The sequence below is a fragment of the Pseudophryne corroboree genome, chromosome 5 (assembly GCF_028390025.1).
Source record: "Pseudophryne corroboree isolate aPseCor3 chromosome 5, aPseCor3.hap2, whole genome shotgun sequence".
NCBI classification, from domain to species: domain Eukaryota; kingdom Metazoa; phylum Chordata; class Amphibia; order Anura; family Myobatrachidae; genus Pseudophryne; species Pseudophryne corroboree.
In genome coordinates this window covers 692,892,692-692,964,780 of record NC_086448.1, presented here as the reverse complement: position 1 = coordinate 692,964,780, position 72,089 = coordinate 692,892,692, and the positions used below count along the sequence as shown (strand labels likewise).

The following is a 72,089-nucleotide window of genomic DNA, read 5'->3' as shown; positions in this document are numbered from 1 at the left end:
TCTGGCTTCAGAGGGTACTGTGGGATTTTTGGAGCTATCCTACCATCTTTTACTTGTACAACTACCGGAGCTACGTTCTCCATTAATCCAGTGTCCTGTCCATCTTTAGTCCAAAGTGACTCTGGTATCTGGGATGTCATTTCTTCTACTTGGGATGGAGTCCTATTTGTCATAATGGTATGTGACATTAATTTTGATGGGGAGTCTAACATGTCTCGCACTTCCTGAGCGTGATTCTCAGGTATGTCCAAGAATACACCTTCAGGAGTACAATAAATGACGCACCCCATTTTACACAATAAGTCTCTTCCCAGGAGATTAGTCGGTGCCGATGCAGCCAGCAAAAAGGAATGCTTGGTATGTAAAGGCCCTATTGTAATCTCGGCTGGTTTGCTAACAGGGTAGTGCTGGACTACTCCCGTTACTCCTATGGCTGGAATTGTCTTACCAGTGGTTCTCATGCCCACTGTCGAATTTATCACTGATTTGGCCGCCCCCGTATCTACAAGAAAGTTTAATGTTTTACCAGCTACATTTATTGCAATCTCGGGTTCACTTCCAAGATTTGCAATCAATTTTACTGGCTGGAGATTACAGGTATGGCCACACCCCTATTGGGTATGGTGACCTTCCTGAATCCCGCTGGCAGCAACTACTTGTGAGGGAGTTAGCTGGGAACTACCAGAGGCGTGCCAGTCTCTGTTCGGGGGGTATCTTTTTGTTTCCCCTGTATGTGGCTCATAACTCCGTCTCTGCGGACCTTGCTCCCAATGTCGTGTGTCGTGTCGTTGTCTAGGGGGTTGGTATGATCTTTGCGAATTTTTCGCTCTACAGTCTCGTGCTATGTGTCCCTGTTTATGACAAAAATAACATGTTACCACATTTGACTTACCCACAGGGTTTGGTGATATAAACACAGGCTGTTTTGTGGTCAGGGCCTGTATACTTACTGACATTAACTTATCACCTTGTGACTCCCTGTGTCTGGTGATATTCCGGTCGTGATCAATAGCAGCCTCTCTCAAAGTAGCCACCGACAGACCTCGCCAACATGGTTGTGTGGTCTGTACCCTGGTCTTTAATGCCTCTTTTAAACCATCCATTAGCACAGATACTGCTACTTCTTGATGGTTTGCATTGGTCCTAATGTCCTCTATGCCAGTGTATTTTGCCATTTCTAATAATGCCCGGTGAAAATAATCAGCAGCTGTTTCTGACTCTTTTTGTTTAATGGAAAAAATTCTATTCCATTTGGCCACAGCTGGAAAATACTCTTTTAACTGTAAACTTATTCTTTTTACATTGTCTTTGTTGTACACATCTGTAAGAGGTACATCCTGATCCAGTCCACAGTCAGCTAAAAATTGAGCTGCGTCGACATTGGAGGGTAAACAAGCCCTCAGCAATATCTGCCAATCTTTGTTATTGGGCTCTAAAGTGTTTCCTAGGTCTCTGATGTATTTTTGGCTAGCAACTAAGTCTTTTCTAGGATCAGGGAATTCAGACACTATGGTTCTTAATTCCATTCGGGAAAACGGGCTGTACATGGCAATGTTCCTAATAGGAGTGACTCCTGTAGTGTCCGTTTTCCCATTTGGGACTGCTATTACCCTCACGGGAGCAAGTTTAACAACATCATTCTGTGTAGATTCTACAGTCTGTGGTGAAATGGTTTCAGCATAGTGTATGGTGCCGTACTTACCCGTTGATACGACCTCACCTGTCCCTCCGCTAGGGGGCTTTGTTACTAGACAGAATTGAAAAAACATACCCTCCAAGATATAATCTTGGGAGTATACCAAGAGCGCTGTTTCCACCACAATTCCTACTATATTATTTCACACCGGTTTATATTCAATACTTTTTTATTTTAAAAAGAATGTTTATATAAACATAATACTTTAAATAGACACAAAGAAATTCATCACATACAATACATGCTGCAGCATAACAATTAATATTTAAAAAAGCAAAACAAAAAAACCTAAGAGGCTTATTTGTATCCAAATGAGGCTTGTAATAAAATCAATTTAGCTGGGTAATATCTACATTAAATCAATATGTCCCAGTAGAATGTAGAAACTTTTCAGTTCATAGTGATCCAAGATTTGATTAAGTTGATACGTGTATTATCTTCAAAAGTGTCCCAATTTACTTGGATTCCTAATAATGTGTGCACACATACAGTTCTTTATATTCACTGGTGTTTACCATACAGCTGTTGATTTCACCTCCAATACTGGACTCCTTACTGAGGAAGCCGCTGAGGGAGCATCAAGGCGGAGAAACGCATTTTCGAGTGACCGTGGTAACTGATTTCTACCTCCGGAACGCTGAAATACGGGGTCGGCAACAGCATCATACAGTGCAAATTGCAATACGGGCTTATACCAGCGGAGGGAGCCTGAGCACTGTGAGTAGAAACAGATGATGACTGATGGTTTGCGACTACCAAAAGAGCCGTAACAGCAAGGAGTCCAGTATTGGAGGTGAAATCAACAGCTGTATGGTAAACACCAGTGAATATAAAGAACTGTATGTGTGCACACATTATTAGGAATCCAAGTAAATTGGGACACTTTTGAAGATAATACACGTATCAACTTAATCAAATCTTGGATCACTATGAAATGAAAAGTTTCTACATTCTACTGGGACATATTGATTTAATGTAGATATTACCCAGCTAAATTGATTTTATTACAAGCCTCATTTGGATACAAATAAGCCTCTTAGGTTTTTTTGTTTTGCTTTTTTAAATATTAATTGTTATGCTGCAGCATGTATTGTATGTGATGAATTTCTTTGTGTCTATTTAAAGTATTATGTTTATATAAACATTCTTTTTAAAATAAAAAAGTATTGAATATAAACCGGTGTGAAATAATATAGTAGGAATTGTGGTGGAAACAGCGCTCTTGGTATACTCCCAAGATTATATCTTGGAGGGTATGTTTTTTCAATTCTGTCTTGTATAAGGAATGCAATTATCCTTAACCAAAGAGCAGCAGTATCCACTTAGTATAGGGGTAGAAATCTCCTCCATAAGGTAAATCCAGCGCCCTTTCTTTGTATACACCGGAGTCCTTGTGCAATATCGGGGAATACGGTGTGTGCAAATATATGGGCTTTGTTACTAATCTTATGGGTTGGGCCGTGCCTACTGTCGTTTCTGATATAGTGGCTGCTAGAGAGAGCGCCGATATTGTTGCCGATTCGTCCTCTTGATCACACTCCTGGGGAAAGTTCAAAACAGGGTACAACTTGCACGGGTTAATACTTGCATTGGTTAACTTATTAACATTATCCTTAACATTTATACAGTTGCTAAGTGCCTGTTTGTTACCCCCTGATGCGTCATTCTCCGCAACCAATTTCTCTCCTGATATGTATGGTGGCGGTGGGGCCGTGGCTATCAGTTTCCTGATAGGGCCAGATCCCGCCGCCTGAGCCAATCCTCTCTGTATTTCACCCTCCTGTTGCCATAACTGCAAATAATCATAATGTTGGATTCGTCTCTTTGTTGATTTAATGAGACATATCCTTCTCCTTAAATTTTGCAACACTTCTGGGCTGAAGCTGCCTACTTTTGGGAATTTCTCCCCGTCATGTACAGTCATCTTCTCCCATTCATCACATAAAATTTCTGTGTGTCTTCCGTATTTTTCACACATTACATACCTTGCCGACCCGACTGGTCGGTTTACAGAATCAACCCGAACCGAGGTTGATCGCCCCCTTCCTGAACAACTGGCCCCCATAATTTGCAGGTGTTGCTTGCTCTACCTCTGACCTTTATATCAGGGTCTTCAGCGAACCCTTACAAAAAACCAAAATATTCAAAGATAGGTTGACGGTGAAGTTTACCGAGCACCTCACTCACTCGCCCACGCCGACCAATATGCCCACACACTGATATAGTGCTGGCGTACTCGACCCAGGGCCCCTATTAACCTTCGTTTACTGGAACATGTGAGTGTGATCCGAAGAGCACTAACCCTTTCCAGTAAAGGTGGGGTTGTCGGATAATTCCTGAGTGACCAGCGAATTTCCCTTTTTGAAAAAATAAAAAATTACACAAATCACGTTAGAATGTACAAATAGCGTTTATGACCGGGTTCGTACACAAATGGTACTGGTCAGGTTACTAACTAATGCACACAATTACGTGCGGTACAATCGTTCAGTACATAAGCAACTAATCTTATGTACGGAGCGACCAGTGGAATCGACATTCAGCAGCTGCGAATTCCTTCAGCCTGAGCTTTATGGCCTATATGGGTGTTGCACCAACCCTTCTTGGTGTTGTGCCTTGTCTCTATAGCGGACTTCTTTGTACCTAGACCTCCTGGTCTGTTATACGACCTCCTGGTCTGACCTCCTGGTCTGCTATACCTCCTGGTCCGCTACACTCTAATGCTCAAATTTTATGTTTAACCAGAGATGCCTCCCTAGCCACCACGTATGTCACTTACACGTATGTACCTTCACGAGAACTCGATGATTTCTGTGGTTCAATCCCCAAAATTGTAAAAACAAACACTCACTCACCACATATACACTTTTGTTTCTATTTCTATTTCTGCGCAGAAATTTTCTTTAGACCAGATGTGTTGTAAATTTGGAGAAGGATCTGTTAATTTAAATTTCGAATACTAAAATAAACTTGCGCTATTTATCGCCTGTTGCGCTACTTATCGCCTGTTGCGCTATTTATCGCCTGTTGCGCTATTTATCGCCTTGCCACCTTTTCGCTTTAAAAATCAACACTATCGTGTGACTTGAGTTACGTGGGCGTACCCAGACGCTCCGTTGCGTAATTTACGCTGCGTGCGTCGGCCTTTGCGTACGCGAGTCTCAGCCCTTTGTTAGAGACACGTGTACACAAAACCAATGTCCACCGTAACACAATGTACACGTTTATCAATGTAGATGATCCTCGATCCTCTACTGAACCCCACACCAATCTCTCCTTGTACCTTTAGGTAGAGCTGCGTGTGTGCTTTACAATTTATCCCTTAATGCATTACTCTTACACTTTAACTATGAAATAGCGACAAATCTCTCTTAGCACGTTTTATCAATTATAAAATGGCAAACAGGAGAGTGATATATGAAAATACACGAATGAAAAAGAGATGCAGATATGTGCGTGCGTACGCAAGACAGAAATAAACAGTTTTAAAAGACACTAGCGTGTTGTTCTTACCTCCGGTTCCGGATTCCCTCAGCACCCTTTACTAAGCGAAGCAGACGCTTATCCCGTCAGCACTGCGAAGAATATGATCTCCCGCCCTTTGCTGATGGATAATGTCTGCTGAAATTACCTAGCAGAGATATGTGAAGGACTGGACGAGCCGCCAATTGATAAAGCTAAATATTTATCTTATATAACACCCTTTATGAGGTCTAAGAACACTGTACGCTATTCACGTATGGAGTACCGTAAGGGTACGCACGTTGCGTAACAATCGCTTAGCCGTAGTCGAGACGCTCAAGCGTCATGTTCGCTCACGGCCAAGAGATCACAGGCAGGCACGCTATTGGCTGCCGACTAACGTAATGATTCGCTATAGCGTAGCGGACGCTCGGGACCACGAGGAGATCACCAGCGGCGCAGACGCTCACAATGTTAAACCTTTATATCTAAACCATAAACAATGTAATATGCAGTAAAACCTTAGTGTAGAGATAGGGTGTAGATGCAACACAGTGTAACCTTATTAACTTAAAAGCTGTTCGAGCGTCACCGACGCTCTGAGAATACTTAACACTATAAGAAATACACAGATACCGTGCTTAGGGTCTAACGCCTTATATGAATGTTATTACTTGCAAAAAGAATAATACAATACAAGTCACACACTACAATATAACATAGACTAACTAACCAGATAACTACACAGGAAATACAATATAATACAATTACGTTTGCAGGAAAATTAAGAGAGAAAGGGGAGAAGAGAGAGAGAGAGAAATGGCCCACAATAACAAGAAAGACAATATGATTGCGGAGAAAACTTACGCACAAAGGGGAACGATCGCATGCGCCTCTGGACATCCAGCTCCCGATTATCAGCAATGAGAACCGTTGAAGAGTGAGCTGGATGTGATCGGCTTGTCTATTTATGGCCCACACACAATACAATTCAATGGTCCCTACAATCTCATTGTTCATTGGACACAGGAATTCCTCCTCGCATTATAACAAAAGGTCATAGGTTGATTCATACAGGTGGGCTGTGACAATTTCCAACTGCTCAGGTGGGTGGGAAACTAGGTTTCCCGCCGCATGGATAAGTAAGTGCAAATAATAGTAAATGGACATAAACTTCTTATGTCCATAACTATTCGCACGAGCGATTAATTTGCTTCAAACCAACACAGGAATATTGCTAATTAAATACTCTTCCGATGGATACTAAACACCACTGTATTACTCCTGTCTGACCCTTCGTATCAAACAAAGAGGGATTTCTCTGTCCATGAACATGCTACATTAACTAAACTTTCAGATTCTATCAAAGGGACCATGATCTATAAAATACATTATATGGTAAAAATATGTAACGAAAGAGTCGCCCGCTAGACGCATACAATCTCTACCGTAAATGCGCATACCGTGCGCCCGCGGGTGCCCGCAACAGCGAGTATGCGCACGCACGGGAGAGCGCACGCATGCGCAGCAGGGACACATATGAGGTGCAAATATGGCAGTGTGCATCGTGATATTTTTCTGACTTTGACAGTACATCCCCCTCCTCACAGATTAATAATTCGTCCCCACTGGAATCCACCATCTCAGGTACCCGTGTACTTTCTGGAGGCAATTGCTGCTGGTGAATGTCTCCACGGAGGAATTGATTATAATTCATTTTAATGAACATCATCTTCTCCACATTTTCTGGAAGTAACCTCGTACGCCGATTGCTGACAAGGTGAGCGGCTGCACTAAACACTCTTTCGGAGTACACACTGGAGGGAGGGCAACTTAGGTAGAATAAAGCCAGTTTGTGCAAGGGCCTCCAAATTGCCTCTTTTTCCTGCCAGTATACGTACGGACTGTCTACTTGGATGCGGTCACTCATATAATCCTCCACCATTCTTTCAATGGTGAGAGAATCATATGCAGTGACAGTAAGTAGACGACATGTCAGTAATCGTTGGCAGGTCCTTCAGTCCGGACCAGATGTCAGCACTCGCTCCAGACTGCCCTGCATCACCGCCAGCGGGTGGGCTCGGAATTCTTAGCCTTTTCCTCGCACCCCCAGTTGCGGGAGAATGTGAAGGAGGAGATGGTGACGGGTCACGTTCCGCTTGACTTGACAATTTTCTCACCAGCAGGTCTTTGAACCTCTGCAGACTTGTGTCTGCCGGAAAGAGAGATACAACGTAGGTTTTAAATCTAGGATCGAGCACGGTGGCCAAAATGTAGTGCTCTGATTTCAACAGATTGACCACCCGTGAATCCTGGTTAAGCGAATTAAGGGCTCCATCCACAAGTTCCACATGCCTAGCGGAATCGCTCTGTTTTAGCTCCTCCTTCAATGTCTCCAGCTTCTTTTGCAAAAGCCTGATGAGGGGAATGACCTGACTCAGGCTGGCAGTGTCTGAACTGACTTCACGTGTGGCAAGTTCAAAGGGTTGCAGAACCTTGCACAACGTTAAAATCATTCTCCACTGCGCTTGAGTCAGGTGCATTCCACCTCCTTTGCCTATATTGTGGCCAGATGTATAGGCTTGAATGGCCTTTTGCTGCTCCTCCATCCTCTGAAGCATATAGAGGGTTGAATTCCACCTCGTTACCACCTCTTGCTTCAGATGATGGCAGGGCAGGTTCAGTAATGTTTGGTGGTGCTCCAGTCTTCGGTACGCGGTGCCTGAATGCCGAAAGTGGCCCGCAATTCTTCAGGCCACCGACAGCATCTCTTGCACGCCCCTGTCGTTTTTTAAATAATTCTGCACCACCAAATTCAAGGTATGTGCAAAACATGGGACGTGATGGAATTTGCTCAGATGTAATGCACGCACAATATTGCTGGCGTTGTCCGATGTCACAAATCTCCAGGAGAGTCCAATTGGGGTAAGCCATTCTGCGATGATCTTCCTCAGTTGCCGTAAGAGGTTTTCAGCTGTGTGCCTATTCTGGAAAGTGGTGATACAAAGCGTAGCCTGCCTAGGAACGAGTTGGCGTTTGCGAGATGCTGCTACTGGTGCCGCCGCTGCTGTTCTTGCTGCGGGAGGCAATACATCTACCCAGTGGGCTGTCACAGTCATATAGTTCTGAGTCTGCCCTGCTCCACTTGTCCACATGTCCGTGGTTAAGTGGACATTGGGTACAACTGCATTTTTTAGGACACTGGTGAGTCTTTTTCTGAGGTCTGTGTACATTTTCGGTATCGCCTGCCTAGAGAAATGGAACCTAGATGGTATTTGGTACCGGGGACACAGTACCTCAATCAAGTCTCTAGTTGGCTCTGAATTAACGATGGATACCGGAACCACGTTTCTCACAGCCCAGGCTGCCAAGGCCTCAGTTATCCGCTTTGCAGCAGGATGACTGCTGTGATATTTCATCTTCCTCGCAAAGGACTGTTGGACAGTCAATTGCTTACTGGAAGTAGTACAAGTGGTCTTCCGACTTCCCCTCTGGGATGACGATCGACTCCCAGCAGCAACAACAGCAGCGCCAGCAGCAGTAGGCGTTACACTCAAGGATGCATCGGAGGAATCCCAGGCAGGAGAGGACTCGTCAGACTTGACAGTGACATGGCCTGCAGGACTATTGGCTTTCCTGGGTAAGGAGGAAATTGACACTGAGGGAGTTGGTGGTGTGGTTTGCAGGAGCTTGGTTACAAGAGGAAGGGATTTAGTGGTCAGTGGACTGCTTCCGCTGTCACCCAAAGTTTTTGAACTTGTCACTGACTTATGATGAATGCGCTGCAGGTGACGTATAAGGGAGGATGTTCCGAGGTGGTTAACGTCCTTACCCCTACTTATTACAGCTTGACAAAGGCAACACACGGCTTGACACCTGTTGTCCGCATTTGTGTTGAAATAATTCCACACCGAAGAGCTGATTTTTTTAGTATTTTGACCAGGCATGTCAAGGGCCATATTCCTCCCACGGACAACAGGTGTCTCCCCGGGTGCCTGACTTAAACAAACCACCTCACCATCAGAATCCTCCTTGTCAATTTCCTCCCCAGCGCCAGCAACACCCATATCCTCATCCTGGTGTACTTCAACAGTGACATCTTCAATTTGACTATCAGGAACTGGACTGCGGGTGCTCCTTCCAGCACTTGCAGGGGGCGTGCAAATGGTGGAAGGCGCAAGCTCTTCCCGTCCAGTGTTGGGAAGGTCAGGCATCGCAACCGACACAATTGGACTCTCCTTGGGGATTTGTGATTTTGAAGAACGCACAGTTCTTTGCTGTGCTTTTGCCAGCTTAAGTCTTTTCTTTTTTCTAGCGAGAGGATGAGTGCTTCCATCCTCATTTGAAGCTGAACCACTAGCCATGAACATAGGCCAGGGCCTCAGCCGTTCCTTGCCACTCCGTGTCGTAAATGGCATATTGGCAAGTTTACGCTTCTCCTCAGACGCTTTTAATTTTGATTTTTGGGTCATTTTACTGAACTTTTGTGTTTTGGATTTTACATGCTCTCTACTATGACATTGGGCATCGGCCTTGGCAGACGACGTTGATGGCATTTCATCATCTCGGCCATGACTAGTGGCAGCAGCTTCAGCACGAGGTGGAAGTGGATCTTGATCTTTCCCTTTAACCTCCACATTTTTGTTCTCCATTTTTTAATGTGTGGAATTATATGCCAGTATCAATAGCAATGGCCTACTACTATATTTACTGCGCAAAACTAAAATGCACCACAGGTATACAATGTAGATGGATAGTATACTTAATGGATGACGAGTGACGACACAGAGGTAGGTACACAGCAGTGGCCTACCGTACTGCTATATATAGTATACTGGTGGACACTGTCAGCAAACTGCTAAACTAGTCTAAAAAAATGCACCACAGGTATACAATTTAGATGGATAGTATACTTAATGGATGACGAGTGACGACACAGAGGTAGGTACAGCAGTGGCCTACCGTACTGCTATATATAGTATACTGGTGGACACTGTCAGCAAACTGCAAAATTAAAATGCACCACAGGTATAGAATGTAGATGGATAGTATACTTAATGGATGACGAGTGACGACACAGAGGTAGGTACACAGCAGTGGCCTACCGTACTGCTATATATAGTATACTGGTGGACACTGTGAGCAAACTGCAAAACTGTCTAAAATGCACCACAGGTATAGAATGTAGATGGATAGTATACTTAATGGATGACGAGTGACGACACAGAGGTAGGTACAGCAGTGGCCTACCGTACTGCTATAAGTATATATATAGTATACTGGTGGACACTGTCAGCAAACTGCAAAACTGTCTAAAATGCACCGCAGGTATAGAATGTAGATGGATAGTATACTTAATGGATGACGAGTGACGACACAGAGGTAGGTACACAGCAGTGGCCTACTGTACTGCTATATATAGTATACTGGTGGACATTGTCAGCAAACTGCAAAACTAAAATGCACCACAGGTATAGAATGTAGATGGATAGTATACTTAATGGATGACGAGTGATGACACAGAGGTAGGTACACAGCAGTGGCCTACCGTACTGCTATATATAGTATACTGGTGGACACTGTCAGCAAACTGCTAAACTAGTCTAAAAAAATGCACCACAGGTATACAATGTAGATGGATAGTATACTTAATGGATGACGAGTGACGACACAGAGGTAGGTACACAGCAGTGGCCTACCGTACTGCTATATACAGTATACTGGTGGACACTGTCAGCAAACTGCAAAACTGTCTAAAATGCACCACAGGAATAGAATGTAGATGGATAGTATACTTAATGGATGACAAGTGACGACACAGAGGTAGGTTCAGCAGTGGCCTACCGTACTGCTATAAGTATATATATAGTATACTGGTGGACACTGTCAGCAAACTGCAAAACTGTCTAAAATGCACCACAGGTATAGAATGTAGATGGATAGTATACTTAATGGATGACGAGTGACGACACAGAGGTAGGTACACAGCAGTGGCCTACCGTACTGCTGTAAGTATATATATAGTATACTGGTGGACACTGTCAGCAAACTGCAAAACTGTCTAAAATGCACCACAGGTATAGAATGTAGATGGATAGTATACTTAATGGATGACGAGTGATGACACAGAGGTAGGTACACAGCAGTGGCCTACCGTACTGCTATATATAGTATACTGGTGGACACTGTCAGCAAACTGCTAAACTAGTCTAAAAAAATGCACCACAGGTATACAATGTAGATGGATAGTATACTTAATGGATGACGAGTGACGACACAGAGGTAGGTACAGCAGTGGCCTACCGTACTGCTATATATAGTATACTGGTGGACACTGTCAGCAAACTGCTAAACTAGTCTAAAATGCACCACAGGTATACAATGCAGATGGATAGTATACTTAATGGATGACGAGTGACGACACAGAGGTAGATACAGCAGTGCACTCTGCACTGTACTACTCCTATATAATATTAATTATACTGGTGGTCCCCAGTCCCCACAATAAAGCAGCACACTGTGAGCACAGTGTTTTTCAGGCAGACAACGTATACTGGTTGTCACTGTCAGCAAAACTCTGCACTGTACTCCTGCTATAGCTGCTCCCCAGTCCCCACAATTAAGCAGTGTGAGCACTCAGCACAGATATATTATGCAGCACACTGAGCACAGATATGGTATGGAGCATTTTTTTCAGGCAGAGAACGGATAAAAACTGGTGGTCACTTATCAGCAAAACTCTGCACTGTACTCCTCCTAACAGCTGCTCCCCAGTCCTCCCCACAATTAAGCAATAAACCAATCAACTTCTACAATAAACGGAGAGGACGCCAGCCACGTCCTCTCCCTATCATCTCCAATGCACGAGTGAAAATGGCGGCGACGCGCGGCTGCTTATATAGAATCCGAATCTCGCGAGAATCCGACAGCGGGATGATGACGTTCGGGCGCGCTCGGGTTAGCCGAGCAAGGCGGGAAGGTTCTAACCTGCCTCGGACCCGTGTGAAAAAGGTGAAGTTCGGGGGGGTTCGGTTTCGGAGAAACCGAACCTGCTCATCACTAATATACATAGGGGTATTTAAGTTTTTTATTTATTTCAATATCTAAATCACAAACCACGATATGAGTGGCAACAATAACTCTTTTTATACCTGATAATTATTCTCATGTACCAGATGACAGACTAGAAATTGGTTAAAACAAATTAAAACATATGTAACACCCCCGGGGTTGGCAGGGTATGTCTAAGTGGTTGAGAGAGGTACCACAAGTTTTGGGTGGCTGTGTGACAGACAGGGTCGGACTGGCCCACAGGGGTACAGGGGAAACCACCGGTGGGCTCCACTCCCTCCTCTAGGGATCAGATTTTGCACTTGAATTACACATTATGCATATGTTACATTATATTGCACAGGACTATGGTGTACTTTCTACAGTGTTATTAATCTGGTACATTATCATGCATGCAACTAGCGGTATTTGCTATATATATGTATCAAGGGGCCCAGAACATGCATTACTGGTTAGCCAAGCCTCTAAGCATGGGCCCCTATCACTGCATTTCCCCAGTGGGCCCTCCATGTCCCAGTCCGACACTGGTGACAGTCCTTTCCCCTGAAATGTTGTTCCCCGTACCTTGGGGGTAATTCCTAGTTAATTGCAGCAGGATTTTTTTTAGCAGTTGGGCAAAACCATGTGCACTGCAGGGGAGACAGATATAACATGTGCAGAGAGAGTTAGATTTGGGTGGGGTGTGTTCAATCTGCAATCTAATTTGCAGTGTAAAAATAAATCAGCCAGTATTTACCCTGCACAGAAACAAAATAACCCACCCAAATCTAACTCTCTCTGCACATGTTATATCTGCCTCCCCTGCAGTGCACATGGTTTTGCCCAACTGCTACAAAATGTCCTGCTGCGATCAACTTGGAATTACCCCTCTTGTCTCATAGTACAGTGCTCAGAGAGGTAGGATAGATTGATATGAATCAGAAGTGAGTTCTAGATCAAACAGCAGCATGCAATCAGTAGCAGCCCATATACTTAAGGGCAGTACACACGGGGAGAGATGTGTGGTGAGCGATCTGTCAGATTGCTTAGATTTTAAGAATGGATCTCTCCGTGTGTACCCCCCTTTAGTCAAACAGCATTAAGCATGCAAATTGATTTGGTTAGTCTCTAGAGCAGTGATTTTTAACCTTTTTTTACTCGTGGCACACCGAACAATATTTTAAAATTGCCAAGGCACACCATAAGTTCCCTACAGAAAAAAAACAAAAAACACACATTGGCCCTCACAGTAAAAACAAGAATCCACACATACATTGGCCTACACAGGAAAACAATCACATTGCTCCCCACATAAACCATGTTGCTACCCACATAAATCATGTTGCTCCCTACATATATCCCATTGCTCCACACATAAATCAATCACATTGCTCCCCACATAAATCATGACGCTCAAACATAAATCAATCACATTTCTCCCCACATAAATCCTATTGCTCCCCACATGAATTATTCACATTGTACCCCCCATAAATCCATAAATCCTATTGCTCCCCACAGGAGAAATAACATAACAAATATTAGCCCCTACCGGTTAGCTCAGCTGTCCTCCTCCCTGTCCCTCAGTGGCGGGGGTTGTTCATAGTGGAGTGCTGCGAATACTGAGCAGTGGTCGGTCGGGCAGGTGTGGATGTGGGTGGGCAAGGAAAGCTGTGGATGCGGGCGGGAACTGGAAGATGTGTATGCAGGTGGGTGGGCTGGCTGGTGAGATGCGGCGGCCGTGACCTATGATATCACACTGCCGTGTCATCAAGGTATAGGCTTTTCAGTCGCTCTGTTGATCGGTGAGTGATTGATAGGAAGTGGGTGTTTCTGGGTGGTAACTGACCGTATTCCGGGAGTGTGCTAAAAAACACAGGCGTGTCAGGTAAAAAAGCAGGCGTGCTTGGGGAAACGGGGGAGTGGCTGGCCAAACGCAGGGTGTGTATGTGACGTCAAAACAGGAACTAAACTGTCTGCAGTGATCGCAAGCTAGGAGTAGGTTTGGAGCTGCTCAGAAACTGCATGAAAATTTTTTCAAGCAGTTCTGCTAACCTTTCGTTCGCACTTCTGCTAAGCTAAGATACACTCCCAGAGGGAGGCGGCCTAGCGTTTGCACTGCTGCTAAAAGCATCTAGCGAGTGATCAACTCGGAATGAGGGCCATTGTTAGAAAAAACAGTTTGGTAAACACACCAGCCAGATAGACTTAAGCAGGAGCTTGCATTTATTGTAATGCATGGGTATTGAGCATATACTTACAGTATCACAATTAAAATAATAAGCGCCAAACTTGGATGCTTAAAAATGTAAGAAAAAACAGATTGGTATCCCTAATGCACACTGAGTGAAAAATAACACTGCATAATATCAGAAAATGCAGAGATCTTGGTTGCTTACATCTGCAGCTATAGGGCTAAGCCCCCAGGCTGAACGGAAAGGTGTCTCTGTCTCACTGGGGGTCCCTAACACTAGGTTATGGTCTGGGGTTAATTAGGAAGCACATAGGTGTTATATAAGCGATAGGTGGGATTAAAATAATACAAGTGTGTAATGCTTTGAAATGTGTCAGCCAGTGAATACACCAGTGCACTAATTAAGAGATCTGTATAACATACACTATTATGGGTCCCCGAGGACTGGAGTTGGGAAAAACTGTTGTAGAGAATAATCACTTAAGAAGAATGGGGCAGATGTACTTAAGCCTGGAGAAGGGATAAAGAAGTGATAAAGCAGTGATAAGTGCAAGGCGGGCGGATTGGGATGGAAAAGCAGCCCGGGAAATTTCTGGAAGCAGCCCTAACGGAAAAGGGGTCTGTTGAGGGGGTGGGGTCTGTCAAGGTGGGCGGGATACTCCCTCCTCATAGAGTCTGACAAGGCCTTCCTTACGTCTTTTGCTGCAGTTGGGTCTGCGACTTCATACTAATGCCACTACATAGCCCTTCCCTGGTGTACAGCCGTGCGTCCAAATGTGCAAGGACTGAGACACCTACTGTCAGTGTCTACAGATGCTGCAATACATCTTGGTGCACTATCAGCCGCACCATCTGATAGGTGTAGATGATCCATCTGAGTATGTGAGTACTCCAATGTGAGTGATTCAGCATTTCTATACACAGCCACTTTCAGCTACACGTCCGAAAAATTCTATGCTACATCAGAGTCTGATTAGCCAATCCCCTGTAACAACACAGGAATGCCCAACACATTTCTAATGCACTTCGTGTGTGTGTGTGTGTGTGTGTGTGTGTGTGTGTGTGTGTGTGTGTGTGTGTGTGTGTGTGTGTGTGTGTGTGTGTGTGTGTACTGAGCTCTGTACGACCATCATCAGGATTTATCTGCGGTGCAACTCAGACGAAGAAGACCCTCTCCTGCGTCCCACATCAACCCTGGTCAGACTAACATCAGGCCCATAATGCTGTATATTTAAATAATATTGTATTTAAATAATGTCATTCCCCTTCTATCTGCTGATCTCACCCATTACAAAACGTACACAGGAACAACAAATAGAAAATAGCAATTACCAAAAATAGAAATGAAAAATTCTGTCTGGCAAAGATATGTTAGTAGTAAGCAGCTGGAGTGACTTTATGGGGAACATCACACCAAACGTGCTGCAGTATATTACTGTATATATTACTGTATATCATGTACTGTAAATAAAGAACATTGGTGCCCTTTCCCCCTTTTTTTCAACAAAGATGTGTATGCACATGCGAATGCTGTTTCCCGTTGGCGCCGAAGTCGGTCTTACTTAGTCTTACTAAAGGGGTGATTCAAACCTAATCGCACGCTAGCTTTTTTTGCTGCACTGCGATCAGCTCAGAACTGCACATGCGTATGCACCACAATGCGCAGGCGTGTCGCTCAGGTACAAAATGGATCATTGCTGTGCAATGGGTTTTATGAAGAATCCATTCGCACAGCCGAACGCAAGGAGATTGACAGGAAGAGGGCGTTTGTGGGTGGCAACTGACCGTTTTCAGGGAGTGGTTGGAAAAACGCAGGCATGTCCAAGTGTTTGCAGGGCGGGTGTCTGACGTCAATTCCGGTCCCGGACAGGCTGAATTGATCGCAGCGGCTAAGTCCTGGGCTGCGCAGAAACTGCAAAAGATCTTTTTGTACCGCTTGGCTACACATGCATTTGCACACTTGCACAGCTAAAATACACTCCCCTGTAGGTGGCGACTATCTGATTGCAGCGCTGCAAAAAAATGCTAGCAAGCGATCAAGTCTGAATTAGCCCTAAGTTCCCTAGGCTCCTTCACAGCGGCAGCTGCACAGACTTACTTGTGCCACCGCCGCTGCTCTCACACTATTTTTTGTTACATTCTCTCACCTGTACTTTTTTCCTCTTTCTTCTTTTTCCATTTGTCATGCCCTACACTAATTTACTCTTATTATATACTCGCTCCATTATTTTTTCATATTTATATTATTCTCATTATTTTTACTCTTCATCCTTTACTTTTTCCACTTCTCTCTTTATTTTTCATTTCCATAAAAAAAAATGTCACGCTCTCATACCACATACTCTCACTATTTCACACCGCACGCAGGCCCTGTCCCTCCTCCATATCACACCGCACACAGGTCCCCGTTCCTCCTTCATATCACACCGCATGCAGGTCCCCGTCCCTTCTCCATATCATACCACACATAGGTCCCCATCCCTCCATATCACACCGCACGCCGGTCCTCATTCCTCCTCCATATAACACTGCACTCAGGTCCCCGTTCCTCATTCATATCACAAAGCACGCAGGTCCCTGTTCCTCCTCCATATCACACTGCATGTAGGGCCCCATCCCTCCATATCACACCACATGCCGATACCGGTCCCTATTCCTCCTTCATATCACACTGTATGCAGGTCCCAATCCCTCTATACCACATCACACGCCGGTCCCCATTCCTCCTCTATAACTCACTGCAAGCAGGTCCCCGTTCCTCCTTCATATCACACCACACGCAGGTCCCCATTCCTCCTCCATATCACACCGCATGCAGGTCCCTGTCCCTCCATATCACACTGCACGCAGGTCCCTGTCGCCTCCTCCATATCACACCACACGCAGGTCCCTATCCCTCCATATCACACCGCATGCCGGTCCCCATTCCCCCTCCATATCACACTGCACACAGGTCCCCGTCCCTTCTTCATATCACACCACATGCAGGTCCCCATTCCTCCTCCATATCAGACTGAACACAGGTCCCCGTTCCTCCTCCATATCATACCGCATGCAGGTCTCCATACCTCCATATCACACCGCATGACGGTCTCCATTCCTCCTCCATATAACACTGCATGCAGGTCCCCATCTCTCCATATCACACCGTACGCCGGTCCCCATTCCTCCTCCATATCACACAGGGCCGGTTCTATGATTTGTGGCGCCCCGGGCAAAATATGGGGGGCGTGGCTTCGATTGGGGGCGTGGTCAGTGCGCTGAAAGAAAAAATAAAAATTAATAAAAAGTATACTTACCATCCCCGTTCCTGATCCAGACCCCCTCCGCCGGCGGCGCCGCTCTTCTCCTCTCCTCCTCTCTTCTGTTCTCTTCGATCTATGGGAGAGACGTTATTACGTCTCTCCCATAGAACAGCATAGACACTAGAGGTCAATTATGACCCCTAGTGTCTGTGCCACTATGCTGTGCGGTGCGCGATGACGTCATCGCGCATCGCACAGCAAAGGTCCTCTAGACGAAGGGAAACTAGACCGTAGCGTCTAGTTTCCCTTCATGGAGAGGACCTTTGCTGTGCGGTGCGCGATGACGTCATCGCGCACCGCACAACTAAGGTCCTCTCCATGAAGGGAAACTAGACGCTACGCGTCTGGTTCCCTTCAAAGCGGGGGGGCACAGCAGGGCACTACGGGGGGCACAGTGGCGGATCTTGCCCTGGTGCGGCGCCCTCCGGAAGGCGGCGCCCCGGGCAAAAGTACAGCTTGCCCGTGGCAAGAACCGCCACTGATATCACACTGCACGCAGGTCCCCTTTCCTCCTTCATATCACACCATGTGCAGGCCCCCATTCTTCCTCCACATCAGACCGTACGCAGATCCCCGTCCCTCCTCCATATCATACCGCACACAGGTCCTCATCCCTCCATATCACACCGCACGCCAGTCCCCATTCCTCCTCCACATAACACTGCATGCAGGTTCCCATCCATCCATATCACACCACATGCCGGTCCCCATTCCTCCTTCATATCACACTGCACGCAGGTCCCCGTTCCTCCTTCATATCACAAAGCACGCAGGTCCCCGTTCCTCCTCCATATCACAAAGCACGCAGGTCCCCTTTCCTCCTCCATATCACACTGTTCGCAGGTCCCAATCCCTCCATATCACACCACATGCCGGTCCCCATTCCTCCTTCATATCACACTGCACGCAGGTCCCCGTTCCTCCTTCATATCACAAAGCACGCAGGTCCCTTTCCCTCCATATCACACCACACACCAGTCCCCATTCCGCCTCCATATCACACTACATGCAGGTCCCCGTTCCTCCTTCATATCGCACCACGCGCAGGTTCCCATTCCTCCTCCATATCACACTGCATGCATGTCCCTGTCCCTCCATATCACACCGCATGCAGGTCCCTGTCGCCTCCTCCATATCACACTGCACGCAGGCCCCATCCCTCCATATCACACCGCATGCAGGTCCCCATCCCTCCATATCACACTGCACGCAGGTCACCGTCCCTCCATAGCACACGGTACACTCTTTGAAGCTTCACCTTTCCCTTTAGTCCCATTTCTTAAGTCTTCCTTTTTTTTCCATCGTATATCACGGTTTCCTTTCTTATTTCTCACAAAACATACTGTAAATATACTTTCTAATCTCTCATATAGAGCATACTTGCCTACTCTCCCGGAAGCTACAGTAGGCTCATGTTTTTTTGGGTAGCCTCCTGCACCCCCGGAAGAGTAGGCAGGTCTCCCGCATCGAACCGAAAAGGGGGCGTGGCCTCGACCGTTATGGGCGTGGCATCACTCGAGTGGGCGTGTCCTCGCTCGAGTGGGCGTGGTCTCACCAAACGGCCCGGTTTTTTCCTTTTGGGGGCGTGCCCAGCGCTCTCCCAGCAGCTGGGCAGCCCCCGCTCCCCTCCTAGCTCTGAATACATGCCGTGCGCGTGCGCACAGCATGTATTCAGTGATCACCGGCTGCTTTGCAGAGAGAGCAGAGCAGCGGGTGATCAAAGCCTCCCCTAACTGCCCCCCCACCCGCGGGACACTGCTGCCCGCGGGTGGGACAGCGGGACAGGGTCCGAATAGCGGGACTGTCCCGCTGAAAGCGGGACAGTTGGGAGGTATGTTACAGTACCCCAGGCTCTCTTCCTGCCTCTGTAGCTTGTCATTCACATCATGCAGCAGTGCCGAGTGTTGGGCTTGTAGTTCAAGGAAGTGCTCAGCTTACGGAGATACACGGGCTCAGCAGCTGCACAGGTTGGGCTGCAGGAGCCATTTCCAAATGATGTGCGATTGGAGCTGAACAGTTTTGGTTTTGGATCTGTTAACTATGGGGGTTATTCTGACCAGATTGCACGCTGCAGTTTATCGCAGCAGTGCAATCAGGTCAGTACTGCGCGTTGCCTAGCGATTGCCTCTGCCACGGTCGCTGGGTGGGAGGGAGCTTTTGCACTTCTGCGGGGGGGGGGGGGGGGGGGGCGGGGGGGGGCGGCGGTACTGACATGCGGGGCGGACTAGCCCTGTGCTGGGCGTCCCCCCGCATGTCTGAGTGCCTGATTGTAGCTGTGCTAAATTTAGCACAGCTACGATCAACTCTGAATGACCCCCTATGTGTATTGCTTTTACCAAAACTGCTCAAATCTAGCTCTCTGCAAATGTTATATCTGCCCCCTTGCAGTGCACATGGTTTTGCCCAACTACTAACAAATTTTCTGCTGCGATCAACTCTGAATTACCCCCTCAAGCCAAAGGCTGGCTGGCTAAACTAAGCAACAGAGCAGCGGCACAAACTCACGGCAGTAATTTCTGTTTAAAAATGTTTTGCAAATCAGTAATGTATTAGCAATAAGTAACCAATTGCACCAGTGGCGTAACTAGAAATTTTTCTCCCCCAAGCCAAAAAATTCTTCGGCGCCCCCCCCCCCCCCTTCCCCCCTCCCCCTTCATGCTCCATAATTGGGAGCAAGAAAGGGATAAATATGCGCGCGCCAAAAAAGGGGCGTGATTTGTTGGAGTGGGCGTGGTTTCGCATAAAGGGGCTTGGCATTGCAGGAAAAGGCTACCTTATACCCCAGTTTTGCAACCTGCACGCCCATACGTTGGCCACCACAGGAAAGAAAAATAATCCTGATTCATGCCCCTTACATTATTTGTCATTTTTCCTCCTTACAGTAATGCCCAGTATACATTATGCCACATACTGCAATGGCCCTTAGACATTATGCCGCACACAATAATGCACGACACAATATGCACACACTGTAATGCCCCCGACACATTATGCCACACACCGTAATGTCTGTGACACATTATGCCACACACCGTAATGCCTGTGACACATTATGACAGGAATCGCAATGCCCGTTATACATTATGCTACACACTGCAATGCCCCTGATACATTATAGCACATACAATGTCTGTGACACATTATGACACACACCGCAATGTCCGTGATACATTATGCCACACACTGCAATGCCCGATACATTATAGCACATACAATGCCTGTGACACATTATGCCACACACTGCAATGACCTTGAGACATTATACCACAATGCCCGTGATATAGTATACCATACACCGTAATGCCTGTGACACATACCGCAATGCCCTGCCCGTTATACCCTATGCCACACATCGCAATGCCCGTTATGTATTATGCCACACTGCAATGACCCTGAGACATTATACCACATACCACAATGCCCGTGATATAGTATACCACACACCGTAATGCCTGACACATTATGACACACACCGCAATGTCCGTGATACATTATGCCACACACTGCAATGACCCTGAGACATTATACCACATATCACAATGCCCGCGATATAGTATACCATACACCGTAATGCCTGTGACACATTATGACACACACCGCAATGTCCGTGATACATTATGCCACACACCGTAATGCCCATTACACATTAAGTCCTACAGTAAGGCTTCTAATTACTTTTCAATTACCTGCTCGTTGTCAGGGGTTTCATGCACTGGGTGTCATGCTCGTTGCCAGGGGTTTCATGCTCTTGGTTCCATGCATGGTGCCAGGGGTTTTCATGCTCAGGGTGTCATGCTCGTTGCCAGGGGTTTCATGCACTGGGTGTCATGCTCGTTGCCAGGTGTTTCATGCACTGGGTGTCATGCTCGTTGCCAGGTGTTTCATGCACTGGGTGTCATGCTCGTTGCTAGGAGGTAGTCCTTGTTGCTAGGGCTGTGCTCCCAGTGCCACATATGTCCCCAGTGCCAGATATTCCCCCACGGTGCCAGGTACTTACATGCCCCAGTGCCAAATATAGTCGTCCCCCCCATGTGCCAGGTACACATATACCCCCCCAGTGCCACATATGCCCCCAGTGCCAGATATTCCCCCCCAGTGCCACATATGCCCCCAGTGCCAGATATGCCCCCAGTGCCATATATTTCCCCCCAGTGCCAAATATGCCCCCAGTGCCATATATGCCCCCAGTGCCAGATATTCCCCCCCAGTGCCAGATATTCCCCCCGTGCCATATATGCCCCCAGTGCCAGATATTCCCCCCCAGTGCCAGATATTCCCCCGTGCCATATATGCCCCCAGTGCCATATATGCCCCCCAGTGCCATATATGCCCCCAGTGCCAGATATTCCCCCCCAGTGCCATATATGCCCCCAGTGCCAGATATTCCCCCCAGTGCCATATATGCCCCAGTGCCAGATATTCCCCCCAGTGCCAGATATTCCCCCCAGTGCCATATATGCCCCAGTGCCAGATATCCCCCCCCCAGTGCCATATATGCCCCCAGTGCCAGATATTCCCCCCCAGTGCCATATATGCCCCCCGTGCCATATATGCCCCCAGTGCCAGATATCCCCCCCAGTGCCATATATGCCCCCAGTGCCAGATATTCCCCCCCAGTGTCCTATATTTGCCCCAGTGCCAGATATCCCCCCCCAGTGCTAGATATTCCCCCAGTGCCAGATATTCCCCCCCAGTGCCAGATATGCCCCCAGTGCCAGATATTCCCCCCCAGTGCCATATATGCTCCCAGTGCCAGATATTCCCCCCCAGTGCCATATATCCCCCCCCCCAGTGCCAGATATTTTCCCCAGTGCCATATATGCCCCAGTGCCAGATATCCCCCCCCCAGTGCCATATATGCCCCCAGTGCCAGATATTCCCCCCAGTGCCAGATATCCCCCCCCCAGTGCCAGATATTCCCCCCAGTGCCAGATATTCCTCCCCCCCCCCCCCCCCCCGTCGCTTTTTGGAGGGACACGGAGGGCACAGCTCGTCTCTCCTGTGTCCCTCCTGCTGCATCATCTCCGGCGGCCGCGGGTCTAATAGGGGGAAGTGCCGGTTCGTGAGCCAATTAGAGCTCACGGACGGCACTTCCCCCTATTAGACCCGCGGCCGCCGGAGATGATGCAGCAGGAGGGACACAGGGAGGCGCGCTGTGTGCCCTCCGTGTCCCTCCAACAAGCGGCGGAGGGAAGGAGACTGCAGACTGACATGCGGACGCTCGTCCGCATGTCAGTCTGCTGTAAATCAGTGGCGCCCCCGCAGCCCCTCGCCCCCAAGCCACCGCGAGGACTGCGGGGGCAGTAGTTACGCCACTGAATTGCACCAACTCACAAGTACTTTCAATAGAAAACAATCCAACACAGAAATTTACTAAAAATAGTGTGTGGACCATCATTGCTCAAAACTAATAGTAGTACACTAGTTAACAAACAGCAAAGAAAATCCCCTAAGCCATGTGTAAAATAGCAACAACAGACGTGGATGCCTCCTACACGAGTGCACATGCTCCCAGTACATGCCTATTCCCAGTGCCCAATCCCTCCTGTGGGCTCTCTGCCACTGATGACTGGCACTCTGTGCTGTATTACATATAATAATAATAATAATAATAATAATAATCATTTTTAAAAAAAAGTATTTAAAAAAAAAAGAGAATATATAGTATTTATTCTTTAAAGGGAGATCATAAAGTTTTATTATAAGAAAGTGAGCACAGTAATAATTTCTTGTTTTAACAGAAGCACATTTATTATTATAATGAAAGAGGCACATACATGAATTAGTATAAGAGAGGAGGCATATATACCAGTGACGTGCGGTGGGGTGAGGCAGGTGAGGCAGAGCCTTTCCAGTCATATTTACGTCTGTGCCAGAGTTTTCACTGTATAAAGTATATGAAAAATACCAAGAATATGTTTGAAATATCTTCTTTGCATTATTCTAATCATTTTTATAGCCAAAACTCTGGAGTAAAAAGTCTATGGCAGGTGAGGCAGTGCCTCACCTGCTTATCTTTTCCGCACATCTCTGATCAAAACTCACCAAATTTCCAGGCGTTTATACTGCTGAACCTGTCTCTAATGCCCAGATGTACCCTTTGGCTCATATTTTGTGTGTAAATCTGGCTCTGGTGCTAGCTAGTGCCTCCTTAGCCTTTTAGCTCACCGCACGTCCCTGATATATACATATGTTAATATAGTAATGGGGCATACATAAGTTTATTAAACTATAGTGTCAGGGGCGTAGCCAGAACTTTGTGAGCCCCATAGCAACATTTTGAAGGGGCCCCCATCCCAATGCTTCTAGAGAGACACTTCTCTGCATCAGTTCATTTTATGCCCTATAATAGTGCATTTTCTGAACCATAGTAGAGCCTTATTTAATGTTATGCCCCATAGTAGTGTCCTAGTTTCTTTTATGAATCGCAGTAGTGCTTAAGTTCACCCTATGTCCCATTTCAGAGCTGCCAGTACACATTATGCCGCACAGTACCCCCAATTCACATTATGATATATAGTGGTCCCCGTGAAATATATATATTACAGTGCCCCGGTTCATATTATATAACAATAAAATGCCCTCCAGTTCATTTTATACCACACTACAATGAGCAGGTCCAGGGGCATACCTAGATATATTGCAGGCCCCAAGGAAAAACCACCATATAATTCAGAGATATTTTTTTAGATTGCCATACAATAAAAATGCTATTTTTAAGACTGTCAAACAACAGAGAGTGTACTAATTAGGGATGTGCACTTGAAATTTTTCGGGTTTTGTGTTTTGGTTTTGGGTTCGGTTCCGCGGCCGTGTTTTGGGTTCGACCGCGTTTTGGCAAAACCTCACCGAATTTTTTTTGTCGGATTCGGGTGTGTTTTGGATTCGGGTGTTTTTTTCAAAAAACCCTAAAAAACAGCTTAAATCATAGAATTTGGGGGTCATTTTGATCCCAAAGTATTATGAACCTCAAAAACCATAATTTCCACTAATTTTCAGTCTATTCTGAATACCTCACACCTCACAATATTATTTTTAGTCCTAAAATTTGCACCGAGGTCGCTGGATGACTAAGCTAAGCGACCCTAGTGGCCGACACAAACACCTGGCCCATCTAGTAGTGGCACTGCAGTGTCACGCAGGATGGCCCTTCCAAAAAACACTCCCCAAACAGCACATGACGCAAAGAAAAAAAGAGGCGCAATGAGGTAGCTGTGTGAGTAAGCTAAGCGACCCTAGTGGCCGACACAAACACCTGGCCCATGTAGGAGTGGCACTGCAGTGTCACGCAGGATGGCCCTTCCAAAAAACACTCCCCAAAAAGCACATGACGCAAAGAAGAAAAAAAGAGGCGCAATGAGGTAGCTGTGTGAGTAAGCTAAGCGACCCTAGTGGCCGACACAAACACCTGGCCCATCTAGGAGTGGCACTGCAGTGTCACGCAGGATGGCCCTTCCAAAAAACACTCCCCAAACAGGACATGACGCAAAGAAGAAAAAAAGAGGCGCAATGAGGTAGCTGTGTGAGTAAGATAAGCGACCCTAGTGGCCGACACAAACACCTGGCCCATCTAGGAGTGGCACTGCAGTGTCACGCAGGATGGCCCTTCCAAAAAACACTCCCCAAACAGCACATGACGCAAAGAAGAAAAAAAGAGGCGCAATGAGGTAGCTGTGTGAGTAAGCTAAGCGACCCTAGTGGCCGACACAAACACCTGGCCCATCTAGGAGTGGCACTGCAGTGTCACGCAGGATGGCCCTTCCAAAAAACACTCCCCAAACAGCACATGACACAAAGAAGAAAAAAAGAGGCGCAATGAGGTAGCTGTGTGAGTAAGCTAAGCGACCCTAGTGGCCGACACAAACACCTGGCCCATCTAGGAGTGGCACTGCAGTGTCACGCAGGATGGCCCTTCCAAAAAACACTCCCCAAACAGCACATGACGCAAAGAAGAAAAAAAGAGGCGCAATGAGGTAGCTGTGTGAGTAAGCTAAGCGACCCTAGTGGCCGACACAAACACCTGGCCCATCTAGGAGTGGCACTGCAGTGTCACGCAGGATGGCCCTTCCAAAAAACACTCCCCAAACAGCACATGACGCAAAGAAAAATTAAAGAAAAAAGAGGTGCAAGATGGAATTGTCCTTGGGCCCTCCCACCCACCCTTATGTTGTATAAACAGGACATGCACACTTTAACCAACCCATCATTTCAGTGACAGGGTCTGCCACACGACTGTGACTGAAATGACGGGTTGGTTTGGACCCCCACCGAAAAAGAAGCAATTAATCTCTCCTTGCACAAACTGGCTCTACAGAGGCAAGATGTCCACCTCATCATCATCCTCCGATATATCACCGTGTACATCCCGCTCCTCACAGATTATCAATTCGTCCCCACTGGAATCCACCATCTCAGCTCCCTGTGTACTTTGTGGAGGCAATTGCTGCTGGTCAATGTCTCCACGGAGGAATTGATTATTATTCATTTTAATGAACATCATCTTCTCCACATTTTCTGGAAGTAACCTCGTACGCAGATTGCTGACAAGGTGAGCGGCGGCACTAAACACTCTTTCGGAGTACACACTTGTGGGAGGGCAACTTAGGTAGAATAAAGCCAGTTTGTGCAAGGGCCTCCAAATTGCCTCTTTTTCCTGCCAGTATAAGTACGGACTGTCTGACGTGCCTACTTGGATGCGGTCACTCATATAATCCTCCACCATTCTTTCAATGGTGAGAGAATCATATGCAGTGACAGTAGACGACATGTCCGTAATCGTTGTCAGGTCCTTCAGTCCGGACCAGATGTCAGCATCAGCAGTCGCTCCAGACTGCCCTGCATCACCGCCAGCGGGTGGGCTCGGAATTCTGAGCCTTTTCCTCGCACCCCCAGTTGCGGGAGAATGTGAAGGAGGAGATGTTGACAGGTCGCGTTCCGCTTGACTTGACAATTTTGTCACCAGCAGGTCTTTGAACCCCAGCAGACTTGTGTCTGCCGGAAAGAGAGATCCAAGGTAGGTTTTAAATCTAGGATCGAGCACGGTGGCCAAAATGTAGTGCTCTGATTTCAACAGATTGACCACCCGTGAATCCTTGTTAAGCAAATTAAGGGCTCCATCCACAAGTCCCACATGCCTAGCGGAATCGCTCCCTTTTAGCTCCTCCTTCAATGCCTCCAGCTTCTTCTGCAAAAGCCTGATGAGGGGAATGACCTGACTCAGGCTGGCAGTGTCTGAACTGACTTCACGTGTGGCAAGTTCAAAAGGTTGCAGAACCTTGCACAACGTTGAAATCATTCTCCACTGCGCTTGAGACAGGTACATACCACCTCCTATATCGTGCTCAATTGTATAGGCTTGAATGGCCTTTTGCTGCTCCTCCAACCTCTGAAGCATATAGAGGGTTGAATTCCACCTCGTTACCACTTCTTGCTTCAGATGATGGCAGGGCAGGTTCAGGCGTTTTTGGTGGTGCTCCAGTCTTCTGTACGTGGTGCCTGTACGCCGAAAGTGTCCCGCAATTCTTCTGGCCACCGACAGCATCTCTTGCACGCCCCTGTCATTTTTTAAAAAATTCTGCACCACCAAATTCAAGGTATGTGCAAAACATGGGACGTGCTGGAATTTGCCCATATTTAATGCACACACAATATTGCTGGCGTTGTCCGATGCCACAAATCCACAGGAGAGTCCAATTGGGGTAAGCCATTCCGCGATGATCTTCCTCAGTTGCCGTAAGAGGTTTTCAGCTGTGTGCGTATTCTGGAAACCGGTGATACAAAGCGTAGCCTGCCTAGGAAAGAGTTGGCGTTTGCGAGATGCTGCTACTGGTGCCGCCGCTGCTGTTCTTGCGGCGGGAGTCCATACATCTACCCAGTGGGCTGTCACAGTCATATAGTCCTGACCCTGCCCTGCTCCACTTGTCCACATGTCCGTGGTTAAGTGGACATTGGGTACAACTGCATTTTTTAGGACACTGGTGAGTCTTTTTCTGACGTCCGTGTACATTCTCGGTATCGCCTGCCTAGAGAAGTGGAACCTAGATGGTATTTGGTAACGGGGGCACACTACCTCAAGAAATTGTCTAGTTCCCTGTGAACTAACGGCGGATACCGGACGCACGTCTAACACCAACATAGTTGTCAAGGCCTCAGTTATCCGCTTTGCAACAGGATGACTGCTGTGATATTTCATTTTCCTCGCAAAGGACTGTTGGACAGTCAATTGCTTGGTGGAAGTAGTAAAAGTGGGCTTACGACTTCCCCTCTGGGATGACCATCGACTCCCAGCAGCAACAACAGCAGCGCCAGCAGCAGTAGGCGTTACACGCAAGGATGCATCGGAGGAATCCCAGGCAGGAGAGGACTCGTCAGAATTGCCAGTGACATGGCCTGCAGGACTATTGGCATTCCTGGGGAAGGAGGAAATTGACACTGAGGGAGTTGGTGGGGTGGTTTGCGTGAGCTTGGTTACAAGAGGAAGGGATTTACTGGTCAGTGGACTGCTTCCGCTGTCGCCCAAAGTTTTTGAACTTGTCACTGACTTATTATGAATGCGCTGCAGGTGACGTATAAGGGAGGATGTTCCGAGGTGGTTAACGTCCTTACCCCTACTTATTACAGCTTGACAAAGGCAACACACGGCTTGACAAATGTTGTCCGCATTTCTGGTGAAATACTTCCACACCGAAGAGCTGATTTTTTTGGTATTTTCACCAGGCATGTCAACGGCCCTATTCCTCCCACGGACAACAGGTGTCTCCCCGGGTGCCTGACTTAAACAAACCACCTCACCATCAGAATCCTCCTTGTCAATTTCCTCCCCAGCGCCAGCAACACCCATATCCTCCTCATCCTGGTGTACTTCAACACTGACATCTTCAATCTGACTATCAGGAACTGGACTGCGGGTGCTCCTTCCAGCACTTGCAGGGGGCGTGCAAATGGTGGAAGGCGCATGCTCTTCACGTCCAGTGTTGGGAAGGTCAGGCATCGCAACCGACACAATTGGACTCTCCTTGTGGATTTGGGATTTCGAAGAACGCACAGTTCTTTGCGGTGCTTTTGCCAGCTTGAGTCTTTTCAGTTTTCTAGCGAGAGGCTGAGTGCTTCCATCCTCATGTGAAGCTGAACCACTAGCCATGAACATAGGCCAGGGCCTCAGCCGTTCCTTGCCACTCCGTGTGGTAAATGGCATATTGGCAAATTTACGCTTCTCCTCCGACAATTTTATTTTTTATTTTGGAGTCCTTTTTTTACTGATATTTGGTGTTTTGGATTTTACATGCTCTGTACTATGACATTGGGCATCGGCCTTGGCAGACGACGTTGCTGGCATTTCATCGTCTCGGCCATGACTAGTGGCAGCAGCTTCAGCACGAGGTGGAAGTGGATCTTGATCTTTCCCTAATTTTGGAACCTCAACATTTTTGTTCTCCATATTTTAATAGGCACAACTAAAAGACACAGAGGTAGCTACAGCCGTGGACTACCGTACTGTGTCTGCTGCTAATATAGACTGGATGATAATGATATGAAATCAATATATATTATATCACACTAGTACTGCAGCCGGACAGGTAGATATATTTATTATGTAATGACTGATGACGGACCTGCTGGACACTGTCAGCTCAGCAGCACCGCAGACTGCTACAGTAAGCTACTATAGTAGTATGTATAAAGAAGAAAGAAAAAAAAAAAAAACACGGGTAGGTGGTATACAATTATGGATGGACGAGCGACTGCCGACACAGAGGTAGCTACAGCCGTGGACTACCGTACTGTGTCTGCTGCTAATATAGACTGGATGATAATGAGATGAAATCAATATATATATATATAATATCACTAGTACTGCAGCCGGACAGGTATATATATTTATTATGTAATGACTGATGACGGACCTGCTGGACACTGTCAGCTCAGCAGCACCGCAGACTGCTACAGTAAGCTACTATAGTAGTATGTATAAAGAAGAAAGAAAAAGAAAAAAACACGGGTAGGTGGTATACAATTATGGATGGACGAGCGACTGCCGACACAGAGGTAGCTACAGCCGTGGACTACCGTACTGTGTCTGCTGCTAATATAGACTGGATGATAATGAGATGAAATCAATATATATATATATATATAATATCACTAGTACTGCAGCCGGACAGGTATATATATTTATTATGTAATGACTGATGACGGACCTGCTGGACACTGTCAGCTCAGCAGCACCGCAGACTGCTACAGTAAGCTACTATAGTAGTATGTATAAAGAAGAAAGAAAAAAAAAAACCACGGGTAGGTGGTATACAATATTATATATATATTATATACAATTTTATATATATATATATATATATATATATATATCCGTATGGTCCGGCTCTCCTTCTGATTACGATCCTCGTCCGGGTGCCCTCACGTATATGCACACACACCAATTTTCCAAGTGCGGCACTCCTGGACTTATCAAAATAAATCACGGCTCAGACAGGCAGGTACAGTAACGTTTCAGTGCCACTTTATTCAGGCACTTTCATCAGACAATATAAGATACAAAGTGACTCACCTAAATAAGTGTACCCTCCACATGGACGCCAATCGCCGGAAGCCGACATCCAGGACCTCCCACCTGGCTGGCCTCACGTCATCAATGACGTAATCCCCGCACACACCTCACCTGGGTGGGCTGAGATCTCGCTACCAAAACCCCACGTTTATTTCTTAAAGTGCTAGTGCATAATAAAACATTAAAATGTTCAGAATAGCTGAATCCTAATGCGTGCAGGAATGCTGTTTGGATCTTAGCATATGTCGCAATAGTTTTTAACATATGTCGCTATAGTTGATAATTTATGAGCATGCCAAGAATACCATTATTTGTTAATTTTAGCTCATTAACCTCACGAACCTAAATAGATAACTAATACTGTATCATGACTTTTATATTGGCCAAAGTATCCTCACTGCTACTCATAGGTGTTACAGGAACCAATTGAGACCTAAGTATTCGTTGAGCCCCTTAGGGCTAAGTGTGTCTAGTCTAAATATCCATTCAGACTCACACTGCATAAGTTTCAATGATCTATTGCCACCTCTAATTAGGGGTGGTATATGATCAATCATTCTATATCTCAACGTACTCAGTGGATGTTTTGCACGACTAAAATGTCGAGCTACTGGCTGTTCGCTGTCTCCTTTTAGGATCGCTGCTTTTATGGAGCTCCGATGTGCTGCCATCCTTTCTTTAAAGGCTCGTTCTGTCTTACCGACATATGATTTACCACAAGGGCAAATAATTTGGTATACTGTGTATTTTGTGTTGCACGTCAATGTGTGTCTAATTTTGTATTTATGTCCTGTTGTGGGGTGATAAAAGGTATCACCCGCAATAAGGTATTGGCATGTTGTACATGCACATCTTATGCATCCCATGGTCCTACTCCTACTCCTAGTGGCATAATTAGATCTAATGTCAGTTTTTACCAATATATCACGGAAATTACGGCTCCTAGTTTAGCAGCTCATGAGTTTAGTATTGTTCAATTTTAACTCATCGTCCGTCTGGATCATAGGCCACCATTTTTTGGAGATCTTACTGATATCATTGCTATATTGATTGTACTCCTGCACCCAAGGGATCATGGTAGTAGTTTTTTTTATTTGATTTTGTTTCAATAATTCATCTCTATCTAATTGGAGTACTTTCTCTTTAGCCTGTATTAGTTCTTCCAAACTATACCCTCTTTCATAGAATTTATTGATCATGGTATTCATCTGCTCCTCTGCCAGCTGCGGGTCAGATGTGATTCTTTTTACCCTAAGTAATTGGGAGAAAGGGAGGCCTCGTTTAAGAGGTCTAGGATGGAAACTCTTACAATGAAGCAGGTTATTACGATCTGTTGTTTTTGTGTATAGGGAAGTAGTAATTTTACCATCATGCTTTTGTATTAAGACATCCAAAAAATGGACTTCCTTCTTGCTAATGGTATATGTAAATTTGATTGGACAATCTTGACTATTGTGTCCTTCCATCACAGATACAAATGACTCTTGGCTACCTCTCCAAAATATCAACAGGTCATCTATAAATCTAGTATAGAAGACCACATTACTAGCAATCTCGAGATTAGAAAAAAAGACGTCAGTCTCCACCTGGAACATATAGATATTAGCGTACGACGGGGCCACACTGGACCCCATCGCACACCCTATACGCTGCAGGTAGTACTTCCCATCAAACATAAAATAATTTTTAGTCAATACCAGATACAATAATTCAAGCAAAAAATCAAGGTCTGGGCCAGTATACAGTGTATTGTTGTTAAGAAAGCGCCTAACTGACGCTAGTCCTTCTTCATGCGGGATAACTGTATAAAGGCTTGATACATCAACACTACAAAGCCATATGTCATCATCCACATCTGTCAACACACTTAATTTTCTCAACAGTGCAGAAGTATCCATAAGATAGTTTGGGTGCGCTTGGATACTAGGCTGTAATACAGTATCAATATATATAGAGATGGGTTGGAATAAAGATTCCACTGCCGCAATTATGGGGCGTCCAGGGGGATTTACCATAGATTTGTGGATCTTTGGGGTAGTGTACATAATTGGTACTTTAGGGTGTTCAGGTATCAAAGCACCACTGAGCTTAGATGCAATAATTTTATTATCAACTGCTCTCGCTAGTAAATTTTTTAATTCACTCTTAAATATACTAGTCGGATCTCTGTCCAATAATCTGTAGGTGTCCTTATCCATAAGTTGCCTATTAATCTCCAGGATATATTTGTATGGTCCCTCCCTCTGCCTCTACGAAAGAAGGGTTTTCTGTTATATGGAACACATATAACAGAAAACCCTTCTTTCGTAGAGGCAGAGGCAGAGGGAGGGACCATACAGGAGATTCATCGTCAGAGTTTAATTCATCAAGTACGGACAGAGAGAAAACAACCGCGGCAAAGATCAAAACGTAACTTTGGCCCTTTAGGTGTAACAACGAGAGCGAGATATATGGGAGAAGGGGGCCAAGGGCCCGAAAATACAACAGGCGCGAAGGACAATGGTGCAGACAGACAAGTCGGCACAAAACCACCACGCCAGCAGAAAGCCTAGTGGTAAATCTGTCATCTTATGATCTCTCACCATTGGAAAATAAAGTACTATCATATGGATTATCATTTGTGCCAACTAATACTTTTAAACCATTCCAATGGCAGGTGGAGCAACACCGACTGTGCAGACAACTTAAATTAAAAGAATTCTTCTCTAAGTCCAATCCCGAGTCGACGATTACAGAAGAAATACCAGCGGCATTACGCAAAGTACTACCTAAAGCGACATTTGATCCCCAGTCGTCCAATTCTACAATTAAGACATTTATGAGAATGATGGGAAATGAGGTGAATAACCATATCACGAATCCCACTCCCATACGACATAACCTACAAAGGGATGAATATCAGGCGCTCATGGGATTATCGAAAAACGAGAATTTGACCTTCAGGCCAGCAGACAAGGGCGGTGCACTTGTCATACAGGACACTGACAAATATATCCTGGAGATTAATAGGCAATTTATGGATAAGGACACCTACAGATTATTGGACAGAGATCCGACTAGTATATTTAAGAGTGAATTAAAAAATTTACTAGCGAGAGCAGTTGATAATAAAATTATTGCATCTAAGCTCAGTGGTGCTTTGATACCTGAACACCCTAAAGTACCAATTATGTACACTACCCCAAAGATCCACAAATCTATGGTAAATCCCCCTGGACGCCCCATAATTGCGGCAGTGGAATCTTTATTCCAACCCATCTCTATATATATTGATACTGTATTACAGCCTAGTATCCAAGCGCACCCAAACTATCTTATGGATACTTCTGCACTGTTGAGAAAATTAAGTGTGTTGACAGATGTGGATGATGACATATGGCTTTGTAGTGTTGATGTATCAAGCCTTTATACAGTTATCCCGCATGAAGAAGGACTAGCGTCAGTTAGGCGCTTTCTTAACAACAATCCACTGTATACTGGCCCAGACCTTGATTTTTTGCTTGAATTATTGTATCTGGTATTGACTAAAAATTATTTTATGTTTGATGGGAAGTACTACCTGCAGCGTATAGGGTGTGCGATGGGGTCCAGTGTGGCCCCGTCGTACGCTAATATCTATATGTTCCAGGTGGAGACTGACGTCTTTTTTTCTAATCTCGAGATTGCTAGTAATGTGGTCTTCTATACTAGATTTATAGATGACCTGTTGATATTTTGGAGAGGTAGCCAAGAGTCATTTGTATCTGTGATGGAAGGACACAATAGTCAAGATTGTCCAATCAAATTTACATATACCATTAGCAAGAAGGAAGTCCATTTTTTGGATGTCTTAATACAAAAGCATGATGGTAAAATTACTACTTCCCTATACACAAAAACAACAGATCGTAATAACCTGCTTCATTGTAAGAGTTTCCATCCTAGACCTCTTAAACGAGGCCTCCCTTTCTCCCAATTACTTAGGGTAAAAAGAATCACATCTGACCCGCAGCTGGCAGAGGAGCAGATGAATACCATGATCAATAAATTCTATGAAAGAGGGTATAGTTTGGAAGAACTAATACAGGCTAAAGAGAAAGTACTCCAATTAGATAGAGATGAATTATTGAAACAAAATCAAATAAAAAAAACTACTACCATGATCCCTTGGGTGCAGGAGTACAATCAATATAGCAATGATATCAGTAAGATCTCCAAAAAATGGTGGCCTATGATCCAGACGGACGATGAGTTAAAATTGAACAATACTAAACTCATGAGCTGCTAAACTAGGAGCCGTAATTTCCGTGATATATTGGTAAAAACTGACATTAGATCTAATTATGCCACTAGGAGTAGGAGTAGGACCATGGGATGCATAAGATGTGCATGTACAACATGCCAATACCTTATTGCGGGTGATACCTTTTATCACCCCACAACAGGACATAAATACAAAATTAGACACACATTGACGTGCAACACAAAATACACAGTATACCAAATTATTTGCCCTTGTGGTAAATCATATGTCGGTAAGACAGAACGAGCCTTTAAAGAAAGGATGGCAGCACATCGGAGCTCCATAAAAGCAGCGATCCTAAAAGGAGACAGCGAACAGCCAGTAGCTCGACATTTTAGTCGTGCAAAACATCCACTGAGTACGTTGAGATATAGAATGATTGATCATATACCACCCCTAATTAGAGGTGGCAATAGATCATTGAAACTTATGCAGTGTGAGTCTGAATGGATATTTAGACTAGACACACTTAGCCCTAAGGGGCTCAACGAATACTTAGGTCTCAATTGGTTCCTGTAACACCTATGAGTAGCAGTGAGGATACTTTGGCCAATATAAAAGTCATGATACAGTATTAGTTATCTATTTAGGTTCGTGAGGTTAATGAGCTAAAATTAACAAATAATGGTATTCTTGGCATGCTCATAAATTATCAACTATAGCGACATATGTTAAAAACTATTGCGACATATGCTAAGATCCAAACAGCATTCCTGCACGCATTAGGATTCAGCTATTCTGAACATTTTAATGTTTTATTATGCACTAGCACTTTAAGAAATAAACGTGGGGTTTTGGTAGCGAGATCTCAGCCCACCCAGGTGAGGTGTGTGCGGGGATTACGTCATTGATGACGTGAGGCCAGCCAGGTGGGAGGTCCTGGATGTCGGCTTCCGGCGATTGGCGTCCATGTGGAGGGTACACTTATTTAGGTGAGTCACTTTGTATCTTATATTGTCTGATGAAAGTGCCTGAATAAAGTGGCACTGAAACGTTACTGTACCTGCCTGTCTGAGCCGTGATTTATTTTGATAAGTCCAGGAGTGCCGCACTTGGAAAATTGGTGTATATATATATATATATATATATATTAAACTCACTGGTGGTGATTATTAAACTGGTGGTCAGGTCACTGGTCACACTATCAGCAACTTGCAAGTAGTACTCCTAAGCAGACAATCACAATATATATTATACTGGTGGTCAGTGTGGTCACAATGGCAGTGTGGCACTCTGGCAGCAAAAGTGTGCACTGTACGTTATATGTACTCCTGAGTCCTGCTCTCAGACTCTAACTGCTCCCCACTGTCAGTGTCTCCCCCACAAGTCAGATAATACAGTCACACTATCTATCACTTCAGCAAGTAACTACTAGTACTCCTCCTAATGCTCCCCAAAATTACTACTGTGTCTCTCTCTACTGTCTCACTCTCTTCTCTATAAACGGAGAGGACGCCAGCCACATCCTCTCCCTATGAATCTCAATGCACGTGTGAAAATGGCGGCGAAGCGCGGCTCCTTATATAGAATCCGAGTCTCGCGATAGAATCCGAGCCTCGCGAGAATCCGACAGCGGGATGATGACGTTCGGGCGCGCTCGGGTTAACCGAGCAAGGCGGGAAGATCCGAGTCGCTCGGCCCCGTGTAAAAAAAACTGAAGTTCGGGCGGGTTCGGATTCCGAGGAACCGAACCCGCTCATCCCTAGTACTAATTGCCACCATGCAATGCAGACATCATTTTTGTGACCGCCAGACAATACGGAGAGCATATTAGTGACCGCCATCCAATATGTAGAGCATTTTACTGACCACCAGCTAATATGGAGAGCATTTTAGCATTTTAGTGACCACCAGACAATATGCAGAGTATTTTAGTGACCACCAGACAATAAGCAGAGCATTTTAGTGACCACCAGACTATATGCAGAGATTTGTAGTGACCTCCAGACAATACAGAGAGCATTTCAGACACCACTAGACAATACAGAGAGCATTTCAGACACCACTAGACAATACAGAGAGCATTTCAGAAACCACCAGACAATACGGAGAGCATTTCAGAGACCACCAGACAATACGGAGAGCATTTCAGAGACCACCAGACAATACGGAGAGCATTTCAGACACCACCAGACAATACGGAGATCATTTTAGACACCACTAGACAATATGGAGATTATTTCAGACACCACCAGACAACACAGAGAGCATTTTAGTGATCAATAGAAAATATGCAGAACATTTTAAGATCGCCATACAATACCTAGAGTATTTTAGTGACTATCATACAATACTGAGAGCATTATGAATAAACATATATATGCAATGCGGTACCTCACTTGTACAACTGAGCCCCTTAATACTCCCCCCAATATGCTAGATGTAGTGGGTATGAGAGAGGGAGCAATATACTGACCCTTATGCTGCCAGAGACTCATTGGTGGCAGTGGACACTGAGTGCAGCTCCAGGAGCCAATACGCAGGTAATGGAACTATACCATGCCTGTCAGCTACACAGGGCCTAGTAGCCAGAGCAGGGAAACATTCGGGACCCCTGAGGAGAGGAGATAAAAACGAGACCCGCGGACCATTAGAGAGTTCTGAGGCAGCGCTCTGAGGAGATGGAGCTGCGCTGTGTGTACCTGTGACACAGCGGCTCTTGAGTCTTGTGAGGCAGCTCAGCGGTGGCTGTGTGGGCGCCGCAGTGTGGAGGAGTGCAGCAGCAGTGAGTAGCAGCAAGCCCCTGGCTGACAGACAGTGGAGTCCAGAGGCTGCTATGGTGAGCGGCCGTAGCTGTGTTGTGTCAATGTGAGTGAAGCTGCCTGCATCTAACAGCAGCCGGGAGAGGAGGAACTGGAGGCAGACCCGAGCGGGACTGGACGACTCAGATGCATAGCTTACCAAGTAGGGAGGAGCCGGAGGTCACCCAAGTACAGCAGCTCAGTGACCAGCCGTAGGCGGACCATGGGAGGCGGCTAGACTAATATGTGACAGCCACAGAAGTAGAGTGAAGACGGTAAGCTTACTGTCATCAGTGGCTGGGCGGAGCAAGCTTTGGGCTGCGTGTTGGAGGTGGCCGACATTAGGGGGTGCCTGTGTGCACAAGACACCCAGTGCACACGCCTATGGAAGGTGGGCCCCATAGCAGCTGCACTCTCTGCACCTATGGTAGCTACGCCCTTGTATAGGGTCACCCTTGTACCTGCCAGTTAGGGATACCAGGAGTGGGACTAGAGCAGCGGTGGCCAACCTGTGGCTCTTGAGCCACATGCGGCTCTTTCTTTCTTCAAATGTGGCTCCTAACACACAAAGTCACATGACCACAACAGAACCGGTAACCACTGCTCTCCAGAAAAACAGGCAGCAGCACTACGGGGACTTAGAACTGAGGTAGTCAGATACTAGAGATGCGACACCCACCAGCAAACAGAGTACACATAAGGGGCTGCTTCAATGGCATGAATTGGGGGAAACTGAAGTGACACATGAGGGTGCTGGCTGAAGTGACAGGAGGGTGCTGGCTGAAGTGACAAGAGGGTGCCTGTTGGAGTGACAAGAGGGTGCTGGTTGGAGTGACACATGGGGGAGCTGAAGTGTATTATGTGAATCTGGATTTTTCAATATATTTTATGTGGATCTGGCTTTTACAATTATTTTATGTGGAAGTGGCTTTTTCAATGTATTTTATGTTGGATCTGGCTTTTTCAATGTATTTTATACCAGGGGCGTGGTCTAGAAGGCACAAGGCCACACCCCATTTTTGCATATGCGCCTTCGGCTCGATGTCGGCTCCTCGACGTACCTAACACATTTTTTTAGGCTCTTTGTTTCTGACTGGTTGGCCACCCCTGGACTAGAGGGTCTACGTACTAAGGGCCTAATTCAGCATGTATCATAGCATATCTACAATCCATTACACTAACATGCTGGGGGATGCCCAACACAGGCCCGGCCCACCCCTGCATGCCGGGTCATGCCCCCGTCCCCTCAGCACACATGCAAAGCCATACTTTTGCATGTTCAGGGTAGCCCTCTGCCTACCCAGCCTAGCTGCGAAAGCAGACGCCTACCTGTCATGTTTCTGGTCACATCGCCTGCGTTGTCCAGACCGCACCCCCCCCAACACTTCTGCGATGCCATCACATCTCACAGTGTGCGCATGCGCAGTGCAATTTCTGCATGTGCGTACACTTCGAAAGGCCCCAGCATGCAAATGCAATCGTAGCTGAATTCCATGCTGAATCAGGCCCTATGCCTTGGATAGAGAGATAAAGTGGACAGAGATAACGTACCAGCTAATCAGCTCCTAACAGCCATGTTACAGGCTGTGTTTGAAAAATGACAGTAACGAGATGGTTGGTTGGTACTTTATCTACGTCCACTTTATCTCTCTCCAAAGCTAAATACATAGACCCCCTATGTTACTTAGCATTGGCCGCAGACATACCTGAGTTTGCAGGGATGAGTGTATGCGCCCCCGGCCCACCACCTCCTTCCACCCATAGGACCAGAACCATAGATCACTGAGAAAGGATGTGCATGGCGGGGTTCTATTTCTTTATTTTAATTTTTACCAGATGACAAGCAACATTGCACCAATTTAAGTTATCACAACTGCCTCTACTTTGGGGGATTTGAGACGGGTGCTCCTTATGTTTGTTTGAGGAGTTATGATTGAAAATGGTGATTTTACTGTAATAAATGCAGCAACTTCAACAATTGGCCAAAAAGTAATGATTTCTCTCCCATACTAGCTGTTATACAGTCCTGTATAGAATCAGAGGCAGAACTCTGGGAGGCAACGGAGTCAGCTGCCGCCGGGCTCCTGCTTTGAAGGGGGCACCTCTCCTCCTGTTCCATGTGTTCAGCGACATTAATCAATTAAGTTAAATGACAGCAGCCGGTATCTCTTCCGTAGCCGACTTCCCCACTAGTCACTGCACCTTACAAATCACACCCTCTTTATTATAGATATACTGGAAGCAGATACCTTACTGATGAAGCTATTTGCTCCTATAAAGGAAGCATGAGAATACTAACTAAATTAAGTTATTTCTCAGACAAATATAAGTAACTTCATATACTGAAGTTAGAATTCTCCTACTTCCTATGCAAGAGCATCTATCTCCACCAGTAAGGTGCATGATTCCAGTGTAATAGGTTGTGGGTTCTAATCCTGGATATGACACTTGCAAATAAATTGCCAGAGAAATAATCAGCATTGTGAGTGACTGAGCAGATCTATGTAGTGTGTGGCTGGACCCCTACATAGATCTGCCTAGTTGCAAAGGTTTTGTAGTAACTTCATATAGTTAGAATCTGCAGGCTTGCTATGCAGAAGCAAATATGTATATATACATATATATATATATATATATATATATATACACACACACATATGGGGCACCAATATTTTTCTTGCCTCCGGGCAACTGGGACAAACTTACGCCACTGTATAGAATACATGATCATTTTTAGATATGTAGATTTCATTAGTGAGCTGCATTAACCATTACTTTTAATGAGTTACTTCAACTGTATAATTCTGTGATGTCATATCATGGCCTTGTGATGTCATAAAAGAGTCTTTGCCCTCCTAGATGATAGCTGAGGATACTGTGACTGCATGCTCACTCCTAGCTAAGCATCGAGACAGTTACCAGTGAGACAGTGACCTCTTGGAAAGTGCATACTTTAGAATTTCTGAGACCATCGCTGTAAGTAACTGTAAGTACCCAATCTCCACATTCTGGTGCTACTTATCTTTTTTTGTGATTGACTGCGATCTCACAATATCTTTATATCATGACAAATGTAATAGCCTCCGCCCAGCAGAAAGAGACAAATGTTTCATGATTCAGCTTTGAAATTTAAAGTAGTAATTATTTTAAAGGCAAAACCATATATTCATTCTTAAGTACAGTGAAATGTCAATTTAAGATTCTCCAATTTTACACTGTCTTGAAATCTCCTTTAATGGCCACATATTTATATAAATCTGTGATCCCCGGGAAGCTGATTTGTCTGTGTCCTTACAACAAATTAAGTCTCCGCCCACTGCGCGCTCTCCCATACAGATAAATAGATGGTACATACAGAGCAGTTGAAATAGAGGGGGGGCACAAAATTGGACTTTACCTTAAACCCTAGCACCAGAACTGAGTTATATGAGGTCTTTATTTCAGCCATGTAATACATCAGAATATAGTCACTAACATGAATGCTGCCACATATTATTTATATGATAATTATTATTATTATTATCCTTTATTTATATGGCGCCCAATTACAGAGTACATAAACAAATAATCAAGCAGGAAAACAGCAACTTCACAATATAGGACAAGTACAGGGTAAATAAACATAGCTACATCAGCAGATGACACTGGAATAAGTATCAGGTGGCAGAAGACTGTTGGATTTGGTGCAGTTGAATATTATTACAGTAAGAAAAGGATAAGCACATGAGGGAAGAGAGCCCTGCTCGTGAGAGCTTACATTCTAAAGGGGAGGGTAGACAGACAGGGGTGAGACAGATGGGGTACATAGAGGGGCAGATGTCGTACTGGCGGGGATTCAAGTTAAAAAATCCAGGGCCCCAACCACAAAATTGCATATAGAAAATGCATTGGTCTGTTTGTGTGTCTGTTGGTCTGCTCTGTCTGTGAGGTCATGCTGTGATGTCACAATGGTAACAACTGCCTATACCAGGACTTTGCTGCTGCCCTGTCTCATAGTCCTGCAGAGCCCTGGCAACATACAGCTCCCCAGCAGTAGGCAATATCACCGGAACAGATATTCACACAAGGTTAGTGACTGGACAAATATAAGGCTGCTCACTTGGCAGGTCATGCTATGCGCATTAGCCTCATCATTTTTTCAACTGACTTTGCCTGAAGCCGAGTAACTCAGGGCTTATAGAAAGTGGAAGGGAAGGACAATTTTTTCTTCATTATTTCAATTCAGAGAGGCAGAAGACAATGGTCAGCGCTTGTCCTTACCCCTGCAGGTCTGCGTGACTATAGCAAGGTGAATGCATGGGGCAACACATTATATTTTGGTCAAAATATTTAAGGTTGCACCCTGATGTCCAGGCTCCGCAATTCATGTAGTGTGAACTATTTGGCCTGTTAGAGGCAGATCGTTCTTTACACTAGTTTGTGCCTGGTTTCAGTGTAGGTTAGCAAATCACTGCCCAATACAGGGAACAGTTTATATACCTCCCATGTATGCAAATTGGGATGGAGAGTTAACCCTAGTGGTTTAAATTCACAGATTTCCTTTGATGTTTGTCCTTTAAGAAACCGCTCAGTTTATACACCACACATTGGGCTTAATTCAGATGCAGTCAAAAAATGCTACTGGGCCTTATTTAGAGGTGGAGGCTAGGCCGATTTTGGCCATCGGTGCATGCGCTGCCTTCCCGGAAGGATGCAAATGCAATTTGATTGACAGGCGTTCAGGAGCTGCGATGCGGCATTGGGGGGTAATGGAGCAGGAAATGCAGGCGTATCATGGCCATTTTCGGGGTAGACTGAGTACGTATCCAGTAGTTCCTGTGATTAGAAACATGGCGCTGGTGCCCCTGCATATGCACACTGCTGCGTATGCAGAGCATCGTCCTCTATTTGAGCTGCTGTGATGCGATCGCAATGTAAATGCAATCGCAATGCTGGGCAGCGCCATACATGCTGGGTGACCCTGTGTACAACTCTTAATCAGACCCATAGACAGTGTCTTTCTGAGTTCTTAAAGCCTCTACCTACTTGGTTTATTATCCCACTTGAAGAAGCAATTGCGACACAAATTAGTTCTGTCAGACATATGTTTTTCCGGAGCTGTGCTTAACTACTTGTATTTCTGCAACTGAGTTCTCGAATAGGGAGATCTATGGCTGGTATCTAAACCGGATGCAATTAACTTACCGGCGAGATCCCAGCGGTCAGGATACCGATGCCGGAATCTCGACAGCTGGGGTAATGCCTGTGAATGGAATCCCGACACAAGCCCGGTATTCGCACTTGGGTGGTGGTCCATGTCACTACCCAAAGGGGAATAAAATAGTGTGCCGAGCTAAGCTCACCACCACGTTTGAAGCGTACCTGCAGCGCTCACTACCAGGATTACGGTGTCGTCTCCTGACCGCCGGTATCCCATACAGAATCCATCAAAACATTTTAATCTATGGGGTGTTAAAAATGATCTATTGGGTTTGTGAGACCCCTTTAGGGGTGCCACATATAAATACATTTAATACAGTTTCTTAACAAATATTACTATGACTTATAATACTTTTTGTGTTATATACTGTAAATACATAAATATAAGCAGCCACCTATATTTATTTTGTGTTAGTAGCAGTGGATCCTGAAGGAAGCGTTAGCAGGCAGCGCATGGGTAATACAGATAGACAGGATCTCGTGTTGCAGACAGGAGACATCCGGCCACCGGAAGAAAAGGGATACACTGACCGTTTGGAAAGAAGTCACCAGAGAGAGAGCGGAAGACAGAATGACATCCACTGCATACACAGTGCTTCTCTAGGAATGGATTTTGTGGGGTGGCTGGGCAAGGTTTGAGGCAGTCGGGACAGGTGGGGTGGATGGGCAGGGTGAGTGGCAGCGGGGACACATGAAGGTGGCTGCGAAGGGTGAGAGGCAGCAGGGAAAGGTGGGATGGCTGTGAATGGTGAGAGGTGGCAGTATCATGTGGGCTGGCTGGGCAGAATGAGAAGCAACAGGGACAGGCAGGGTGGCTGGACAGGATTTGAGGCGGCGGGACAGGTGGGGTGTCTGGGCAGGGGGAGAGGTAGCAGGGACAGGTTGGGTTACTGGGCAGGGTGAGAGGCGGTGGGGACAGGTGGGGTGGCTGTGCAGTGTGAGGCGGTAGGGACGGGTGAGGTGCCTGTGCAGATTAAGAGGTGGCGGGGAGAGGTGGGGTGGCTGGAAAGGGTGAGATGTGGCAGAATCAGGTGGGGTGGATGGGCAGGGTGAGAGGCAATGGGGACAGGTGGGGTGGCAGGGAAGTGTGAGAGATAACAGTGACAAGAGGGGAAGGCAGGGCAAGGTTTGAGGTGGCGGGGAGAGGTGGGGTCGCTGGAAAGGGTGAGAGGTGGCAGAATCAGGTGGGGTGGCTGGGCAGGGTGAGAGGCGACGGAGACAGGTGGGGTGGCTGGGAAGGGTGAGAGGCAGCAGTGACAGGTGGGGTGGATGGGCTGGATGAGAGGCGACGGGGACACGTGGGGTGGCTGGGAAGGGTGAGAGGCAGCAGTGACAGGTGGGGTGGCGGGACAGGGTTTGAGGCGGCGGGGACAAGTGGGGTGACTGGGCAGGGTGAGAGGCGGCGGGGACATGTGGGGTGGCTGGGCAGGGTAAGAGGTGGCGGGGACAGGTGGGGTGGAAGGGCAGGGTTTGAGGCAGTAGGGACAGGTGGGGTGGATGGGCAAGGTGAGAGGCGACGGGGACAGGTGGGGTGGCTGGGAAGGGTGAGAGGCAGCAGTGACAAGTGGGGTGGCTGGGCAGGGTTTGAGGTGGCGAGGACAGGTGGGGTTGATGGGCAGGGTTTGAGGCGGCGGGGAAAGGTGGGGTGGCTGGGCAGGGTTTGAGGCGGTGGGGACAGGTGGGGTGGCTGAGCAGGGTAAGAGGTGGCGGGAACAGGTGGGATGGCTGGGCAGGGTTCGAGGCAGAGGTGACAGGTGGGGTTACTGGGCAGGGTGAGAGGCGACGGGGACAGGTGGGGTGGCTATGCAGGGTGAGAGGCGGCAGGGACAGGTGGGGTGGTTGAGCAGGGTAAGAGGCGGTGAGGACAAGTGGGGTGGTTGGCCAGGGTGAGAGGCGGCGAGGCCAGTTGGGGTGGCTGGGCAAGGTAAGAGGTGGTGGGGACAAGTGGGGTGGCTGGGAAGGGTTTGAGGCGTCAAGGCCAGGTGGGGTGGCTGGGCAGGGTGAGAGGTGGCGGGACCAGTTGGGGTGGCTGGGCAGGGTTTGAGGCAACAGAGACAGGTGAATCACGTAATATTGGCATAATGATGAAAAGTGCCAATGCCTACCGCCCATCAATGACATCCTGTAGTAACTTCATCCACCAAGCTAAGCTTAAAAAGTAAGTGTTTTTGTGTATTTGACCTATGTGTGTTTGCCTGTACATGTATGTATCTATGGTACAGTATGTGTTCTTTGTGTGAGTGTGTTTATGTATGTGTTCTATGTGTGTGTATACAGTATCTTTATGTTCTATGGTGGGTGATTTAGACCTGACCGCTAGGCTGCTAAAATTATAGAAAAAATAAAATTGGGTATGACTTATCCGGTGCTACTGTCTGGATGACATCTCGTTTTGTGGTTATTCTGGGATATCATTCTCTTTGCCAAGATGTACTCCAGTTAAACCCAAAAAACAATTTAGATAATATAGTGAAGTACAGTTTATTAATATATGACAACTGATGATTAAAAATTGTTAAGAGATTAGAAATTAAGAGATTTGCTCCACATATAATAATATACAAGGATCGTCTAAACAGCCATGATAGGGTGAACAAAATTACCAGAAAATATGAACTGATATAATCCTGCGATCAGATAGTTGCCGCCCAAGGGGAGTGTATATTCGCCACACAAGTGTGTGATTGCATGTGTACGCCGAGCTGCTAAAACCCCCCTCAGTCAGCGGACAGCTGCAAATCCATTCACACCTCACTCACCAGTGTCTGGTTTTTACATGTGTGTACAGTCCCTGCGCAGCCCAGGACTTACTCCTACAGTTCAGAATGGACCTGAAAACGCTCGGGCATGCCTGTGTTTTCCCTGACACTCCCTGAAAACGATCAGTTACCACCCACAAACGGCTTCCTCCTGTCAATCAGCATGTGAATGGCTTTGCGAGTAGATCTTTTCGCACCAGCCAGTCGCTGACCGGCGATGCCTGTTGTTATTAGCCGACGCGTGTGATCATTGCGGTGCATACACATGTGCAATTAATGCCTGATCGCCCGCTGTGCGAAAACTCACAGCAGCAATTAGGTCTGAATCAGGCCCAATGTGCGTGTGTTTATGTATGTATGTGTTTTTGTGTGTGTGTATATGTATGTTTGTGTTCTATGTATATGTAAATATGTATTTGTGTATGTGTTCTATGTGTGATTTTATGTGAGTATGAGTTGTATGTAACATGTATGTGTGTATGTTTTATATATTATTATAATAAAATTAACAATAATAATAATAATAATAATAATAATAATAATAATAATTGTATTTCTCTAACGTCCTAGTGGATGCTGGGACTCCGTCAGGACCATGGGGAATAGCGGGCTCCGCAGGAGACAGGGCACATCTAAAAAAGCTTTTAGGTCACATGGTGCGTACTGGCTCCTCCCCCTATGACCCTCCTCCAAGCCTCAGTTAGGTTTTTGTGCCCGCCCGAGAGGGTGCAATCTAGGTGGCTCTCCTAAAGAGCTGTTTAGAAAAGTTTTTTTTTTTAGGTTTCAATCTCAGTGATTCCTGCTGGCAACAGGATCACTGCATCGAGGGACTTAGGGGAGAGATTTCCAACTCACCTGCGTGCAGGATGGATTGGAGTCTTAGGCTACTGGACACTTAGCTCCAGAGGGAGTCGGAACACAGGTCAGCCTGGGGTTCGTCCCGGAGCCGCGCCGCCGATCCCCCTTACAGACGCTGAAGAGACGGCAGAACGGAGGTCCGGAAAGCAGGCGGCAGAAGACTCCTCAGTCTTCTTGAAGGTAGCGCACAGCACGGCAGCTGTGCGCCATTGTTGTCACACGGCTCACTGACTCAGTCACGGAGGGTGCAGGGCGCTGCTGGGGGCGCCCTGGGCAGCAATATAATTACCTTTAGTGGCAAAATAAATACATCACATATAGCCATTAAGGCTATATGTATGTATTTTAACCCAGGCCAGTTTCTTAAAAACCGGGGGAAAGCCCGCCGAAAAAGGGGCGGAGCTTATTCTCCTCAGCACTCAGCGCCATTTTCCTGCTCAGCTCCGCTGGTGAGGAAGGCTCCCAGGTCTCTCCCCTGCACTGCACTACAGAAACAGGGTAACAAAGAGAAGGGGGGCATAAATTGGCGATATTTATATATTAAGAGCGCATATATAGTAAACAACACCTTCTAGGGTTGTTTATATACATTTATAGCGCTTTTGGTGTGTGCTGGCAAACTCTCCCTCTGTCTCCCCAAAGGGCTAGGGGGTCCTGTCTTCGATTAGAGCATTCCCTGTGTGGCTGCTGTGTGTCGGTACGTGTGTGTCGACATGTATGAGGACGATGTTGGTGTGGAGGCAGAGCAATTGCCGATGATGGTAATGTCACCCCCTAGGGAGTCGACACCGGAATGGATGGCTTTAGTTATGGAATTACGTGATAATGTCAGCACATTACAAAAGTCAGTTGACGAAATAAGACGCCCGGCAAACCAGTTAGTACCGGTTCAGGCGTCTCAGACACCGTCAGGGGCTGTAAAACGTCCTTTACCTCAGTCAGTCGACACGGGTACCGACACAGATGAATCTAGTGTCGACGGTGAAGAAACAAACGTATTTTCCAATAGGGCCACACGTTATATGATCACGGCAATGAAGGAGGCTTTGCAGATCTCTGATACTGCTGGTACCTCAAAAAGGGGTATTATGTGGGGGGTGAAAAAACTACCTGTATTTTTTCCAGAATCAGAGGAATTGAATGACGTGTGTGATGAAGCGTGGGTTAACCCCGATAGAAAACTGCTAATTTCCAAGAAGTTATTGGCATTATACCCTTTCCCACCAGAGGTTAGGGCGCGCTGGGAAACACCCCCTAGGGTGGATAAGGCGCTCACACGTTTATCAAAGCAAGTGGCGTTGCCGTCTCCTGATACGGCCGCCCTCAAGGATCCAGCAGATAGGAGGCTGGAAACTACACTGAAGAGTATATACACACATACTGGTGTTATACTGCGACCGGCAATAGCCTCAGCCTGGATGTGCAGTGCTGGGGTAGTGTGGTTGGATTCTCTGACTGAAAATATTGATACCCTGGATAGGGACAGTATTTTATTGACTCTAGAGCAATTAAAGGATGCTTTCCTTTATATGCGAGATGCTCAGAGGGATGTTTGTACTCTAGCATCAAGAGTAAGCGCGATGTCCATATCTGCCAGAAGAAGTTTATGGACGCGACAGTGGTCAGGTGATGCGGATTCCAAGAGGCATATGGAAGTATTGCCATATAAAGGAGAGGAATTGTTTGGGGTCGGTCTTTCGGACCTGGTGGCCACGGCAACTGCCGGCAAATCCACTTTTTTACCTCAGACCCCCTCCCAACAGAAAAAGACACCGTCTTTTCAGCCGCAGTCCTTTCGCTCCTATAAAAAGCGACCAAAAGGACAGTCTTATCTGCCGCGAGGCAGAGGAAAGGGTAAGAAAGGGCAGCAAGCAGCCCCTGCCCAGGAACAGAAGCCCGCCCCGGCTTCTACAAAGCCATCAGCATGACGCTGGGGCTTTACAAGCGGACTCAGGAACGGTGGGGGGTCGACTCAAGATTTTCAGCAATCAATGGGTTCACTCACAAGTGGACCCGTAGGTCCTGCAGATAGTATCTCAGGGTTACATGCTGGAGTTCGAAAGGTCTCCCCCTCGCCGGTTCCTAAAGTCTGCTTTACCAACGTCTCCCTCAGAAAGGACGTCGGTTTTGGAAGCCATTCACAAGCTGTATTCTCAGCAGGTGATAGTCAAGGTACCCCTCCTACAACAGGGAAAGGGGTATTATTCCACACTATTTGTGGTACCGAAACCGGACGGTTCGGTAAGGCCTATTCTAAATCTGAAATCCTTGAACCTGTACATAAAGAAATTCAAGTTCAAGATGGAGTCACTCAGAGCAGTGATAGCGAATCTGGAAGAAGGAGACTTCATGGTGTCCTTGGACATAAAAGATGCTTATCTACATGTCCCGATTTACCCCTCACACCAAGGGTATCTCAGGTTCGTGATACAAGACTGTCATTATCAGTTTCAAACGCTGCCGTTTGGGTTGTCCACGGCCCCTCGGGTCTTTACCAAGGTAATGACCGAAATGATGGTTCTTCTACGAAGAAAAGGCGTATTAATTATCCCTTACTTGGACGATCTCCTGATAAGGGCAAAGTCCAGAGAACAGCTGGAAGTCGGTGTAGCGCTAACACAAGTAGTGCTTCAGCAACACGGGTGGATTCTAAATCTTCCAAAATCTCAATTGACCCCGACAACACATCTGCTGTTCCTGGGCATGATTCTGGACACGGTTCAGAAAAAGGTATTTCTCCCGGAAGAGAAAGCAAGGGAGTTATCCGAACTTGTCAAGAACCTCCTAAAACCAGGAACTGTGTCAGTACATCAATGCACAAGAGTCCTGGGAAAGATGGTGGTTTCGTACGAAGCGATTCCATTCGGCAGATTCCATGCACGAACATTTCAGTGGGATCTGCTGGACAAATGGTCCGGATCGCATCTGCACATGCATCAGCGGATAACACTGTCACCGAGAACAAGGTTGTCTCTCCTGTGGTGGTTGCAGACTGCCCATCTGTTAGTGGGCCGCAGATTCGGCATACAGGACTGGGTCCTGGTGACTACGGATGCCAGCCTACGAGGTTGGGGAGCAGTCACAAAGGGAAGAAACTTCCAGGGCGTGTGGTCAAACCTGGAGACGTCTCTTCACATAAATATACTGGAGCTAAGAGCGATCTACAATGCTCTAAGCCTGGCAAAATCGCTGCTTCAGGGTCAGCCGGTGTTGATCCAGTCCGACAACATCACGGCAGTCGCCCACGTAAACCGACAAGGCGGCACGAGAAGCAGGAGTGCAATGGCAGAAGCTGCAAGGATTCTGCGCTGGGCGGAGAATCATGTCGTAGCACTGTCAGCAGTGTTCATCCCGGGAGTGGACAACTGGGAAGCAGATTTCCTCAGCAGACACGACCTTCACCCGGGAGAGTGGGGACTTCATCCAGAAGTTTTCCACATGATTGTGAACCGTTGGGAAAAACCAAAGGTGGACATGATGGCGTCTCGCCTCAACAAAAAATTGGACAGGTATTGCGCCAGGTCAAGAGACCCTCAGGCAATAGCTGTGGACGCTCTGGTAACACCGTGGGTGTACCAGTCAGTGTATGTGTTCCCTCCTCTGCCTCTCATACCAAAGGTACTGAGAATTATACGGAAAAGAGGAGTAAGAACAATACTGGTAGCTCCGGACTGGCCAAGAAGAACTTGGTATCCGGAACTTCAAGAGATGCTCACGGAGGATCCGTGGCCTCTACCTCTAAGAAGGGATCTGCTTCAGCAGGGACCTTGTATGTTCCAAGACTTACCGCGGCTGCGTTTGACGGCATGGCGGTTGAACGCCGGATTCTAAAAGAGAAGGGCATTCCTGAGGAAGTTATTCCTACTTTAATTAAAGCCAGGAAAGAAGTGACCGCACAACATTATCACCGCATTTGGAGAAAATATGTTGCGTGGTGTGAGGCCAAGAAGGCTCCAACGGAAGAATTTCAATTGGGTCGATTCTTACATTTCCTGCAAGCAGGATTGTCTATGGGCCTCAAATTGGGGTCCATTAAAGTTCAAATTTCGGCCTTATCAATTTTCTTCCAGAAGGAATTGGCGTCAGTGCCTGAAGTACAAACTTTTGTCAAAGGTGTACTACATATACAACCCCCAATAGTGCCTCCAGTGGCACCGTGGGATTTGAACGTGGTTCTAAATTTTCTCAAATCTCATTGGTTTGAGCCTTTAAAATCGGTAGATTTAAAATACCTTACATGGAAGGTAACCATGCTGTTGGCCCTGGCTTCAGCCAGGAGAGTTTCGGAGTTGGCAGCTTTGTCATACAAAAGCCCATATCTGATATTCCATTCGGACAGGGCAGAATTGAGGACACGTCCTCAATTTCTCCCTAAGGTGGTTTCGGCATTTCACTTGAACCAGCCTATTGTGGTGCCTGCGGCTACTAGCGACTTGGAGGACTCCAAGTTACTGGACGTTGTCAGAGCATTAAAAATATATATTTCAAGGACAGCTGGAGTCAGAAAATCTGACTCGTTGTTTACATTGTATGCACCCAACAAGTTGGGTGCTCCTGCGTCTAAACAGACGATTGCACGTTGGATATGTAGTACAATCCAACTTGCACATTCTGTGGCAGGCCTGCCACAGCCTAAATCTGTAAAGGCCCATTCCACAAGGAAAGTGGGCTCATCCTGGGCGGCTGCCCGAGGAGTCTCGGCATTACAACTTTGCCGAGCAGCTACGTGGTCAGGGGAGAACACGTTTGTAAAATTTTACAAATTTGATACTCTGGCTAAAGAGGACCTGGAGTTCTCTCATTCGGTGCTGCAGAGTCATCCGCACTCTCCCGCCCGTTTGGGAGCTTTGGTATAATCCCCATGGTCCTGACGGAGTCCCAGCATCCACTAGGACGTTAGAGAAAATAAGAATTAACTTACCGATAATTCTATTTCTCATAGTCCGTAGTGGATGCTGGGCGCCCATCCCAAGTGCGGATTGTCTGCAATGCTTGTACATAGTTATTGTTACAAAAATCGGGTTATTACTGTTGTTGTGAGCCATCTGTTCAGAGGCTACTTCGTTTGTGTTATCATACTGTTAACTGGGTTCAGATCACAAGTTGTACGGTGTGATTGGTGTGGCTGGTATGAGTCTTACCCGGGATTCAAGATCCTTCCTTATTGTGTACGCTCGTCCGGGCACAGTACCTAACTGAGGCTTGGAGGAGGGTCATAGGGGGAGGAGCCAGTACGCACCATGTGACCTAAAAGCTTTTTTAGATGTGCCCTGTCTCCTGCGGAGCCCGCTATTCCCCATGGTCCTGACGGAGTCCCAGCATCCACTACGGACTATGAGAAATAGAATTATCGGTAAGTAAATTCTTATTTTCTCTGACGTCCTAGTGGATGCTGGGTACTCTGTAAAGACCATGGGGAATAGATGGGCTCCGCAGGAGACTGGGCACTTCTTTAAAGAAAAGATTAGGTACTACATCTGGTGTGCACTGGCTCCTCCCTCTATGCCCCTCCTCCAGACCTCAGTTAGAATCTGTGCCCGGCCTGAGCTGGATGCACTTAGTGGGCTCTCCTGAGTTCACTAAAAAGAAAAGTATTTGTTAGGTTTTTTATTTTCAGTGAGATCTGCTGGCAACAGACTCACTGCTACGTGGGACTTAGAGGAGAGAAGCAAACCTACCTGCTTGCAGCTAGCTTGTGCTTCTAGGCTACTGGACACCATTAGCTCCAGAGGGATCGAACACAGGGCCCGACCTCGATCGTCCGTTCCCGGAGCCGCGCCGCCATCCCCCTTGCAGAGCCAGAAGACGGAAGAAACCGGAGGAAATCGGCAGCTGAAGATTTCTGTCTTCAATAAGGTAGCGCACAGCACACCACACGCTCCGGTCACTGGTGGGTGCAGGGCGCTGGGGGGGGGGGGGGCGCCCTGGGCTGCAATTAATATACCTTTTGGCAATAAAAAGCACATAATACAGTGTTTAACACTGTATATGTGCAGAAACCCCCGCCATTAACGTTATAAAAAGCGGGAGAAGCCCGCCGTTGAAGGGGCGGGGCTATCTCCCTCAGCACAGCCAGCGCCATTTTCTCTTCACAGCTCCGCTGGAAGGATGCTCCCCAGGCTCTCCCCTGCAGTATACACTACAGAAAGGGTAAAAAAGAGAAGGGGGGCACATAAATTTAGGCGCAAATTGTGATATAAGCCGCTATAGGGGGAAAATTCACTTTGTGTATAGTGTATATCCCTCTGTTATATAGCGCTCTGGTGTGTGCTGGCATACTCTCTCTTTGTCTCCCCAAAGGACTTTGTGGGGTCCTGTCCTCAGTCAGAGCATTACCTGTGTGTGTGTGCGGTGTGTCGGTACGGCTGTGTCGACATGTTTGATGAGGACGCTTACGTGGAGGCGGAGCAGGTGCCGATTAGTGTGATGTCGCCCCCTGCGGGGTCGACACCTGAGTGGATGGATATGTGGAAGGTATTAACCGACAGTGTCAACTCCTTGCATAAAAGGTTCGATGACGCAGCTTTGGGACAGCCGGCATCTCAGCCCGCGCCTGCCCAGGCATCTCAGAGGCCGTCAGGGGCTCAAAAACGCCCGCTACCTCAGATGGCAGACACAGATGTCGACACGGAGTCTGACTCCAGTGTCGACGAGGATGAGACAAATATACAATCCACTAGGGCCATCCGATGCATGATTACGGCAATGAAAAATGTGTTGCACATTTCTGACATTAACCCGGTTACCACAAAAAAGGGTATTATGTTTGGGGAGAAAAAGCAGCCAGTGACTTTTCCCCCATCTGATGAGTTAAATGAATTGTGTGAAGAAGCGTGGGGTTCCCCAGATAAGAAACTAGTAATTTCTAAGCGGTTACTAATGGCATACCCTTTCCCGCCAACGGATAGGTTACGCTGGGAGACATCCCCTAAGGTGGACAAGGCGCTCACACGCTTATCAAAAAAGGTGGCACTGCCTTCTCAGGATACGGCCGCCTTAAAGGAGCCTGCAGATAGAAAGCAGGAGGCTATCCTGAAGTCTGTGTATACACACTCAGGTACTATACTGAGATCTGCTATTGCTTCAGCATGGATGTGTAGTGCTGCAGCAGCGTGGTCTGATTCCCTGTCTGATAACATTGATTCCCTTGACAGGGACACTATATTGCTAACCATAGAGCATATTAAAGACGTAGTCTTATATATGAGAGATGCACAGAGGGACATTTGCCGGCTGGCATCTAGAATTAATGCAATGTCCATTTCTGCCAGGAGAGTATTATGGACTCGGCAGTGGACAGGTGATGCTGATTCTAAAAGGCACATGGAAATTTTGCCTTATAAGGGTGAGGAATTGTTTCGGGACGGTTTTTCGGACCTCGTATCCACAGCAACAGCTGGGAAGTTGACTTTTTTACCTCAGGTTCCCTCACAGCCTAAGAAAGCACCGTATTATCGAGTACAGTCCTTTCGGCCTCAGAAAGGCAAGCGGGTTAGAGGCGCGTCCTTTCTGCCCAGAGGCAGGGGTAGAGGGAAAAAGCTGCACCATACAGCCAGTTCCCAAGAACAAAAATCCTCCCCTGCTTCCACTAAGTCCACCGCATGACGCTGGGGCTCCACATGTGGAGCCAGGTGCGGTGGGGGCCCGTCTCCGGAACTTCAGCGACCAGTGGGTTAGCTCACAGGTGGATCTCTGGGTTCTACAAGTGGTATCTCAGGGATACAAGCTGGAGTTCGAGACGTCTCCCCCTCGCCGTTACCTCAAATCAGCCTTGCCAGCTACTCCCCAGGACAGGGAGGTAATTACTGGCGGCAATTCACAAGCTGTACCTCCAGCAGGTGATAATAAAAGTTCCCCTCCTTCAACAGGGACTGGGTTACTATTCCACAATGTTTGTGGTACCGAAACCAGACGGTTCGGTGAGACCCATTCTAAATTTGAAATCCTTGAACAATTATATAAGGAAGTTCAAGTTCAAAATGGAATCGCTCAGGGCGGTTATTGCAAGCCTGGAAGAGAGGGATTACATGGTATCACTGGACATCAAGGATGCTTACCTACATGTCCCCATTTACCCACCTCACCAGGTGTACCTCCGTTTTGTGGTACAGGACTGCCATTACCAATTCCAGACGTTGCGGTTTGGTCTGTCCACGGCACCGAGGGTATTTACCAAAGTAATGGCCAAAATGATGATACTCCTTCGGAAGAAGGGAGTTATAATCATCCCGTACTTGGACGATCTCCTTATAAAGGCGAGGTCCAGGGAGCAGTTGTTGGTCGGAGTAGCACTATCTCAGGAAGTGCTACAACAGCACGGCTGGATTCTGAATATCCCAAAGTCGCAGCTGGTTCCTACGACGCGTCTGCTGTTCCTGGGTATGATTCTGGACACAGAACAGAAGAAGGTGTTTCTCCCGGAGGAGAAGGCCAAGGAGTTGTCATCTCTGGTCAGAGACCTCCTAAAACCAAAACAGGTGTCGGTGCATCACTGCACGCGAGTCCTGGGAAAGATGGTAGCTTCTTACGAGGCAATTCCATTCGGCAGGTTCCATGCAAGGATCTTTCAGTGGGATCTGTTAGACAAGTGGTCCGGATCGCATCTTCAGATGCATCGGCTGATCACCCTGTCCCCGGGGGCCAGGGTGTCTCTGCTGTGGTGGCTGCAGAGTGCTCATCTTCTCGAAGGCCGCAGATTCGGCATACAGGACTGGGTCCTGGTGACCACGGATGCAAGCCTCCGAGGTTGGGGGGCAGTCACTCAGGGAAGAAACTTCCAAGGACAATGGTCGAGTCAGGAGGCTTCACTACACATAAATATTCTGGAACTAAGGGCCATTTACAATGCCCTAAGTCAGGCAAAACCCCTGCTTCAAAACCAGCCGGTGCTGATTCAGTCAGACAACATTACGGCGGTCGCCCATGTAAACCGACAGGGCGGCACAAGAAGCAGGATGGCGATGGCAGAAGCCACAAGGATTCTCCGATGGGCGGAAAATCACATAATAGCACTGTCAGCAGTGTTCATTCCGGGAGTGGACAACTGGGAAGCAGACTTCCTCAGCAGGCACGACCTCCACCCGGGAGAGTGGGGACTTCATCCAGAAGTCTTCCAGCTGATTGTAAATCGTTGGGAAAGGCCACAGGTGGACATGATGGCGTCCCGCCTCAACAAAAAGCTAAAAAGATATTGCACCAGGTCAAGGGACCCTCAGGCGATATCTGTGGACGCTCTAGTGACACCGTGGGTGTACCAGTCGGTTTATGTGTTCCCTCCTCTTCCTCTCATACCAAAGGTACTGAGGATAATAAGAAAGAGAGGAGTAAGAACTATACTCATCGTTCCGGATTGGCCAAGAAGGACTTGGTACCCGGAACTACAAGAAATGATCTCAGAGGACCCTTGGCCTCTGCCTCTCAGACAGGACCTGCTACAGCAGGGGCCCTGTCTGTTCCAAGACTTACTGCGGCTGCGTTTGACGGCATGGTGGTTGAACGCCGGATCCTGATGGAAAAGGGCATTCCGGTTGAAGTCATTCCTACGCTGATAAAAGCTAGGAAGGATGTGACAGCAAAACATTATCACCGCATATGGCGAAAATATGTTGCTTGGTGTGAGGCTATGAAGGCCCCAACAGAAGAATTTCAGCTGGGTCGATTTCTGCACTTCCTACAGTCAGGTGTGACTATGGGCCTAAAATTGAGATCCATTAAAGTCCAGATTTTGGCCCTGTCTATTTTCTTTCAAAAAGAACTGGCTTCACTGCCTGAAGTTCAGACGTTTGTTAAGGGAGTGCTGCATATTCAGCCTCCTTTTGTGCCTCCAGTGGCACCTTGGGATCTCAACGTTGTGTTGGATTTCCTAAAATCACATTGGTTTGAGCCACTTCAGACCGTGGAGTTGCAATATCTCACGTGGAAAGTGGTCATGCTTTTGGCCTTGGCTTCGGCTAGGCATGTGTCAGAATTGGCGGCTTTGTCATGTAATAGCCCCTATCTGATCTTCCATATGGACAGTGCAGAATTGAGGACTCGTCCCCAATTTCTCCCTAAAGTGGTATCAGCGTTTCATTTGAACCAACCTATTGTGGTGCCTGCGGCTACTCAGGACTTGGAGGCTTCCAAGTTGCTAGATGTAGTCCGGGCCCTGAAAATCTATGTTTCCAGGACGGCTAGAGTCAGAAAAACTGACTCGCTGTTTATCCTGCATGCACCCAACAAGCTGGGTGCTCCTGCTTCTAAGCAGACTATTGCTCGCTGGATCTGTAGCACGATTCAACTTGCACATTCAGCGGCTGGACTGCCGCATCCTAAATCAGTCAAAGCCCATTCCACGAGGAAGGTGGGCTCTTCTTGGGCGGCTGCCCGAGGGGTCTCGGCTTTACAACTTTGCCGAGCTGCTACCTGGTCGGGATCAAACACGTTTGCGAAATTCTACAAGTTTGATACCCTTGCTGAGGAGGACCTTGAGTTTGCTCATTCGGTGCACCAGAGTCATCCGCACTCTCCCGCCCATTTGGGAGCTTTGGTATAATCCCCATGGTCCTTACGGAGTACCCAGCATCCACTAGGATGTCAGAGAAAATAAGAATTTACTCACCGGTAATTCTATTTCTCGTAGTCCGTAGTGGATGCTAGGTACTCCGTAAGGACCATGGGGTATAGACGGGCTCCGCAGGAGACTGGGCACTCTTAAAAGAAAGATTAGGTACTATATCTGGTGTGCACTGGCTCCTCCCTCTATGCCCCTCCTCCAGACCTCAGGTAGGGAAACTGTGCCCGGAAGAGCTGACATTACTAGGAAAGGATTTGGAATCCAGGGTAAGACTCATACCAGCCACACCAATCACACCGTACAACTCGTGATAACTATACCCAGTTAACAGTATGAACAATAACTGAGCCTCTCTCAACAGATGGCTCATACAATAACCCTTTAGTTAAGCAATAACTATATACATGTATTGCAGAGAGTCCGCACTTGGGACGGGCTCCCAGCATCCACTACGGACTACGAGAAATAGAATTACCGGTGAGTAAATTCTTATTTTCTCTGACGTCCTAGTGGATGCTGGGTACTCCGTAAGGACCATGGGGATTATACCAAAGCTCCCAAACGGGCGGGAGAGTGCGGATGACTCTGCAGCACCGAATGAGCAAACTCAAGGTCCTCCTCAGCCAGGGTATCAAACTTGTAGAATTTTGCAAAAGTGTTTGAACCCGACCAAGTAGCAGCTCGGCAAAGTTGTAAAGCCAAGACTCCTCGGGCAGCCGCCCAAGAAGAACCCACCTTCCTCGTGGAATGGGCTTTTACTAATTTAGGATGCGGCAGTCCAGCCGCAGAATGTGCAAGCTGAATCGTGCTACAGATCCAGCGAGCAATAGTCTGCTTTGAAGCAGGAGCACCCAGCTTGTTGGGTGCATGCAGGATAAATAGCGAGTCAGTTTTTCTGACTCTAGCCGTCCTGGAAACATAAAGTTTCAGGGCCCGGACTACGTCCAGCAACTTGGAATCCTCCAAGTCCCTAGTAGCCGCAGGCACCACAATAGGTTGGTTCAAATGAAAAGATGATACCACCTTAGGGAGAAATTGGGGACGAGTCCTCCATTCTGCCCTTTCCATATGCAAGATCAGATATGGGCTTTTACATGACAAAGCTGCCAATTCTGACACATGCCTAGTCCAAGCTAAGGCCAAAAGCATGACCACTTTCCACGTGAGATATTTTAGCTCCACGGTCTTAAGTGGCCCAAACCAGTGGGATTTTAGGAATCCAACACACGTTAAGATCCCAAGGTGCCACTGGAGGCACAAAAGGGGCTGAATATGCAGCACCCCTGTAACAACGTCCGAACTTCAGGCAGTGAAGCCAGTTCTTTTTGAGAGAAAAAGGGATAGGGCCGAAATCTTGGCCTTTATGGATCCTAATTTTAGGCCCATAGTCACTCCTGACTGTAGGAAGTGCAGAAATCGACCCCCCTGGAATTCCTCTGTAGGGCCTTCCCGGCCACACACCAAGCAACCTATTTTCGCCATATACAGTGAAAAAGTCTTGCTGTCACGTCTTTCCTAGCCTTTATCAGCGTAGGAATAACTGCATCCGGAATGCCCTTTTCCGCTAGGATCCGGTGTTCAACCGCCATGCCGTCCAACGCAGCCGCGGTAAGTCTTGGATCAGACAGGGTCCCTGTTGCAACATGTCCTGACTGAGAGGCAGAGGCCATGGATCCTCTGAGAGCATTTCTTGCAGTTCCGGGTACCGAGTCCTTCTTGGCCAATCCGGAGCAAAGAATATTGTTCACACTCCTCCGTTTATTACAATTCTCAGCCCTTGGGTCTGAGAGGAAGAGGAGGGAATATATAGACCGACTGGAACACCCACGATGTTACTAGTGCGACCACAGTCCCTTGACCCAGCGTAAAACCTTTTTTATCTTTTTATTGAGGTGGGACGCCATGTAGTCCACCTGAGGCAGTTTCCATCAATTTGCAAAACTGCGTGAAGACTTCCTGATGAAGTCACCACTTTCCCGGGTGGAGGTCGTGTCCACTCCCGGAATGAACACTGCTGACAGTGCGCTTACTTGATTCTCCGCCCAGCGAAGAATTCTGGTGGCTTCTACCCTCGCCACCCTGCTCCTTGTGCTGCCCTGGCGGTTTACATGAGCCCCTGCGGTCTGACTGGATCAGAACCGGTTGGTCGCGAAGCAGGAACTCCGCTTGACTTAGGGCGTTGTATATGGCCCTTAGTTCCAGGATATTGATGTGAAGGCAAGTCTGTTGGCTTGACCACAAACCCTGGAATTTTCTTCCCTGTGTAACTGCCCCCCACCCTCGGAGGCTTGCATCCGTGGTCACCAGGACCCAGTCCTGAATGCAGAATCTGCGGCCCTCGAGAAGGTGAGCACTCCGCAGCCACTACAGGAGAGACACCCTGGCCCTGGGGGATAGGGTAATTAACCGATGCATCTGAAGATGTGATCCGGACCACTTGTCCAGTAAGTTCCATTGTCCTTGCATGGAACCAGCCGAAGGGGATGGCCTCGTATGATGCCATCATCCTTCCCAGGACTCGAGTGCAGTGATGCACTGACACCTGTTTTGGTTTTCAATGGATTCCTGACCAGTGTCATGAGCTCCTGAGCTCTCTCTATCGGGAGATAAACCCTCTTCTGGTCTGTGTCTAGGATCATGCCTAGGCGAGGCAGATGAGCTGTAGGAACCAACTGCGACTTCGGAATATATAGAATCCAGTCGTGTTGCCGTTTCACTTCCAGAGAAGGTGATACGCTGTCCAGCAACTGCTCTCTTGATCTCGCTTTTATGAGGAGATCATCCAAGTATGTGATAATAGTGACACCTTGCTTCCGCAGGAGCACCATCATATCCGCCATTACCTTGGTGAAATTGGTAATGACAATCCCGTATCGCAATTCTGAGGTACGCCTGATGAGGTGGATAAATGGGGACACGAAGGTATGCATCCCTTATGTCCCGATTCATTTCAGGCTTGCAATGACCGCTCTTAGCGATTCCATCTTGAACCTGAACCTTTTCAGGTATATGTTCAGGGATTTTAATACAATATGGGTCTAACCGAACCGTCTGGTTTCGGGATTATAACATGGTCGAATAATAACACCCTCTTGTTGAAGGAGGGGACCCTTGACCACCACCTGTTGAAGATACAATTTACGAATTGCAGTTAACACTGGCTCCCTCTCTTGGGGGGAAGCCCGCCGGGTCCTCGGTGAGGGGGCATCTTCTCACAGTCCAGCCTGTATCCCTGCGATACAATTTCTATTGCCCAGGGATCTAACAGGGAGTGAACCCCCTTGTGGCTGAACTTACAAAGGCGTGTCCCCACCGGGCCTAGCTCCGCTTGTGGAGCCCCAGCGACATGCGGTGGATTTTTGTAGAGGCCGGGGAGGACTTCTGTTCCTGGGGACTAGCTGTGTTGTACAGCTTCTTTCCTCTGCCCCTGGCTCTGACAAGAAAGGACGCACCTCAGACTTTCTTGTTTCTTTATTCGAAAAGCTGCATTTAATAATGTCGTGCTTTCCCAGGCTGTGCAGGAATATAAGGCAAAATATCAGAATTACCAGCTATAGCTGTGGAGACCAGGCCCGAGAACCTTTCTCCACACAATTCTCAGCCTTCCATATGCCTCTTAAGTCGGCATCATCTGTCCAATGTATATTCTACAGGACACGTCAAGCAGAAATCGACATAGCTTTTGTCTCTAGGACCCAGTATACTCATGTCCCTTTGGGCATGCCTTATAATTATATATCTATCACTTAAGACAGCATCTTAAAATATTTATATGCATACTAGGGTCTCAATCTCTGCTGATAAGGTACCTGTCCACGCTGCCACAGCGCTATAAACCTATGCCGACACAATCGCCAGTCTGGGTAGTATACTAGAATGTGCACACTATCTGCAGGATCCCTGAGAATAGCTAGTGCAAACAGGACACCCAAGGGGAAGATTCTCAACACATCCTGGCCCTAGTGGGGAAAGGATACAGCCAGAGAATTCTCTTGTGGGAAGCTGCCGTCTCTTGTCTGGAGATTCCCGCTCTTTTTCCTCATGAGAGGAGGGAAATTTACCTCAGCATTCTTCCCCTTAACATGTGTACTCTCGTGTCAGGGACAGATGAGTCATCAGTGATATGCAAATCATCTTTTATTCCAATAATCATATATTGAATATCTTTTAGCCCTCTTGGCTGTAACTTTGCATTATTGTAGTCGACAGTGGAGTTAAACTCCGTGTCGATACTTTGTTATTTTGGATAGTGAACATAGAGAGACTCTGAAGGACTCTGTGACATAGGGACAGACCAGGGTAGATTTCCTTTCTGTTCCCTAACCTTTTGTGCAATAATTTTACCTCAGCACTTACACATATCCAAACAGGTGTCGGCGTTGTCGACGGAGACACCCTCCCACACACATATCCGCTCTATCACCTCCTTAAAGGAGCCTTTTACCTCAGACATGTCGACACACGCGTACCGACACACCACACACACACAGGGGATGCTCTATTTGAAGACAGTTCCTCCACCAGGCCCTTTGGAGAGACAGAGAGAGAGTATGCCAGCACACACCACAGCGCTATATAATACAGGGATGTACACTATACTGAGTGATTTTTCCCCTATAGCAGCTTATATACACAGTTTTGCGCCTAAATTTATGTGCCCCCCCTCTCTTTTTTACCCTTTGTGTACCAGGATACTGCAGGGGAGAGCCTGGGGAGCTTCCTTCCAGCTGAGCTGTGAAGAGAAAATGGCGCCGGTGTGCTGAGGAAGAAGGCCCGGCCCCCTCAGCGGCGGGCTTCTGTCCTTTTATGTACTTTAATGGCGGGGGTTAATGCACATATACAGTTTATCAGACTGTATTATGTGCTTTTCGCCAAGTAAGGTAATCTAATTGCTGCCCAGGGCGCCCCCCCCAGCGCCCTGCACCCATCAGTCTAAGGGAGCAATGGCGCACAGCTGCAGTGCTGTGCGCTACCTTAATGAAGACCGGAGTCTTCAGCCGACGATTTTCAACTTCTTTTCGTTCTTCTGGCTCTGCAAGGGGGACGGCGGCGCGGCTCCGGGACCGGACGACCGAGGACTGGGCCTGTGTTCGATCCCTCTGGAGCTAATGGTGTCCAGTAGCCTTAGAAGCCCAAGCTAGCTGCAAGCAGGTAGGTTCGCTTCTCTCCCCTCAGTCCCACGTAGCAGTGAGTCTGTTGCCAGCAGATCTCACTGAAAATAAAAAACCTAACAAATACTTTCTTTTCAAGGAAGCTCAGGAGAGCCCCTAGGATGCATCCAGCTCTGGCCGGGCACAGATACTAACTGAGGTCTGGAGGAGGGGCATAGAGGGAGGAGCCAGTGCACACCAGATATAGTACCTAATCTTTCTTTTAAGAGTGCCCAGTCTCCTGCGGAGCCGTCTATACCCCATGGTCCTTACGGAGTACCCAGCATCCACTAGGACGTCAGAGAAAATAAGATTTTACTCACCGGTAAATCTATTTCTCGTAGTCCGTAATGGATGCTGGGAGCCCGTCCCAAGTGCGGAATTCTGCAATACTTGTATATAGTTATTGCTTAACTATAGGTTTTTTTTGTTCTGAGCCATCAGTTTAATGAGGCTCAGTTGTTTTTCATACTGTTAACTGGGTATAGTTATCACGAGTTGTACGGTGTGATTGGTGTGGCTGGTATGAGTCTTACCCTGGATTCCAAATCCTTTCCTTGTAATGTCAGCTCTTCCGGGCACAGTTTCCCTAACTGAGGTCTGGAGGAGGGGCATAGAGGGAGGAGCCAGTGCATACCAGATGTAGTACCTAATCTTTTCTTTAAAGAAGTGCCCAGTCTCCTGCGGAGCCCGTCTATTCCCCATGGTCCTTACGGAGTACCCAGCATCCACTACGGACTACGAGAAATAGATTTACCGGTGAGTAAAATCTTATTTTATCATTAGACTCCGCGCCATGACACTGCCAGAGACAACACTGTCTGCACTGATGGACAGAATCCTTCCTGCCTCTCACCCACGTGACACATCCATGGGAAATGCTCTTCTATCTTTATTTATATTATTTTCTCTTATATAATAAAGTCTTACAGTACAGAACATCATTGTGGGAGCTGTCATGTTCTGCTGCCTTACATGAAACACAATTTACACTGTTATAATCTAGTAGGATGCAATTGAAATCCCAGCGGTCAGGAGACCGACAAGAGAATCCCGACTGCCGGTGAAATGCCAACCGCCGGCCCGTATTTCCACTCAGGTGGAATATATATCCACTCACTGCATTCACAGCACAATAGCCTTATAAGTTACAGTGTAACATTTGTACTGATCATCACATAACATGTTTCAGTAACTATAAGTGTCGCTATATATTATAGAAAACTCAGCGAAACACACAATTTATAACCAGTTACATGACTTGAATGTGAATATGCTTTAACCCCTTCAGTGGTGACATTTTTGAATTTGGTCACAACTACCAGGGCAGGTTTTAATTTTTTTACCTGCACGTTGCCAGGGGTTTCATGCGCATTGCCAGTGGTTTCACGCGCTGTGTCTTGCTTTTTGCAATGTGTAAAAAGGGGGAATCTGCCTGCCGTAATGTGTAAAAAGGGGGAACCTGCCTGCCGTAATGTGTAAAAAGGGGACGCTGTCTGCCATTATGTGTAACAAGGGCACGCTGTCTGCCGTAATGTGTAACAACGGCACGCTGTCTGCCATTATGTGTAAAAAGGGCACGCTGTCTGCCGTAATGTGTAACAAGGGCACGCTGTCTGCCGTAATGTGTAAAAAGGGCACGCTGTCTGCCGTAATGTGTAACAAGGGCACGCTGTCTGCCGTAATGTGTAAAAAGGGCACGCTGTCTGCCGTAATGTGTAACAAGGGCACGCTGTCTGCCGTAATGTGTAACAAGGGCACGCTGTCTGCCGTAATGTGTAACAAGGGCACGCTGTCTGCCGTAATGTGTAATAAGGGGACGCTGTCTGCCGTAATGTGTAACAAGGGCACGCTGTCTGCTGCAATGTGTAAAAAGAGGACGCTGTCTGCCGTAATCTGTAACAAGGGCATGCTGTCTGCCGTAATCTGTAACAAGGGCACGCTGTCTGCCGCAATGTGTAAAAAGAGGACGCTGTCTGCCGTAATGTGTAACAAGGGCACGCTGTCTGCCGTAATGTGTAAAAAGAGGACGCTGTCTGCCGCCATGTGTAAAAAGGGGACGCTGTCTGCCGTAATGTGTAACAAGGGTTCGCTGTCTGCCGTAATGTGTAAAAAGGGCACGCTGTCTGCCATAATGTGTAAAAAGGGGAAGCTGTCTGCCGTAATGTGTAACAAGGGCACGCTGTCTGCCGTAATATGTAAAAAGAGGAAGCTGTCTGCCATAATGTGTAAAAAGGGGAAGCTGTCTGCCGTAATGTGTAAAAAGAGGACGCTGTCTGCCGCCATGTGTAAAAAAGGGAATCTGTCCGCCGTAAGGTGTAAAAGGGTCTCTACCTGGTGTAGTGGTTCTACTGTGTGGCGTAATCTGAATAATGGAGACTACTGTGCACTGTTTTATGAATTGGTATTATTTTGTGGCCACACCCCTTCCCCACGAAGCCACGGCCCTATGTATTTTTGCAGCGTGTACTGCCCCTGTTTTGCATGCAGGGGTGGGGCTCCGATGACGTTTCCTGCACACAGTGCTAAAATGTCTAGTTACGGCACTGTTGCTAGGTATCCATTTCTCTGGCCCTGAGCTGGTCCCCCTCATCAGATCCTCTCCAGGGGTGAGGGGTGGACTTGGATGGGATGAGGGGGGCCAAAGCATTTTGTCACACCTGGGCCCACCGCTCGCTAGTTCCACCACTGGCAGAGGCGGAACTACCGCCAATGCAACCAGTGCGTCGCACTGGGGCCCGCCGCTGTCCAGGGGCCCAAAGCATGTAATGAGTCAAATTGACTCATTACATGCCGCTGTGTGCTGCGGGCAACCGCTGCCCACAGCACACAGCCGCCCGGAGAGGAGAGGAGCGCAGTGGACACGGGGGGAAGGAGGAGGGAGCCGCAGCAGCGCTGTTTTATTGGTTGAGGCGCTGCTGCTGCTGTCCCTCTGCTTCACTGTAGGCTGTCTTCCTCCGCTGTGAAGTGCATCCCAGCATTCACAGCGGCGGAGGACAGCCTATGGTGAAGGACTGTGACAACAGCAGCAGCGCCTCCACCAATAACACAGCGCTGCTGCGGCTCCCTCCTGCACCTCCCTCCTCCTCCTTCTCTCCTGCCTGGGAATCGTGATCTCTGCCAGAAGCTGCACCGAGGAGCCCGAGCCAGCAGAGACAGTATGTAAGTATAATTCTTTCTTTCTTTCCAAAAAGGGGGACTGTCTGCCGTAATGTGTAAAAAGGGGGAATCTGCCTGCCGTAATGTGTAAAAAGGGGGAACCTGCCTGCCGTAATGTGTAAAAAGGGGACGCTGTCTGCCGTAAGGTGTAACAAGGGCACGCTGTCTGCCGTAATGTGTAACAAGGGCACGCTGTCTGCCATTATGTGTAAAAAGGGCACGCTGTCTGCCGTAATGTGTAACAAGGGCACGCTGTCTGCCGTAATGTGTAAAAAGGGCACGCTGTCTGCCGTAATGTGTAAAAAGGGCACGCTGTCTGCCATAATGTGTAAAAAGGGCACGCTGTCTGCCGTAATGTGTAAAAAGGGCACGCTGTCTGCCGTAATGTGTAACAAGGGCACGCTGTCTGCCGTAATGTGTAAAAAGGGCCAGCTGTCTGCCGCAATGTGTAAAAAGGGGACGCTGTCAGCTGTAATGTGTAACAAGGGCACGCTGTCTGCCGTAATGTGTAAAAAGAGGACGCTGTCTGCCGTAATGTGTAACAAGGGCACGCTGTCTGCCGCAATGTGTAAAAAGAGGACGCTGTCTGCCGTAATGTGTAACAAGGGCACGCTGTCTGCCGTAATGTGTAAAAAGGGCACGCTGTCTGCCATAATGTGTAAAAAGGGGACGCTGTCTGCCGTAATGTGTAACAAGGGCACGCTGTCTGCCATAATGTGTAAAAAGGGCACGCTGTCTGCCATAATGTGTAAAAAGGGGAAGCTGTCTGCCGTAATGTGTAACAAGGGCACGCTGTCTGCCGTAATATGTAAAAAGAGGACGCTGTCTGCCGTAATGTGTAACAAGGGCACGCTGTCTGCCGTAATGTGTAAAAAGAGGATGCTGTCTGCCGCCATGGGTAAAAAAGGGAATCTGTCCGCCGTAAGGTGTAAAAGGGTCTCTACCTGGTGTAGTGGTGCTACTGTGCAGCGTAATTTGAATAATGGAGACTACTGTGCACTGTTTTATGAATTGGTATTATTTTGTGGCCACACCCCTTCCCCACGAAGCCACACCCCTATGTATTTTTGCTGCGTGCACTGCCCCTGTTTTGCATGCAGGGGTGGGGCTCCGATGACGTTTCTTGCACACAGTGCTAAAATGTCTAGTTACGGCACTGTTGCTAGGTATCCATTTCTTTGGCCCTGAACTGGTCCCCCTCATCAGATCCTCTCCAGGGGTGAGGGGGTAGACCTGGATGGGATGAGGGGGGGGGGGCAAAGCATTTTGTTGCACCTGGGCCCACTGCTCGCTAGTTCCGCCACTGACTGGGGGCATACCAGCAGCTCCCAGAGAGCTGGCAATACTCCTACAGTTACAACATTGGTAGGCATGGATCACAATCATTGCATTCTAGTGAAACCTCTCCCCTTTATAGAGGCCACACCCCTTTTGAGGTGGGTGTGGTCACGCAAGGGGAGTCCCTATTAATAAAGTCCCGATGTTGGGAGGTATGTGGTGATGCTGCAGCATACTAAGGATAGAAACAGAGCCCTTACAGTACAATCAAGTATTTTTCATTCCAACCACAGTCGTACAAGGTGAGGCAGCCATCTTGGGCTCACTACAAAGGTTACAATGTGTGAGATAAGTCATACAAGGAACTAAGACATATATGCGTGACCGACACGTGTGTGATATTATATGTACTGTACCAGGGCTGTCTGAACAGCATTGTAGGCCCTGGCCAAAGCAATGCAATGGGGACCCTATACACCCATTAATGGGAACCAATTAAATAAAATCATAACATGCCCCTAATGTGGTCCTGCGCCATCTCTTCACATGCTTCCATACAGTGAATTCTGATTGGTAGATAGCTCCAGCCATTCGCCAGTCAGCATGCTGACAGCCATTCACTGACTGGCTGCAGGCTGGGAGGAAGGTAGTGAATGCTGCCTGGCCGCTCTGATTGTGTCACCACCACCTGCCCTTGCTCAGAGGCCTCTAGAATCATGAGGCCCTGGGCAGCTGCCCAGCATGCCTATGTGATGATAGCTCTGCACTGCATGAATAGATCCACATGTTGTTTACTTCTGTGGCAGCCATGTGGCGAGCACTGTGTAGGTTACATTTGGCAGGGTGTGCATTTAGTGGAAGTATAATATCCAAATGGAGGAAAAAGAAAAAAAAATAGAGAAGCTGAATACAAAGGCATAAAATGGAAGTATTAAAACAATGGTGACAGCACTGTAAAAACTGTGGTAAAATTAATTAAAAACTTTTTAAAGAGACTTCCGGTTCCGATGTGCATATAGGAGGAAGCTCCGTTGCTGCCCCAGCCATCGGAAGTGATAAAGCTAAATATTTATCGTATATAAAACACTTTAAGAGGTCCAAGAACACTGTACGCTATCTACGTAAGAAGTACCGTAAGGGTACGCAAGTTGTGTAGCGATCGCTCAACCGTAGTCGAGACGCTCAAGCGTCACGTTCGCTTACGGCCCAGTGATCACAGGCAGGCACGCTATTGGCTGCCGACTAACATAATGATTCGCTATAGCGTAGCGTACGCTCGGGACCACGAGGAGATCACCAGCGGTGCAGACGCTTACAACGTTTAAACCTTTATATCTATACCTTTAACAATGAGATACACAGTATACCTTAGTGTAGAGACAGAGTGTAAGTGCAACCTGGTGTAACCTGATTAACTACAAAGCTGCTTGAGCGTCACCGATGCTCAGAGAATACTTAACACTATAAAGAATACACAGATACCTGGGCTTAGGGTCCAAAACCTATTATATGCATTTTAACTATTATACTTGCAAAAGGAATCACAGTACAAGTGATACACTACAATATAACATAAACCAACTAACCAGATAACTACACTGGAAATACAATACAATACAATTAAAGGAAAATACGAGAGAAAGAGTAGAGAGAGAGAGAGAGATGGCTCACAGTAAGACAATATGATTACGGAGAAAACTTACGCACAAGGGGAACGATCGCATGCGCCTCGATATCCAGCTCCCGATTATCAGCAATGAGAACCGTTGATGAGAGTGAATCTGGATATGGTCGGCCTGCCTATTTATGCCCCACACACAATACAATTCAATGGTCCCTACAATCTCATTGTCCATTGGACACAGGAATTCGGCTTCGCATTATAACAAAAGGTCATAGGTTGATTCATACAGGTGGGCTGTGACTGTTTCCAACTGTTCAGGTGGGTGGGATACTGGGTTTCCCGCCGCATGACTAAGTAAGAACAAATAATAATAAATGGACATAAACTTCTTATGTCCATAACTATTCGCACGAGCGATTAATCCGCTCCAAACCAACACCGGAATATTGCTATTTAAATACTCTTCCGATGGGTACCAAACACTACTGTATGACCCCTGTTAGACCCTTCGTACAATACAAAGAGGAATCTCTCCGTTCAGGAACATGCTATGTTAACCAAACTTTCAGAATCTATCAAAGGGACCATGATCTATAAAATACCTTATTAGTGAAAATATGTAACGATTGAGTCGCACGCTACGACTACACAAACTTTACCGTAAATACGCATACCGAGCACCAGCGGGTGCACGCAACAGCGGGTATGCGCACTCACGGGAGAGCGCACGCATGCGCAGCGCGGACCTGAATGAGGTGCAAATATGGCAGTGTGCATAGAGATATTTTTCTGACTTTGACAGTCCACCCTTTGGCAGTCAATAATAACTGCCACCTTCTAAAACATTTCAAAAGGAGAAAAATATATGTCAGGGGTTAATTCATTTCCATGGTTGGGTAAGGGAGGAGAGAGGAGTAGGTGTGAAGAGGGTATGACCTAGTGAGATAGCAGAAGCATGTGTGTATGAGTCCATGTTTGGGGGGTCATGTATCATCGTGCCGTACGTGTTGTAAATCAAGCTTCGAGGTATTGCGAAGTATACATTTGAATTCCTTCTTATCCCGTGGTACGGGTCTGTGGATGGGCTGTCAAACTTTACCGAGCTCTTTTCGGATTTTGAACAAAATGGGGAGCACATTTTAGTTGATGATACATGAATGGGGGAATATGTGATTGCTGATATCTGTGCCTGTATTCCCTATACTATGTGTGTCATTACCTGAGGGTTGTAGAAATGAAGAAAAGACATAATTACGGTAAATGCGGTGGTATTCTATGTCAGGTTAATGTACATCTGTCGGTTGAAGTTTTGTTCGGTATCAGTTGAAAGTCGTCTTCTTTGCGCTGTGTTGCCCATTAGGTGTGAGCAAAAAGCTTTGTCAATGCCATTAGATTTACAAAAAATGTTGGGCTAGCGTAAGTTTAAGAATTCTAGGGAAACTGGGGATCCATGGCAAAGTTCATCAAATGTCCGTATCTACAGTGGTCAAAACTTCTTCTTTGGTCAATCCGTTGTCTGTATAGCGTCTCGTCAACTTCCTCGTCCAAGGGGGTCTTTTTATCTTGGAGAAAAGCAGAAAAACAGGTGAAAGAAACGGACCGTATAATCGCATTTTCATTACATCATTGTTTCTATCATTGGGTCATAAATCAAATCCAGGTTAATTACAGTTTCCTCACTCCTCAAACTCATTACCCTGGTACGATGTTTGCACTTCATTAAAGCCTGACCACATCTAAATATCAATCCAATCGATATGACAACACCTAAGATACATAGGAGAAACTTCCCAACATCCATTATGACTCCTTGAGCCCAGTCTCCCAAACCGGAGAACCAATTTCGCGGGTTCAACCATGACACCCAACCAGTCAGCTCATTACCTACAGCAGCAAGAGTGAGATTGTGTTTTCGGCGAAATTCCCACTTCAATTGGAGAATATCGTCCATCTTTTGGTCTATGACCTCGACCGGATCCTCGGTGCTATTCGTGATATACGTGCAACACTTCAAGCCGTACTGTGTTGCTAATGTAACACAATATCCGCCTGTCACTGCTGTGAGGTAATTAAGAACCATTCTATGCTGCACCAGTTCTGTTTTATAAGCTTGAAGTTCCCTTCCAGTATATCTAAACGTGTCATCATACATTTCAGTGATATTATCTAACAAATTTGCGAGCACCGATATGTATTTATAATTTAGCACTCCTCTAGCGGTGCGGGTGAAATCTAACGCGATTAAGAATTGAATCCCGGTGGATTCACTTATCAGATCAGAGGCCGGATGCTCTGTCTTCTCTATCAGGTGCCTTTTAACAACGTGCTCGTAATGGGTGTGAGTATAAGGAGCTTGGGCACCACGATGTATGTCTTTCATTTTATCATGTGTTACAGTCATTACTTCAGGCAATACTTTTCCAATATAACACAATCCTTCAGAGTTTGGGGCAAGCCACTTGTACGCCTTTCTCCCGCATATGAAATATGCATCATCGGGGAGAACATATGGGACGGAGAAGGACATAACCATATTACACACCTTCCAGGTGAACTCTCCTAACCCTAATTCTTCCATCTGCTTAATACACGTATCAGGTTGTATGATATGTGCACAGTATCCTGGTGATACTTCTCCAACTCTCGTAATCCTATTTCCTAAGGTGTACCTATACCGGAAAGATTTTCCTCTACTGGCTATGTGGCGTACAAGCTCTGTATCTGTAGGCATTCTATCTGCTCTATGCGAAAAGGTCATGGTGTGGTTACTCCATGACACTTCCCAATTTCCCGGCTTTCGGGGATTGGAGATGTTGAAACATAATAGGGACCTATCCACATGGTATTGGTGGAGCTTCAAACTAGGAGGGCTGGAGATATTAAACCTCCGGTCCACCGGTCTCCCACCATTTAACTCAAGTACCTCCTCTATCGTTAAAGGAAATGGTACTAGCCCTGATTTGCTATGACCCTGAGGTACTTGAGAGCATACCCAACAATCTGTTTTGTTTAACACATTACCCACTAAGGAGTGATAGTCACTCAATGGATGCCGGTCCATATGGATATTAAAACTGGATTGGCATTTCTTAATGCACCCATCTTCAATGACATTGTTACAGAGCCTACAGATACAGTTTTCCTCAGCTAACAATCCGTCACAATTCCTTCTATGGTCAATGCTATCGGATCGTTTTCTGATACTCGCCTTTGCTTGTTGGTTAGGTTGATCTTGGAAAACTACGCCTCCATCTTTATCATCAGAACCCATTCCAGAACCTCTATCGACCTCCATGGTACTCTCGCCGGAACAGACTGCTCTGGTCAACATCATGGTCAACAGGAAAATCCGGATCACAGTCTCTTGGGGCAAGTCCATCTTATAGGAGGAAACGGAGAAGAATGAGAAGGAGGAAAAAGAAATTTGAGGGAGAGGGGATGGGAAGTGGAGGAAAATAATAAAAGGGAGTGGGGAGTCGACAACAGCTCTCGGTCTTCAAGGCTCAGGTGCCGCCTCAGTCCTCCTGGAACAGACACTCCAGTGATACAACCTCTACCGTCTGTTCCTTATCACGGGACTTCTCTGGATCAGCAACCTTCTTGCAGTGGGATGAATGGACCCAAGTCTCTCTCTCAGCAACCTTCAATGCTGTAGTGCTAGTCAATAAGACCTGGTATGGTCCTTCCCATCTGTCAATAAGGCAACCTGAGCGTAGAAAATTCCGTATCATTACATAATCCCCAGGTTCAATGTCATGACAATTACTATCAGGTAGATCAGGAATCACCAACTTCAGATTATCATTTTGATTCCTTAACTGTTTACTCATGTTAATCAAGTACTTTACAGTTACTTCATTGTTACATTTCAAATCATCCTGAGGGTTAATCATAACATGCGGTTGTCGACCAAACAAGATTTCAAAGGGAGACAGATTAAGAGGGGACCTGGGAGTGGTTCTGATACTGTACAATACAATGGGTAAAGCTTCTGGCCATGTCAATCCTGTCTCTGCCATCACTTTACTCAATTTATTTTTAATAGTGCTGTTCACTCTTTCGACCTTCGCACTCGCCTGTGGACGGTACGGAGTGTGCAGCTTGCTATCAATTCCCATCAACTTACACATTCCTTGAAAGACATCACCTGTAAAATGGGTACCCCTGTCACTTTCGATTATTCTAGGGATACCATATCTACATACAAATTCCTGC

At 46.9% G+C, this 72,089-nt stretch overlaps 2 long non-coding RNA genes across 2 annotated transcripts; both read left to right on the top strand.

Moving 5' to 3' along the window:
* The first annotated feature begins 37,128 nt into the window (after positions 1–37,128).
* On the top strand, positions 37,129–43,319 carry LOC134929338 (uncharacterized). The gene is made up of 3 exons (XR_010178488.1): positions 37,129–37,567; positions 40,152–40,278; positions 42,910–43,319. It is a non-coding gene; the product is annotated as an uncharacterized LOC134929338 (long non-coding RNA).
* Positions 43,320–44,478: 1,159 nt separating this feature from the next.
* LOC134929337 (uncharacterized) lies at positions 44,479–62,752 on the top strand. Its single transcript, XR_010178487.1, has 2 exons — positions 44,479–44,649; positions 62,600–62,752. It is a non-coding gene; the product is annotated as an uncharacterized LOC134929337 (long non-coding RNA).
* Positions 62,753–72,089: the final 9,337 nt, after the last annotated feature.